The following is a 70665-nucleotide window of genomic DNA, read 5'->3' as shown; positions in this document are numbered from 1 at the left end:
TTCGAAGATCCCTTCAAGGAGCTAACTAGAGCCAAAAATCACAACATCTTCTTCCATTCTTTCTTCGAAAACCAAAACATCAAAGCAAAGGTGAGTTCATACCCCCTTGTTTTTCGGTTTTCATATGATTTTTGGGGGAGAATGCAAGTAAAATGCGTAGATCTATGTGTTATATGCATGTTTTGTGTGACTTCTAAGCTTAGTTGGTAAAAATGTGTTAGATCTTAGTAGATCTCGAAATTTCAAGTAATATTGAGCAAAGATCTATGAACTATGACATTATATACATCACATTATCAAGCTAAAAGTGATTACATGTTTAAGATACAAAAGATTTCAACAAGAACCTTGTTAAAGGTCAAAATTGTCAAGAAAACAAAAGATAAGGGTAAAAAGTGTCATTTAAGTTTTCATCAGGGCCAAACATGTCCTACATGTATATAAATGTATTTTTATGTTAAACATACTTTAAAAAGGGTAAAAAAATGAAATTTTAAGCTTAATGGGCCAACGTTTGGGCCTCAAGGTTTTTAGGGCCCAAATTGCGAAAAAAATGAAGTTTTGGGTTAGAAATGATATTTAGCCAAAGTTTGGATCATAAATGAAGATAAATCAAATTTAAGGGTAAAAATAACATTTATTTTCAAATTGGACCAAAAATATAAATTTTTCCAAAATTGGGCCGAAAGTGTAAATTTTTACAAACAAAGGGTTTAAAATGCACTTTTCTGCAAAACAGGGTTCTAAATGTGAAAATATAACTTTTTGGGTTGAAACCGTAAATTTTTAGACATTTGAGACAAGATTTCAAATTTTTATAAATTATGGACTAAAGTGTCAATTTTTACAAACTTTGGGCCTTAATTAAACATTGGAAGGTTATTGGCCAAAAATGTTGTTTTTACAAAAAAAGGATATTTTTATTAACATCAATCTAATAAACCTCGAGCTAAAACAAACAACGGAGTAAAACGAACGCACGAAACACGTCAATAACTATTTATTGGACCTAATATTCACGATCTTGGCCATTGGGCCCTAAGGGCCCAATTAAGTGAATATTGAGCCCAATGTTTTCCACGACATGTTTATTGGTCCTTACGACCCACTTACATGTTAATTTGGGCCTAATTTATGGGTTACATGTTTATTGGGCCTTTGTGGCCCGTTTTCATGCCTATTAGGCCTAAATTACCCTTTTATTATGCTATTGGACCTTTGTAGCCCATTTGCATGTTAATTGGGCTTGGAATGAAAATTCACATACCTTGTAGATCGTAAATATACCTCTACATAGTTTATAAACCTGTATACTTACCTTTGGAATGGAAAAATCTATAACCTGCGCGTAAAACATTAAACATGGAGAAAATCTTGTCAAACGGGAAAGGTTGAGAATCTAGTGAGACTTGTCGGTTGGCACCTCTGAGTGTATAATCGTATCCTGTATTTATAATCAGAGTTTCCTGGATGGAAAGCGGGAGTTTGTGTATAGATCTATACGGGATGACCCCCCACGCCTTAGCTGCTCGCTACAGCTAGACTAGGCCAGTCTAGGGCGACAACATCCTTAGCAAGACCGGTGTTTGGAGAAATGCCAAGACGGGCGATTTAGTCATTATCATGCATGGTTATAACGAATCATGTAGGGATTCAACACCACTTAAACACATAGAAGATTAATTCTTTAATTGTGTCAACGCGAAAACACATAATCAACGAGACAAGAACCTAGACAGTAAGACAGAAAATATCAGATTTTCGGGAAAAATATTCATATCATTTATCACTTATTCACGATACAATGAATTTAAACTACACTCATATATGTTATAACTATGAAATTCACACATGCAATCATACTTGATTTTCACATCATTTTCAGACAATTTACAGAAAATATTGGATTTTCTGGGTTTTTACGAAAGATATAAAGACTTTATTCAACCATACTTATGAACTCACCAACATTATATATGTTGACGTTTTCAAAATAACTTGTATTCTCAGGGACTCGTTAAGCAGAAGAATCAACAAGAAAATGGGATTTGTTTTGTGTACTGTTAAGTATCATACATTGAGTGTTTCGATCATGTAATTTAAAAGATTGTACTTGATGTAAACAATGGCAGTTGTATTATATTATGCATGGTAATGATGATGTTATGTTTCATGTATATTCATTGTGATGATTATTCAATTGTTTGTCACACGAGCCCCCATATGTTTCCGCCGTCTGGTTCGGGGGTGTGACACTATTTGAGTGAAGATTTGACTCAAACCCGATTTCATTATATGTTTTAACTTAATGGAATAAGTCCTTAATGGTTTAAGAAGGAACACTTAACCCTAATCGTCATTTCATGTGAAAAACCCTAATTGGGTTTTGGGTTTTTAGTAGGCCATTTATTAGACTAAGCTGATGTGGGCTTTTGTGGGCTAATTGGGAACATATTTATGGACTAAGGAAATCAATGGGCTTTAGGATAAGGCTCATTGGAAAAGCTTGGGCCCAATTTGGAAAATTGGGCCATAAGTAGGCTATAATTGGGCCTTGTGGATTATTAGCTATTGGGGCATCAAAATGCCAATTTTTTGGACTAGAATAATTGGTTCGGCCTTAAAGTAAGTCCATGTAGAGGTTTGGTCCCGATTTGGAAAATTGGGCCATATGTTGGGCTTTGGCCCATTACTTGTATATTGGGCCTTTGGAGTGTGAGTTGGACCTTGGGCTTGGAACCTAATTATTAATTGGGTATTGTTTGGCGTTGACAGTTTGGTAATCTATCATCCGACAACTAGAGTTTTATTCGCGGGACTTCAACAGTGCCAGGTGAGTCTTCTCACCATACAAATGGGTTTAAGGCACAAAGGCCGACCCATTCAGTTAGCTGTAGTGTTTATTGTAGATTCACTACTGATATGTCTGGTATGCATGTATATGTGGTATGCTAGTGATTATGTGGTATGCTATTGACTATGTGGTATGTGTTATGCTAACTGTCTTTGTGATACTTGCATGGAAGACCATAGGGGAGCCCATGACACCAGATGTAAGACCATGTAGAGAGCCCATGGCTTTCCTATTAAAGACTATGGGGGGAGCCCATGGCACTTGGATGTAAGACCATGTGGAGAGCCCATGGCTTTCCTATTGAAGACCATGAGGGAAGCCCATGATACATAGGTGTAAGACCATGGGGAAGCCCATGGCATCCTGGAGTAAGACCCTGGGGGAGCCCTTGGCATTCGTATATGTTTATATGCATGGTTATGTGATTGATATGGTTATATGATTGATATGGTTTATGAAGCTTTTATAGCTAATGTTATGTGGTAGAGATAGCTTTTATAGCTAATGATATGTGGTAGAGATAGCTTGTATAGCTAATGTGATACGTGTTATGTGGATTGTGTGTGGGATATGCTCTGGGAGACTCACTAAGCTTCGTGCTTACAATTTTGTTTATTGTTTCAGGTATCATTGGTTTGGATAGGAAAGGCTTGGATTGATCACAGTGCACACACCCATGTTTTCCGTGATTTTGGGATGAACTCTGATAAATGTTTTAATAACGATGTTTACTCCACACGAAGCATATCAAAAATTGATCCCAAGTCACTGCGGATCACTTTGCAGGCGAAAAACCCTAGGTCATAAACTCCAACCAATCCTTCGCACCCCAGCGAAGAAGATTCAACGCAAATTTCACCTTCTGGTCCTCAAGACACAAACAAATATAAAAGCATCTCTCCACTCCAGATATCCATCTCAAAGCGAAAATCGGGTCCCTGTCTCCTCTGAACTTCAGAGGTTTCGTATAACCAAATTTCCAGTATCGCATCACCCCACCAATCACTCATCTGAAATTGGCGTCTTCTTCGATTACCCATCTGAAACGATTGTCTTCTGCAATTTCCCTACAAGTACTCCGGTCATTGTCAAGGTTTCTCCAATACACGGATTACATTGGGAAAGAAACAGAGACAAAGCATATGTAGTTGGTGTTGCAGGGGTTGCCAGTGGGATGGAGGGGTAAAGGGAGAGACCATCAAAGATGAAGTTGTGATTTGAAAGAGAACCATACGTTGTGAATGTTGATGGAGTTAAGGGTCTTCTTGTTCCTATTATTTATTAACTTATTTATTTTGTAATTATAAGTAATTTCAAAAGAAATATACATTCATTGGCAATTGTGGACTACATCAATATATGTGGGTTTTTTAAAATGGCATGGAATTTTAGATCTTATTAAATGACTCAAAGTGACAATTAAATACCATAAATATAACATTAAAGCCTTAGAAAACCAAAAAGAAAAAATAATAACTTGAGTACCTATTAAACCAATTCCAAATACTTTGATGGATACGAGTGACATTAACCCATTTTATTACAAATTCATCATAACCTTAGTTTTTAATTTACAAATTATTCTTTCTACGAATGTTTAAAATTTAATCTAAATATTAAATTTTATTACAAATTCGTCCTAAATACTTGTATTGATAGCTTAGATACTGTTTGGTAGATGAATTGGGTGTAACAGAACTAGATTAAACCTGACTGAATAGACCCGGGCTGGACAAGACAAATAGTTTGTATAACGTTTGATAAGACTAGAACATAACACAACAAATTGTCTGAAACTGTTTGGTAACAATAGAGCCGAACATAATAAGATGTAAAATAACCATATTACCATTTTGCAAAAAATGTTAATAATAACTCTATTTGACACACATAACTTCAAAATTAACATTTTTATTAGACAAATTACTTAAAATTTTCATATTAACACAAGTTCTAAGAACAAATAATCAAAATTGCTTCAAAATAACAAAATTCTAAACCCAAATGATTTCCGAAATCCATAATTTTAAACAAAAAAATAACAATCTTCAATTATAGTCTTCGCAAAAAATGGTTTGGTAGCTGCCTCCAAACTATTTCACATTGGTAATAAATTCAGATTTTTTGTAAAATTTAAACAAACCCGCATGACTCATGAAGAACACAACTCTATGGTCTTCAACTCTCTATATCTACACAGAACTCTATGGTCTTCAACTCTCTATATCTACACAGAACTCTATGGTCTTCAACTCTCTATATCTACAAAGTTAAAACATATGAATTACAAAGCAACATATGCATGTTAAGTTGCTGGAGAAGTGCGTATGGCATCAAAACGAAATTAAAACATATAAATTAAGAAATTGTTCAACTAAGTGAAGAGATGCATATTTTGAAGTCTAATCTGGTGATGATGAGAATCAGACGACACTTATAAGAATTCAATGACTGGACAAGTCGTATGGCATCAAATCGAGGATGAAGAATCGATAATCAGTTTGTGTTTGCGACGGATTGAGATGATTATACGAATAAGATGATAATTATTTGAAGAATGTGATAATAGCATAAGAATGTAGATATCGAGAATTCTGGAGTCGCAAGCTGGAGACCGTTCCATATGGGATATTTTCGTCACATTAAGAAAAGAGATGAACGTGTTCTACCGAGTTCCACCTATTTGGGTGTGACTATTTTATTGAATAAATTGCCCCATTGGTGAATTTGAAAAAGAAATCCCTGGGACCGGATCCGGATCCGGCGAAACCCCAATCGAAACAATAAACCACACGTACAGATCATGGCCATTACTACTGAAAAAGCCTAATAAAAGAAAAAGGTTTCTGAGTCGAGACCTGGGGACTTGGAATAGGCCATGGCGGAGCACAACGAAGAGCCACATGTATTGCCGTCCAAGCGAAAACAAGCTGCCCAAGACGCAGATGCCGAGGCTACAAAGAAGCGCCAAGTAGAAAGTTGTACCGATGATGACGCTTCCGCTGTTGTCGAAGAGATAACTGTCAACCAACCAACGTCCCAGTGGGGGCGTTGAAATTGATCGGAAGGGGAAAGCGATAATGGAATATGACATAGGTAAAAAGATAGTGATTGTTAAGGTGGGTGAAGGGCTATTGGAAGCTGATATGGATGAGGGAATAGTGAAGATAGGGATTGGTAAAGGGAGTATGAAGTTCAATGTGGGTGAAGGAAAGCCGATTGAAGACAAGCTGACTGAAGGAGTCGAGTCGTTCTATGAGGAGTCTGACGAAGATGATGAATCTACTATTCGCTCCCACTATCCGCCCGTCAAATTTCAATGCTAAGCTGTAAGAAATATTATGCTGTCCAGTCTGTTGAACTATTTCTCACTCTGTTATGGAATTATGAAGATTCAAAAGAAAGCTTATGAGGTACTTAATCTATCTTCTTGTTTGTCAAGTAAGCTTCAATGTCTAGAAATTATCTCTAAGTTCAGATGACATTGAGAACTTGTTTAATTCGAAGATTGGTGTAGAAATCCATGTTTCTATCAGTAATCTAGCTTCATGAAATAATTCTTTGATTTATTGGAACTCGAATTTAAGCATTAAGTTAGTTCAGTGTTATGATTTGGATATTAGTTTGGTGATGCAAGTCCAAATTATAGTGTTGACATCTTTAACGAAGTTAAATTTGGATATGTAGAGTGTTAGTGGAGGTTTTGAATTCAAATTCAATAGCTCATCCTTGGACTAATTATATTTGGAAATTAATCATATTTAATTATACTTTGGAGTTAAGTTACTCTAAATTGCAAATCATTGATGGGTAGTGGTCATATCTAGGTTTTTTAAATTCTAACCTAAGAGGATGATGATGATCTTTAATAGATGGATCAGTGAGGTTAGTGATGTTAATTAGCTATTAAAAAGAACTGATGTTAATTAGGATGTAAATTTATGTTTGAAAAATGTTTTGAATGGTATTAATCTATCCTAAATCATGAAAGTTTATCCGTTGATGAAAATAAGTAATTTGGCAAAAAAACACAAAATAGGACCTTAATTACATTAAACCATATAAGAATTTTTAAGACATAGCAGAAGAACTTGTAAGACCTTGAAGAAAGGGCATACTGATATGTAAGGCCTTGCAGATCTGGTTGCAAGACCTTGCATACCAGACTTTGGAGATTTAGTTTAATAGGTTAACTTAAGTTTAGTTTAATTGTATTCAACTTACACCAAAATTTAGCACCTCCTGTTGTGTCAAATTGGAAGTGGGTATGATACCATTTAAAGCTCATCTTATTGCCATCACATACATAAATAGGATAAATAATACCGTATTATATAATAATATTTTATCAATAATGGTAATAACAATTATCTAACATCGTAGCTATCATTTTACTAGTGATAATGAGCTAAAATTTACTAGTAGTACTGATAGCTAAAAGAGGCAGACCAGTTGTTGACACATGAACATTAAGAATGAAAAAAATTTCAATTTATTAACAAACCACTTAAAATAATATTTAGAACATACAAAAAAAATACTAAATTTATTATTTATGCAACACCCGAAAATTGATACAAAGTATACCCGGGTTTTTATCTTTTTTGAATGGTCATATTAGATTTGGTGTACATTTATATATCCATTCAAAGTTTTATATCAAATTCAAATGGACCAATATAACAAAAGTATACAATTATCCTATTTGGGCGTCATGTTTGAGCTCTTGCAATTTTTTGAAACTATATACATGCACCTATAGACATAACCAAAGTTACACTTTGCAAGGGGCGTCTTTTGACGGTCTGCGACGTGGGCTGACCACACATCTCCCATGTCGTGGAGGGGCCAAATATTACATATGATTCAATCAATTGTCTAGTAATCTAGTAATCTAGTAATCCAGAGACAAAAACCTATGTTTTGTTTCAATTCCAAAAGTTCATTGCTAAAATTAAAAATTGCAAGAGCTCACATTATAAAATTTTGGCTTAAAATTAAATTTTGCATTTGGGCTAATAGTTGGCTAATGTAGATTTGCGGCAAACAAAAGCTCACGTTTTGTATCTATTCCAAAATTCCAAATTTGCAGCAACTACAAAGCTTAAATGATGTTTTTTGTTTCTTGGTTTTTTTTTATTCTATTGAACTCTGTCTCTTGTTTTTTATTGCACTCGCACTCTCATTTTGATTGTCAGCTATAATTAAACAAGTATTTCACTTTTCCTAATTTCGTAATTTGATGGCCTCTTGTTTTTATATTCTAATTGATGTCGCTGATTAACAAACATAACACATGTATTCCAAATAACTTAATTTATGACCTCACTTTAGTGCATTGTGAAATTTGATTTCTGTTTCGAGTGATTTGACTAATTTCCCTGATTACTAGTTTCCTTCTATTTTATGGAATTTACATAGTTTATTAGAAAAATGTTTATGACTTTTATATTGTTGTTAATGTTATATCATATATAATTTTCAGAAATTATGCATTATAAGCATCTATAGTGCAGTAAAAAACGTGTGTGTGTGTGTGTGTGTGAGAGAGAGAGAGAGAGAGAGAGTCTCAAAGTGGGGCTCTTAATAGGTTTATCTAAAAAAAACCCTCAAGTTACTTCTCATAATCAAAACATTGGAAATGATAGCTATTAAGAATGATATATTGTAGAGTATCGATTATAAAGAGTTGGTGACCAATTTTTCTTCAAAAAATATAAAGTCTTGCCATGCATGTAACTATGTAAGTTTATATATATATATATATATATATATATATATATATATATATATATATATATATTAGTTGTGAGACCTGTATATTATACGGGTTAATTAAAACAAAATGTTAAGTACGAACGATTAAATAGAAATTTTATTTGAATTTGAAATTGAAATAAATGAAAATTATGAGAAAAAAAACATGCAAAAAATAAATAAATTAAAATTATGTGTTTAGTGTGTACTAAACGGGTTAATTATAACAAAATGTTAAACATAAAGGTTTAAACTGTAAATTTATTTGAAATTTAAAATTTGAAATTAATAGTCATTATGGTAGGTTTAATTTATGGAAACTAAATTAATGATATATTGAAAATGAAAATTAAAGTAATGACAAGTGGAAAATAAATATATTTCAAATTATGACAAAATGACATGCGGCTAATTTTATGAGAAAATGACATGTGCTAAAGTCATTTTCATTTATTAGGGTAAGATATATATATATATATATATATATATATATATATATATATATATATATATATATATATATATATATATCATGCTTTTGTCTAAATTGTTTTAATAACATTTATCGACATATCATAGTATTAACGAGTTTTGCTTATATATAGAAAAAACAGTGGCGGAGTCAGGGTCATATATATATATATATATATATATATATATATATATATATATATATATATATATCATGCTTTTGTCTAAATTGTTTTAATAACATTTATCGACATATCATAGTATTAACGAGTTTTGCTTATATATAGAAAAAACAGTGGCGGAGCCAGGGTCAAAGAAAAGGGGTATCTCAAAAAAATTCGGATGGCCCATTTTTTTTTCCGAGGTACTTCGGTTACGGTTTTAAACCTAAACCTTAATTGAATCCTTAGATAACCTAAATTCATTTTATATAAACATGAAGTTCAAGTATCTTTTGATACTTGAATCGATGTGGGAATCAAAGTACATATCAAATGAAGCATGAAGATAACATGTTAATATAATAGATGAAATTGGCTAAATTTACTTGTGTTTGGCGATGTGGGATAAAATAGCTGGGAAAATAAAAATAAAAGGTAAACAAAGAACATGTAAGGAGGGAGATTTGATCCTTAGACCTCTACTTCAATATACTAGCGCCTTATCCAACAGACCACATGTTTGTTTCGGTTTGTAAGTGAAGGGAACATATATATACACTATTGAAAACGAAATTTTGCTAAAAAGAATTACACTACCGAAAAAAATTTGAGAGGTATCCCGGGCTACCCCGGGCTCTATATTAGATCCTCCCATGGAAAATTATATATTTAAAGGACCATTTTTATTTTTCGCACAAGACCTAAAAAATAATGGGACGCCCATGTACTTTGCCCCATGTTTGCTTTTTACCATTTAGGTTGTGGGGTGTACAAGCACCACACCACCACCGTGCACCACCCTTCTCTTTGACTTTGAAGGCGTAGTGTCATGCTCCATCAAGCTGTAACAAAAAAGAAACAAAGGTTCGGTTTGGGTTTGCTTGGGCATCGAGCCCCATTTTCGCCTAGTTACATCGGCTACCGAAAAAAAGAGAATATGTTAAATTTAGATCTTTTAAAAGCAAAGGCTACCTAGCTAGCGTCTTGACTCATAGAAACTTGTTTTAGTTATTTCGTTTTGTTGATTAATTTCCAAGTCTTGACTTGACAGCAATGAGATATAACGCCTGCAACTCCGGGCCAGGTAATTAATATATAATAAGTAATAATGAAACACCCATAAAATTCAAGCCAATTTAAAACATTTTAGAATATTTAAAACCATTAAGTTATTACAGTTTGCTTTCAAAACAGTTTAAACACCAGAGTATCCCCAAAATAAAATCATAAAAACCATGAAATATGAGGAGTTGTACGATCATGCCTTCGCCTCCCAGCAATCCACAGAAGTACCTGAAACAATAATCGATAAATGTAAGCTTGAAGGCTTAGTGAGTTACCTACCCCCAAAATACCAACATATACCATTCAACAAAATAATAACAAACAACATGTATAATGAGCCTTTAGCATGACTGGACCGCCTCCTCAGGGCCTACAGCCTATCTGGACCGCCCCCGAGCCTTTGGCATGACTGGACCGCCTCGCAGGGCCTACAACCTATCCAAACCGCTCACCGGGCCTTTGGCCTGACTGGACCGCCTCCTCAGGGCCTATAGCCTATCCGGACCGCCCCGGGTATGTTGGCCTACAGCACGAAGCAGGACCGCCTCAACCCAACCCCCAAACAAAACAATCATGTGCACATGGATAACATACAAACAATAGCATACTTATAACAGTCAAACCAATATAACAGATCACAAGCATAATAATGATCCTATAACTAGGACACTGACCTAATAGGTCACTAACATAGCATCCTAACTACAAGGATGTAAATCAGTAGGCACACCATATAATAATCTGAAAACAATCCATAAAGGGTCGGCCTTGGTGCCTTAGACCCTGTTGATATAGTGAGGATAACTCACCTGACACTGCTGAAGTCCCGCAGATAAAACTCCAGCTGCTGGTTGACAGCTTCCCGAACTGTCAACATCAAACAATACCCAATTAATAATTGGTTCCAAACCCAAGGTCCAACTCACACTTCAAAAGCCCAAAAGCCAAGTAATGGGCCAAAGCCTAACATATGGCCCAATTTTACAAATTGGGCCCAAACCTCTACATGGTCTTTTCTTAAGGCCCATCCAATTATTCTGGTCGAAACTCTTAGTATTCCTATGGCCCAATATCACATAATCATATAGGCCAAAACTATGGTCCATTTATGGCCCAATTTTCCAAATTGGGCCTAACCCCTCATATGGGCCTTAACCTAAAGCCCATCAACCTATTCTAGTCCATATGATCATTCTTGGATGGTCCATTAATAATCCAATTACCAAAGCCAAATAGAAAGGCCCAACACAAAGCCTGAGTGAAATTAGGGTTTCACATAAAGTGACAATTAAGGTTAAGTGTTTCTCACCTAACCCATTAAGGACTTAATCCATTAAGTCCCTTACTTTACTAAATAAGTCATATTGTGTGATTGGGCTTAATACATAATTCCATTCCAATGACCCAAATGTGGGTCCCGATAAGTCCAAGCCCATAATCCCAAAATTAGGGTTTTCACATGAAATGATGATTAGGGTTAAGTGTTTCTTACTTAATCCATTAAGTCCATTATTGCCTTAAGTTAGTTTGTCAATGATTATTACTTAATATTTCAAGTTTATTAAATAATTCCCGTGTGTATGCCTGATCAATTTCCACAAGTTAGGGTTTTATGCCCTTAGGGTTTTCCAACCCAATACTGGTTCATTAGCCCATTGGTTGGGCTTTTAGGTCACATTGGGCCTTATTGGCCCATTAGGGTTCCATTGGGCCCACTAGGGTTTATTTGGGCCCACTAGGGTTTCATTGGTCCCACATTATCCAAACATCCCCAAACGAGTTCCAAACGCAATTAAAGCACACCGCCACCCGACACGGCGGTCGGTGGTGGTTTAGACTTTTCTTTATTCCGATACGGTTACAATTTACAATAACTATGAAATCCTACTTCGTATAAAGAAGTTATGTTTTTTTTAAAGTTTCGCGATTAACTGACACGACTATGCATGTCATAAAAAACGAATTTTAGATAGGTTGCATATATGGAGTTTGTATAAATTATAAAAATCACCATTTTAAGAATTATATTTGAGTATTTTAAAATTTGACGTTATTAATGTTTTTTATAAAACCGGATTTTATTTTAAACCAATAATTTGTTACATCTTATGTCCACATTATAAATTTGGAAAACCAAACTTCAGGTGTTATTTTATTATGTGAAAAACTAATTTATCAACCACACATAATAATTGCATAAAATAAACAACACAAATATACATAGAAATAAATGTCCATAAACATAACCAACTAATGACATTTTTTTATGAGCCAGCACAAAAAATGTCAAGTACATTCCTAAAAGGAAATTTTAAGGGACCAAAAAATTTATTTTAATGTTGTTGTAGAAGCTCTTACTTGAAAAAACACCCCTTGATTGCAAAAGCTTAGAAAAACTTCTTTAAAGAAATATTTTAGCAATATGCAATACTTTTTAGAAAAGGCTGCATAAAAGGTTGCATTAGGTCCAACAGCTCCAAGGGAAGCTGTCAACAACAACACCTTTTGCAACAGATTATTGAAAAGGTTGTATTTGTCCATGCACACCTCAAAACCTCGAAAATTGTCTTCTTGTCTTCAAAAAAATGGCTTCAACTTCATTTTTTGTTATATTTTTGTACAAATAAATTATTTCTAACAATTAATCTATTATTTACAAAAATAAACCAAGAAAACTAACATATTTAAGTTATTACATACCATACGAATAAATAAATTATTACAACCATTTGTATAACAAAAACAACAAGCACAACAACACAACCAACACAATGGTCATTGGCTAGTTTATGCACATCGTACATATCAATATACACATTAGACATCCTTTGTTTTTCTAAGACAACTTTAAATGACAAAAGATGCATGGAAACTTTTGTCACATAAAATAACAATTATAAAGTTGTCATAGAAAATATGTATGAATTTGTTTTTAAATAAAATCAAGTTATCCATATTCTCCAAAAACTAAGATTTACAAAAATCAAAAAATCTAACAAAACTTGCAAGGTGGATTTGATACCAATTATTGGGTTTTTATTCAAAATTAGTTTCAAAAACATAAGATTTAGGCAACGAAAGACTTTAAAATTAGAATAAACATAAACCAAGTTTATACCGACCAAGGATCTTCTTGCAAAGTTTGGAAAGAAAACAAGCACCAAAGTGGAAGAAGTTTTTAACAAACTTTGTAGACTTTGAATCCTCAAGGGGAGGCTTGGAAGTTGATGGAGAATGTGGAACCTTTGAGACACTAACAAGTTGTCAACTTTATTTAAGATGCTAGTATTGTAAGAAAACTCTTAACTCTTAAGCTTGAAGTTTATAACCAAAGTACGAACTTCAAGAGAGTATAAAAACAAGTAATATCTTGAAGAGGATAAACAAAATGGAGAGAGTATGCATACTCTCTCCAACTCATGGTTTTGTGTCTAAAAGAAGAGCAATAATGAAAGTCTCATGAAGCTAGTATTTATAGCATGAAGAAAAAGTCCATAAGTCCTTAACCATTTAGCATTTTAGACAAACATTTCTCTCATACTTGTAAGACCAACCATGCTTTCATTTCTTTTTATTAAACAATGATGAAAGCCATGCTTTTATTTAAATAATCAAAAGACATGTCTTCTTTTTGTAATACTTTAATTCATACTTCTAAAGTATGTTCCCTAGATTAAAATAAACTACAAACCATAACCTTATTTCTTCTTCCTCAATTTCGAAATTAAGAAGTCAAAAGAGGATAAAAACTTTATATTTTATAAACCAAGTTTATAAAATATAAACTTTAACTTTTTGGTAAAAGACAAAAGAATTTATGTAGTCCCAAATATTATGTATGACTTATTAATTCATAACATATGAATTATGTAATGTTTCTTGCTAATGAAAATTATTATTTTCTAGAAATAAATAATTTCCAATCTAATTATAAGAGTTTATTGAATATTTATTAAAACCAATTTCTAATAAATAATCAATTGTATCATGTTGTTGTTAGTGTGACCCTTTAGTATCATATGTTAGTTATCAATATCACTTTAATATGATTCTTGAGCATACTAGATCTTTCACGGGATCCTAAGACTCCTTTAAGATCCGGGATCCTGGATAGGTTTAAGGATCCTTAAATATCTTTGAGATTTGAGATCCTGGATAGGATTGTGGATCTTGGCCCTAACAACATGATAACCTTTTAGTAGAGCATGACACTATTTTATCCATGTTTGTAAAACTTATCAATAAGACTCCCCACGATGATGTTGGTACCTCGAAGGGGGTGGAGGTACATTATTAATTATTTCACTCCCATAAAATATTTATTTAACTTTATGGTCCTTATGTTTTGGCATTGTTTTTAATTAATGTAACACCCTGTTCTGAAAGTATCCGTTTATGGATTTTAGAGGCCAAGGCTATGGGCGTTTCGGTCTTTTATGGGTTTTGAGTTTTATTCTGGAGGTTTTGGGTCGGGGTGTATCGCTGGAAGTGTAGGGCTTTTCGCCACCTTTTCGTGGATATAAAGTTCGTCGGAAACGGACTTGGAATGAAGGAATGGCACTTTGAAGTTATTGACGTTGTTGGCCCTTAATGGAAACAGATGACAAAGAAGGACCATGCATGCAAGGTGGTAAGCGCATGAGTATGCCCAACGTATAAAAGCAAATGGTCGTGGGTGCCTTAGGCGTACACCCAGAGTACGTCCAGAGTTCAGAAACCCTAAATTTTAGGGTATGCCACTATAAAAAGAATGATAAGCCTCAAGGGTCAGCCTCCATTTCACCCTTGGACAACCACCACGAAACCCTAATCCTCCCTTGAGTGTTCTTGAAGCTTTGGTGGCCATTAGTGAGCATTTTGGTGTTATAAAACCATTTTCAAGCAAGGAAGGAGCAAAGCAAGGTGGTAGATCAAAGGAGAAGTTGTAGATCGGGGACTTTTGCCTATTTCCATACTCTTTCAAGGTATAAAGTTCTGAGCTTGATGATTGTTCTCTTAGATCTCTTTTAGGAGGAGTTTATGGACTCTTTTAGTCTAAAGAATGGATCTTTATGATGAAATCTCATTTGTGAGCTTAGGGTTGCCACCCTCAGAGCTAAAAGGGTCCCATAAGCAGTAAAGTCTCTATCTTGAATGTCTTAATGGGTTGATGCATGAGATCTAGACCTCTTCATGGAATTAATGCATCATTTTTGGGAGTTTGGACTTGTTGGGCCAAGTTTAGTCACCAAGTCAGCGACTTTATGGATTAAGACTTGAATCTGTGTTAGTAGCTTCTGGAGTAGAGTATTAAGCACTTAATGGAAAAGTGACTTAACAGGGGGAGTACATTGAGCGTACATGTAGGTACTCCCAGCGTACACACCAATGGCTAGTACTCTTAGCGTATGTGAATGTATTCCCCGCGTAATCTGTCAGTTTGGGCCTTGTTCGAGTCCAATCAGCTTCTAGCCCATTTTTCTTCAACATTTCTTCAATTAAAGCCCAATTTGTCTTTCCATATCACTCAAAACTTCCGCAAACTCTTAAACATCGATCTTGCACACTCAAGAATTCTTTCGCGCCCTTTCAAATTTAAAGTTCAACACTTCTGCGCCTTCAAGCAATCGACAAGCCCACTCCATGAATCACCTCCATAGCCATCAAGCACGAAATCCCCATTTCCCTTCAAGTCCAAACGCCTTCCAAAAGATTCCGCACACTCCCGCTCCTCTAGTTTCCTTAAAATCTGCAATAATGCTCAAGAAACTAGAAACTACCTGAAATGGTCATAAAAATAACAAAAAGGAAAATATGCATGGAAATTAACTAAAATGCGAATGGAATGTCCTAAAAAAAACTATAAAAAGAAGTAAATAAAATGAAGTTATCAACGAATTTATCATGTTTTACTGGGAACAAATTCCGCAACATTTTTATTAAAAGAGGTACTCTAATTTTTATAAAGCATAAACAAAATCGGTCTTTTCTGGCCGTGAAAATGGGGATGTCACAGAAGAGTAGTGAGACTGCGGGGTAGCCGTAACATTTCGTTAGTAGCTAGTTAGAGGAGTGTGGGCGAGGGCCCGTATCTCCTAGTTAGTGAAGTGTGGGCGAGGCCCGTATCTCATAGTTAGCATGATGAAGATCGATAGAGAGGGTAGTTCGTTGAGTTTTAGGATGGAGTGGCGCCTGCATAGCCCAAGATAGGTGAGACCTGTGGGAGAGGCCACTCCGATATGTAGTTGGGTGAGACCCCTAGGTGAGGCCCGTATGATTGCAGCAACGCATGTGGGACCTGGTTGAGATCGTAGGGCCAAGTTAGAGCCTTAGAGGATCGAGGATCCCAGGACTTAGGGAACCGGAGTGGCAAGGTATATAGAGCAGTTTTAGCTAGCTGAAGTTTCTTCAGAGGTCGTTAGGAGCGACCGAGAGTTTGAGCTTGGGTTCAATAACCGGAGGGAATCCGGTATTTCGAATGGTGGACAGAAAGGTTTAGACGTGGGAGGTCCCTATTCTTTTGGAAAGAAGGCAAAAGGCAACATTGTGTGCGCGCAGAAGTGTCTATCATGATGGTTCCTATGTGCGAAGTAGCTTCGGGTTGTGGAAGTTTGAAGTTCGTCTTCTTCAGAATGGAAGACCGAGTTAGCTATCAGTATATTGGGAATGTTGTTTCATGCGTAGAATCATCAGTTGCGTTCCACATATCAGTTGATGGGGAGATGGGTGTTAGTAAGGAGAGACTTCGAGGACGAAGTCTAGTTTAAGTGGGGAGAGTTGTAACACCCTGTTCTGAAAGTATCCGTTTATGGATTTTAGAAGCCAACGCTAGTGGCATTTTGGTCTTTTATGGGTTTTCAGTTTTATTCGAGAGGTTTTGGGCCGGGGTGTATCGCTAGAAGCGTAGGGCTTCTCGCCACCTTTTTGTGGATCTAAAGTTCGTCGGAAACGGACTTGGAATGGAGTTATGGCACTTTGAAGTTATTAACGTTATTGGCCCTTAATGGAAATAGATGACAAAGAAGGACCATGCATGCAAGGTGGTAAGCGCACGAGTACGCCCAACATAAGGCTGGGTTACGCCCAACGTATAAAAGGAAATGGTCGCAGGTGCCTTATGCGTAAGCCCAACGTACAGGAGGTACGCCCAGTGTACGTCCAGAGTCCAGAAACCCTAAATTTTAGGGCATGCCACTATAAAAAGAATGATAAGCCTCAAGGTTCAGCCTCCATTTCACCCTTGGACAACCACCACGAAACCCTAATCCTCCCTTGAGTGTTCTTGAAGCTTTGGTGGCCATTAGTGAGCATTTTGGTGTTATAAAACCATTTTCCAAGCAAGGAAGGAGCAAAGCAAGGTGGTAGATCAAAGGAGAAGTTGTAGATCTGGGACTTTTGCCTCTTTCCAGACTCTTTCAAGGTATAAAGTTCTGAGCTTGATGATTGTTCTCTTAGATCTCTTTTAGGAGGAGTTTATGGAATCTTTTAGTCCAAAGAATGGACCTTTATGATGAAATCTCATTTGTGAGCTTAGGATTGCCACCCTCAGAACTAAAAGGGTACCATAAGTAGTAAAGTCTCCATCTTGAAAGTCTTAATGGGTTCATGCATGAGATCTAGCCCTCTTCATGGAAGTAATGCATCATTTTTGGGAGTTTGGACTTGTTGGGCCAAGTTTAGTCACCAAGTCAGCGACTTTATAGATTAAGACAGGGAGAAGGACTTGGATCTGTGTTAGTAGCTTATGGAGTAGAGTATTAAGCACTTAATGGAAAAGTGACTTAACAGGGGGAGTACATTGAGCGTACATGTAGGTATGCCCAACGTACACACCGATGGCTAGTACGCTTAGCGTATGGGAATGTACGCCCCGCATAATCTGTCAGTTTGGGCCTTGCATCTTTGGGCCTCGGTTTGGGCTATGTTTTGGATTCTTGGGCCCTAGTGGGCCATCAAAAGTTTGATAATACGGGCCAAGGAAATGTTTGGGCTTAGGGTAAGGCCCATTAGAAGGATTGGGCCCGATTTAGCAAATTAGGCCATTAGTGGGCTTGGGAAGCTTACCTAGTTTTGGGCCTTAGTATTGGACCTTAGTTATGGACCAAGTTGGCTTAGGTGTAGAATGGTCATTCTACCCTATGAAGGGTTATTGAATTGGACTAAGTGATATGTTGGTATTGATAGCTCGGGGAGTCGAGGGATCAGAAGTTCGGGGATCTGCCAGCTATCAGCGAGGGGTTATTTGCAGGATTCTACGGTCAGCTTTGCGAGGTGATTTTTCTCCGGTAGGAACGCGTCTAAGGCACCAATGTCGGCCCGTTTATGTATGTTAGTGAATACCGGATTTAGATCCGATGTCGGGCGAGGCCCGAGGAAGGTTTATATGTATGCTTCCGAGCTACGGTTCGATGTCGAGTGGTACCCGATGCAGTAGTGTATGTCTAGTTATACTTGTTGTCTTTGTGATACTTCTATATGCCTGGTAGGTGGGATGAGTGTGGACGGGGGCCCGTATCTCATCACTAGTTGAGTATGGACGGGGTTCCATATCTCATTAGTAGCAGAATAGGGGCGGGGCCCAAGACAGGCGGGGCCTTGAGGCTAGAATTTATCGTGTAGTGATTACGTTAGCATGTTTATTTGTTATTGTAGTATGTGTGTAGCGGACGGGGCCCGAAGACAAACGAGACCTGGTAGAAACAGATCTGTATACCGAGCGGGGCCTGATGCCGGGGGGGGGGGGGGGGGGCGATACAGTTTGCTAGGCCCAGTGTTTGCAGTATGTGATTATGTATGGTATGTGGTAGATTGGGGAACTCTTCGTGCTTACAGTTTTCAGTTTTGGTTTCAGGTACTTCTGGTTGCGTAAGGAGGAGCTCGGGATGACTGCATCGCACACACCAAGAAGCTTTAGCCTGGGAGGCTTATACTCTGATAAAAGAACATGTTTTGTGATGATACTCTGATTTGATATAACAACTCTTGTTTATGAACGATATGATCTATTATTATGGTTTTTATTAATTAATTAAAAAGAAATTTTCGGGACCGTGTTTCTAAGACGTTACAATTAAAAACTATGGAATCGTGCAGGCACTTATCATGCAAGATGTTGGTACCACAAAGTATAATGACATGTGGGAGCATGATTATGGGTCAGGTATAGCCGAACAACCATTGAATCACGACCTTGAGCATCCGTCTCCATGTATTCAATCGTCCAATGTAAAAGAGATTCCAATGGATGAATACAAAACTTCGGTGGCAACACCTCTTAGGTGTCCTATGTGCCAAAACATTATGTCCATATGGTATAAGTCCTTATGGATACAATTGAAGAGGAAAGGTGTTGCACGACAAAATCCATCACCGTTGGACAATCTTTTAGAGCCTACAGTACACAATCTATATAAAGAATATGAAGGTTAGTTGTTGTTTGTTCACCTTTTTTTATTGGTATTGCGAAAATTGAATTTTGGAAGCGTTTATATGCATATAGTCATGCAGACTGGTTGGAATGTGATGTAAGTTATATAATTATGTGCTCATTACGTACTATGTTTCTAATAACAACACTTACTTTAATGCATTTTTTTATTGTTGGCCCATAATGATGTGGATCTCATTGTTGATAAAGCGTAGAGCGGATGATGCTCGGTGGAATGTTGTGCCGACAATTTTCAACATTGATGTATTTGATTGGAGTGATATGGATGATGGATTTGTTTACCCAACTTGGACAGGCTTTGATACGGTATAATTGTAACACCCCGAGTTCAGAAGTGCAAGTTCAGGGTTCTTGGTGTAAATAAGGAAGATCGACTCGACGAGTCGATGGGTAGACTCGGCGAGTCGAGTCGCGGTTCTGGTCGTATGTTAAAGTGACCAACTCGGCGAGTCGGCGGCTGGACTCGGCGAGTTGGTGTTGGAATGAGAAAAACCCTAATCTTCAGGGTTGCCCCCAATTTAAAGGACTTTATGTCCTTCACCCATACCCCTAATCCCCTAGAGAGTTCCAGAAGCCCTAATATCCGAGAGTGTGAGCTTGGAGAAGTGTTTGGAGCTTTGAGGAGTGAACTTTGTGAAGAGGACTTGTAGATCAAGAGTCTAGCACCAAGGATTTCGTGTGAATCAAGAACCCACTCCAGTTTGGGCACGTTTTGGGAGGTAATAAGTTGTTATCTTAACCTTTTCTTCTAGAATCATTCATATGTGGAGGCTAGGGCTTTCCATGGTTAAGGAATTTTATTATGGAAGCTAGATCTGAAGCTGAAACTTCAGATCTGAATCTCTTTTGAGTCCTAAGCCCATAAATTTTCCAGTTCTTTCAAGGATGAGACTCTCCTAAGGTGTAAAGCTCCATTGGAAGCTTAGTTTGGTCATTGAGAGCCCCTAGAGCCTTGCATACACGTAAAGTTTGCAACTTTACGTGATAATCATGCCCTAGAAGCTTTGATCTACAATATAGAGTTGTTGCATGGCGTAGAAAGCCACGGTATGGATTAAGAACTGAAGCGACTCGGCGAGTCACATGGGTGGACTCGGCGAGTTGTATGAATATGTACATGGACTCGACGAGTTAGAAGAACAACTCGGCGAGTCTGTTGAAGATTGCCTTGGACTCGGCGAGTCTGGTCGAGAAGTCCTAACCTTTTTGGTTGAGCTGTGAATCGGTGAGTCGAGGGACGACTCGGTGAGCTGAGCAGGAAGGGACTCGGAGCTTGTTGGACTCGACGAGTCTTGGGGCGACTCGGCGAGTTGAGTCGTGGCATGAGAGTTTCTGAGCATAGGAACTCGACGAGTCAACGGGTTGACTCGGCGAGTAGGGTTAACCATGAAAGTTGACTTTGACTAAGGACTTTGACCTTGACCAAGGGTTGCCCAGTTGACTTCCAAGGGTATTTTGGTAATTATTGGTGTTAATTGGTTTTGGTTATTTGGTAATGATCAGTGGTGGAGTTCGTGCTTGTGACATCCCCATTTTCACAGCCAGAAAAGATCGATTTTGTTTATGCATTGTAAAAATCAGAGTACTTCTTTTCATAAAAATGTTGCGAAATTTGTTCCCAGAAAAACATGTTAAATACGTTATCAAAACATTTCCGAAGAAACGTATTTTATTCATTTTAAAACGTTTGGGATGTCATCGTCAATACAAAAACATAAGCATAAACAGAACTTACATTTATTTACACTAGTGATCTAGATCTCTTTAATCTCTCAGTGTAATGTGACTTCATAACAACACCTGTGATATAAATAAACTGAGTGAGTCAGGTTGGGAAACCTGGTGAGTACATAGGGTTTTCAACCCACAATAATATAATTATTATGTTCAATCATCAAAAAATTAACCCAATTACCTGTCCCCATTATCTTCTTATTCCTAAGTACCCTTCCTAAGGATTTATCCTAAGGGTCGTCTCCTATATCATATTTTACCTGTCATCTCCTTACATCGCATCTCCTTTTATGCTTGTTCCTAAGGACTTTCCCTAAGGATCATCGCCTACATCGCCTAGACAATATTGATTCAGGGATTACTCCCTCAATACGTGCCCACCAAGGGTTAGGGTATCATCGCATGAATACGTAGTTACAACATCGTCTGAACTCGTAATTCATAGTAAGGGGGTTAAAGTATCATCGCATGAATACGTAGTTATAACATTGCCTGAACTCGTAATTCATCACCTACAGGTTATGAGTCTGCTGGTGTTTCCATGGGGTTGTCTATAATAGTCCGTGGTCGCCATCTATACTATGGTAGATGACTACATCTCCAAATTGTCAGACAAGGTTGTAGTATCCTACATCACTGATTCATCATCACCCTTCTATCCTCACCTAATTATCATCGCCATCCTATCATCACCTATCTCTCATTATTTTATTTCATCACACACCAACTATTTCATCTACCCATGTTTTATCCCAACATATTTGTAGATTAAAATAAATATACATTTTAAATCATTTAAAACATGTATAAAATCATTCATCCATCATAGACAACAAGTATTCAGATAATATGCACACATAGCACGTAATTTATGTAAAATACTTCATATCTATGTGTAAGATGAAAGTAACTATGCACTCACCTGATTAGGTGGTGACTCGGCGTTTGGACAGCACTTCGTTACTCTAAACACACTTTTCCTTCGGCAAAACCTAGTATCATTTCCACTAGGGTTTAGTCTAATGCTTGACGAGACTAATTTAAGAGTCTAGCTATTATTACTATTATATAAGCGTTAAACAATACTTATATAACCCATAATAATAGCTCAAATACTCATTATAAGGTCCTAATAACAATACTATATTGAAACATAAGCTATACTAAAGATAGGATAGGTACAGCTCACTTACAGCGGGTTTTCTTGAAAACCAGGCTTTGCTGGAGCAGCGTTCTCGAGCCGAAAGGCTCTTTTCTCGGGACTCCGGGAGCCTCGGGGCTTCCTTCGGGTGCTAGGGGTTTAGCTAGACTTTAGGGGGCTTAAGGGGAGCTAGAGAGAGAGAGAGAGAGAGAGAGAGTTTAGAGAGAGAAAGTGGAAGAGGAAAGGTGTGAGAATGAATGGAACCCGGCACATCTATTTATAGTGTGAAATCCTGATGGAATCGTCGAGTAAGAGGACCTACTCGCCGAGTTGGGGCATGTGGTGGCCATCTGGTGGTGCCACATGTCCAATTCTGGTGGTGCCACGTCACCCCCTATCGCGTATCAGCCTTCAAACTTAGAAAAATCACAACTCTCGCATACGAGCTTCGTTTTTTACATTCTTTTTTTTCAACGCGTAGGTAAAATCAATATCTACAAATTTCATTTAGACTTTGTCGGCTAATTCTCGACCAATCTTAAATTTAACAGTAGGAGGCGTTTAGACTGTTAAATGACCGCGAAAAATTCGTAACTCCTTCATACGGACTCCGTTTTCGTCTATCTTTTTACTATTGAGTTCCTATTAATGAGATCTTCAACTCTCATTTAGGTCGCGTAAGCCAAAAACCGCTCAAACTAAAATTCGAGTTTCAGGCCGTGCACTGCTAAGCCGAATCTTAGAAAAATCATAACTTCCTCATATGAAGTCAGATTTAGGCGTTCTTTTTATGGATGTTCTCGGTTTAACGTATTATACAACTTGGTTTAGATCACTAAGGCTAAAAAGTCCTCTATCTTAAATTCACTATTTACGTCTCCCGGTGTCGTGCCAGTTTTGCCGTAAAACTTCGACGGGCCATAACTTCTTCGTTATAACTCGGATTTCGGCGTTCTTTATATGTACGGAAACCTTGTGACATATTATACAACTTGGTTAAGATTATTTATTCTAATTAATCTTTTGTCGAAAAGCCGTTTTCGACCCTTATTGCCTCTAAATTGACTAGCCCGGATCTGTGGGCGTTACAGTGCTGGTGGTCGGAGCAGCGTGGCCTTGTTTCTTCAAGTAGACAGTTGCAGGTGAGTTATCCTCATATCGGATGGGAATCCGGGTAGTTGTTTGTTATGTTATTGCTTGGCTATACATACATTCGGGTAGCTAGGATGATATATATTAGAGACCCGGTTAAGGTCGATATCCTGGTATATAGGATGATGCTATGCTAGTGACTGGTTAGGTCGGTATCTTGGTTAGGATGTTGCTATGTTATGTGATCTGCTAGATCGGTTGATTAGTTGTGAATTGCTATATGATTATATGTTTATGTGCACATGGTTGTTGGACTGGGCTTGGGTTGAGGCAGGTCCTGCTTCGTGCTGTAGGCTAACATACCCAGGGCGGACCGGTTAGACCGAAGGCCCGGCGAGCGGTCCGGATAGGCTGAAGGCCCCAAGAGGGCGGACCAGACGTGCCGAGGCTCGAATAGTGGACCAGACAGACTGAAGGCCCGGTGCGGGCGGACCAGTCACATTATAGACTTGATATGCATGGTTGTTCTGTTTATGTTATGATATAATATGTGTATGGTATTGTGGTTGGTATTTTGGGGGAACTCACTAAGCTTTCGGGCTTACAGTTTCAGTGTATTGTTTCAGGTACTTCAGGAGACTGTGGAAAGGCGAAGGCGTGACCGTATCGCTCCTCATCCTTATGTTATGATTTTTGGGACACTCTGATGGAAAATGATTTGAAAACATTTTGTAAACAATGCTATGTGTCTTTCAATTATGATTGAAAAAGTTTAAATTTGGTATGAATTTTAGGGATGTTACAATAATTGTGTTTCGATTACATTACCTAAGTAATCGTAAATTTTAATATAATGTTATTTAATGATTAATTATTCCTAACCTTTTATGTAGATTTACATCCCAATCAATATACCAATTGCTCACTGGTTTTTTGGTGCTTTGGATTTGAAGACATTCAAAATGACTATATACGATAATCACTAGAAGAGCGGCTACTTTTCAGAAGAAGATGAATGGTATATATGTATGAGAGCCCGCATCCACAGACTGTTAGTGAGTATCAACTATGGGGGTATCAAACCAACCGATGCAATCCCACTTGAGAGTTCCAACATGACTCTCGAAAATGCCCCAGACGTACCACAACAGATTGACAGTAGAAGGGATTGTGGAGTGTTTTTATATTGGTTTCTGGAGATTTTGATCGTCAGTAATCATATTTTATAGAGGGTAAAAGCGCTCCATAGACAATGTTATATTATTCCATACATGAATGCTTTATAGGCTGGTTACATAAAGAATTTCCCAAAATATCACTATTTCATTCACGTAAGAGCATATGGTATAGGCAACGAAAAATGCTATTATTGCTGATGTGACACCTCATAACCTATTCATAACAAGATGAACACCACCCCCCCCCCCCCCCCTCCCTTCTTGTTGTATCTAGTTATGTTGCTTCTTGTTGTGGTCATGACTAGATGAAACGTGATCTTCTATTGGCTGCACAAATTCTCTCTATCTCTCTTCTCTTTACAGGTGTTATAACACCATGAACACCACCCCCTCTTTTTATTGCTTCTTGTTATAACACCATTTCAAATTGTCCATACAATATAATTTTAAAGATACACAAAACAATGTACGAAATAGAATTCCCAAATATAATGGTCATTTTGTGGGCCGGGTACCCATTTGATTTGACCATTCCAAACTTGTATCTACAGTATCCTGACGCTCCTTCCCCTCCCTTTCATCGAAACCATCGTGTGTTGGTCGATACTCGAATACCAGTGATCGAAATTATTCCAAAGCTTCCGTCGTAAAGATGTCATGTTCTATGGGTTTTCACTCGCGATTGACATCCTCATCCAGGATTCCATCTTTCGAATTTGTATCTGGGTCAACCGCAGTTTCTCCACCTGCAGTGCGCTGCCCTGGTCGTCGTTCACACACCTCCAGCAGCCTTAAAGTCGGCATCAAAATCAAAACTTGTTCAAGAAGGATTGATTCTACGCGATGCTTTGCTGGTATATGTTTTATTCCACTTATCTATCGTTTTGATTCGTTTATCGATCGTAGTGAACGTTGACTGATAATTTCATTCTATCAACCATGACAACATTTTAACCAATATACGGAATACTTGCGTCTTCGTACCATCCACAATTTTCTTTTACAATTAGGGTTTCTTTTATATTTTCAGAAATTAACAAGAATCGCTTTGCTTGTTGATTCACACAATGAAGTTAATTATTAATGTAAATAGTTTTTAGGGTTTTGAATTCTTGGCCCATATTTTGTGTAACCTTTATTTATAGTAATTCTTCTATCAATGTGTTAATTATCTTGAATTCTAACATCTATGATGTTTAAACATATACACCTACCCTCAAGATGAGATACTAACGTAATAGTTGCAGGATAGATTAAGAAAGATTGATAAATGATTGTTATTGTTGTTACTTAAATGTGAATAATCACATTCAATAATCAGTTAATGACATGATCTTATTTCATTTGTCAAATGGCTTTGTTTGCTTTTGCAGCATTAAATCCAGAGTTAAAGACTACATTGGATAAAGTTGTTACATCACACAAGGTGATTCTTTTCATGAAAGGAACTAAGGACTTTCCACAATGTGGATTCTCAAACACAGTTGTTCAGATTTTGAGATCAGCCAATGTACCTTTTGAAACAATTAATATTCTGGACAATGAAATGTTACGTCAAGGGTTAAAGGAGTATTCTCAGTGGCCAACATTTCCACAACTCTACATTGATGGGGAGTTCTTTGGGGGTTGTGACATAACTGTTGGTAAGTTCATTCCCTCATGCTTTTAAATATACATACATATATATATATATATATATATATATATATATATATATATATATATATATATATATATATATAAAACTTTATATCCATCCATACATCATGATGCATTTTAATCAGTATCTCTTCAGTCTTCATGGATATAGTATGTGTAGTTAATAACTCTTCTTTTATTACAGAAGCATACAAGAGTGGAGAATTGCAGGAACTATTGGAGAAGGCGTCATTATCCTGATTCATATAAGTTTATTTCCTTCATAATTGTAGAAAAACATGTTATATTATTCCATACATGTAATCGACTTTTTGATTACTGAAAGGGAGGTTCTGTAAGTTGTATTTATGAAAGAATGTCTTCATGTGTGTTTCAGTGATGTATATGGAGAAAAAAAGATGCATACAGAAATCCAATTCATTCAGCCTTCAACATGCCTATTATTACTATCACCCTGTTTTTTTTCTTCCTCATAAAGTGTTGTCTTGATAAATAATGTATATGGACTCAATGAGAAATTTTCATTTTCCAAATTCTCTAGTAACAAAGAAACACTCATATGATTTATACTTGTCAAATAAACTAATAAAATTGAAACACCATTGCATATATTGCTTACCAGATTTCCTCATCAAGTTAATTAAGAATAAAGAAACAGTGCCATTTTTATCATCTTCTGTCAAAAAATTGCAAGAAGATGGAGAGCAAAGATTCAACCATTAATATAATCACCAATCCTGCTACAAGATTCCATAATCACATAAAGCTTTCACCATTGTTGATATGAATACATTATCAGCTTGACTAAGGTGTTGTTTGTTTTTTTAAAGCCAAAATGTTTGCAGTCTGCAGACCATATCTGCAAGCCTCTGCGGTAGAAGAGGCGGACCAAATGTCTACAGTCTGAGATAAAATGACTGTTTGTTTTTAACGTCTGCAACTGTTGAAATAAATTGATTTTTTAAACTTAATTTCATATCATAAACATTAAAAATGTAATTTCAGCAAAAAAAGAAAGAAAAAAAAACTACACGGTGACCCATGTTTTTTTTTTGTTTAGGTTAAAATGGGGTCCGAAGACATTTGAAGACAGTAGTCCATATCTACGCCAGAAAGACCTCGAGCAGACGTTTTTTGATCTACGCACTTCCAAAAAACAAACACTTTGCGATGACATATGTCTATGCGGCGTAGACAAGTGGTTGCGTAGATCTTCACAAAAAAAACAAACAGCCCCTAAATGTTTATGCAGTGTTTGGCATGTATAAATTAGCATAATGCAATGTTTGGTGAGGCCACTAAAGTAGCTTATAAACTAACTTTTTATAAAACTATTTGATATGGTTTATTTATAAGTTCATGGGGGCTTCTTCAAAAGTTTTTAAAATATGATGCTAATGCCATTTTATGTCATCTTACTTATCAACTAATTTTTACCAAACATTATTACTTTATCAGCTACCAACTAACTTTTTAGCTAGTCTGTCAAACACAACATTAATATAATTAGAACCACTCACTTATTCCATGTGTAATAAAACCAAACTCACTTTTTGATGTATGTGTGCATCACTCATTACAACATTTTCTTTAACCTTTTTCTACAAGTTCTAGGTAACAATTATGTAAGAACTTGTGTCGCTATTTCCCATCAAAGGGACACCTAACAACATAATATATTTCTAGTTTCAATATGCATTGTTATTAGCCATGTCATGTAACTTGGTATATGTTTGACTTATGGCCTTTGAGATTCCTAAAAAACCACACACACACTTAGGAATCAGCAAGCTCAATCAGTTGATCAACAACATGTGGATCTGCTAATGTGGTTGTATCACCAAGCTCATCCAGCTGTCTAGAAGCAATTTTCCTCAAAATTCTTCTCATAATTTTCCCACTTCTTGTTTTTGGAAGACCAGGTGCCCAATGGATCTTGTCAGGTGCTGCAAATGCTCCAATCTAATTGCAACAAAATACAAACTTAGACCAATTTTTTATACACCAATTAGAAGTTAGAAGCCTTTTTTATCTGTTTTTTAGTAAATAAAACTTACATGGGTTCGAACAGAAAGTACAAGGCTTTTTCTGAGATCTTCACTGTATGAGACACCCTCAACTGGAGTAACAAATGCGTATATACTCTGACCTTTCACCTATTTATATTAGGTATCACAGAATAGATAATCATTTCTTACATTTTTAACAATAATAATATCATATCACATGCAAATAAGAGAAGCTACATACCTCATGTTCAACACCAACTACAGCTGCTTCAGCACATTGAGGATGTGATACTAGTGCTGATTCAACTTCTGCTGTGCCAATTCGGTGTCCACTATTCATTTAGACAAATCGACTTACTTTTTTTTATATTTGAATATGAGTGTTCCTTTTTGACTTAATAAAGAAAGTCAGGAAATGAGGTTTTTCATATATTATTTATCCAGACTGTATTAATTCAGTTTAAATCAAAGTACCTGACATTAATTACATCATCAACTCTTCCAGTGAGCCAATGATATCCATCTTTGTCTCTGAAACAAAATTTAGTTTGAATGAAGCAAAATAGAATAATGTCAAATAACAGTCCACCAAATAATTATTAAGTATTATTATTACCTGCTGCAGCCATCACCACTAAAATAATAGCCAGGGAATGCACTGAAATAAGTTGTTTCATATCTTTCATGATCCCCATAAAGTGTCCTAAATGCCCCTGGCCATGACTTTTTAACACATAGATACCCACTGCATTCACCTTCAATCTCCTTCCCCTTTTCATCCACTATCACAGCCTGCATTTTTTTATTTTATTAAGCGTGATGATTTTAGAAGATTCAATGATTTGAAGGAAAACCATATGGATTTTGTTTTATAAATTATACAAAAAAAAAAAAAAAAGATACCTGAACCCCGAAAAATGGAAAAGTAGCAGAACCTGGTCTTTGAGGCCATGCACCGGGCAAGGGCGTAATCTGGAAAAAGAAAAAAATGATCAAATTCAATTACCAAATTATCATTAATGCAAATAAGTGTAAATAATACATACCATGAAACCTCCTGTTTCTGTTTGCCACCAAGTATCTGATATTGGACACCTTGAGTCTCCAACTACATTGAAAAACCACCTGCCATATCAACAAATACAAAAATCCATAAATAAAAATTTTCAATTAACCCCAAAAAAATAAAAACAATCAAAAATTAGTCCCAAAAACAACCTCCATGCACTTGGATTAATCGGCTCGCCTACACTTCCAAGAACTCGTAAAGACTTACGTGAATAACGAGTCACATGCTGCATTTTAATTTGAAACAACAAAAAATAATTATATCTTAATCCATATAAGCTAAATAACAATGTTTATGATGAGGTTTTATATAATAATAATAATAATAATAACAACTTGCCTCATCACCCTCACGCATTAAAGATCGCACCAGTGTAGGAGCAGTATAAAATATTGTCACCTTGTATTTGTCAACAATATCCCAACATCGCCCAAAATCTGGATAATTGGGAACCTGAAAACAGTCAAATACCATGTATTATATATGGAATCATAAAAAGTTATATCATAATAAAAAATAAAAAATAAAAAAAATGAAATTAGTTTACCCCTTCATAAAGCACAACTGTTGCTCCATTAAGCAGAGGTCCATAAGCAACATAGCTGTGTCCAGTAATCCAGCCACAGTCAGCTGTACACCTAGAATACAAATGTATTAATAAGTCAAAAAGATTCACTCACTCATATCATATATTCATATACAGCTTAGCTTATTGGATTAAGTCAAAAAGATTTACCAGTATACATCAGATGGCTTGTAGTCAAATGCATATTTGAATGTTGTTGCAGTGTAGATCATGTATCCTCCTGTAGTATGCACAACACCCTATCAAATGCACCAACATCATTTTTTTTAAATTAAAAAAAAAAAATCATCCACAGATTAAGAAAAGATCAAATCAATAGGAGGCAGGGGTATTATCGACCTTTGGCTTTCCTGTGCTTCCGCTGGTGTACAGAAGGAAGAGCGGATCCTCCGCATCAACCCACTCCACATCACATTTGGTAGAACATTCTGGAACAACATCCTGCAATATTTTTTTATAAATAATTAATTGATCCTGGAAATTGTATAATTAGAAAAAAAAAATCTAGTTTTTTTTTTTTTTTTCTACCTGCCACCAAGCATCTCTTTCCTTTTGCCATTTAGTAGCTTCCTTCTTCATGGCTGATTCATTTGCATATGTCAAACACAAATCTGTTTGTGATCAAGAAAAAGGTCATACTCATGTATATATAACTTAATAATCATATTTTTGTTTTTAACATAAAAATAAATAGCTCATACCAACAGAGACTCCATTTTGAGATGACTCTGAGAGTGCAGAATCAACAATATCTTTGAGATTGATGATTTTTTTCCCTCTTTTAATTGCATTACAAGTTATCACAATTTTCGGTTTGCAATCCATAACTCTTTGAACAAGAGAATCTGCAGAAAACCCAGCAAAAACAACCGAATGAACAGCACCAATTCGAGCACATGCGAGCATGGTGATTGGTAGTTCCATAAGCATAGGTAAATAAACAATTACAGAATCACCCTTTTTGACTCCATTGTCTTTCAAGTAATTAGCAAGCTGTCAAAATACAATCACAAACTACAAATTGAGATCGAATAGTAGTGTGTAATGCATGAATGTAAGAAAAGGAATGAATCGAATCACCTGACAAACTCTATCTAGCAACTGGTTGTAAGTCAAGGAATCATCAACACCAGGTTCGTTTCCTTCCCAGTGAATTGCAATTTTGTCACCGTTTCCAGATTCGATGTTTTTATCCAAGCAATTATAGCAGATATTGGTGATTCCACCCTTGAACCACTGAGATAGCAATAGGAAAACGAACTTGTTACGAATATGATGGAATTGGAATTGCAGAAGTAATGGAGATCTGATTACCTCTATGTCGATTTTCCCTTTTCTGATGTCGAGATTCTCAGAGTAAACCTGCTGATCCCATTTCTTCTTCCAGTGGAATTCGGAAGCTATGTCGGACCAAAAGCTAGCTGGGTCTTCGATTGATCTATTGTACATCTCCAGGTACTGAAACGGTATCAATGAACATCAATCGTGAGATTTTTTTTTATTAACGATGAAATGAGGGGAATTACCTTATCGAAAGATGAAACGTGGGCCTTTTGGGAGAAATCATGACTGGGTAAGATAAGATCATCATCGGAGGCAAGATGCTCGCCGAGGATTACAGCTTTCAGTTTCGATAACCGGGAGGAAAGAGAGGGTAGATGACGGAGGTGAAGGGCTGTGGTAAGATTGTTCGCCAAGTCCGGCAGCCGTGATCGGAAGGGATTACCGGAGTTCACTCTTGCTCTTATTGTTTTGAACGATGAAGAAACAAATACGTTGGAATTGGTTCTATCCACAAATGGTCGATCGCCTCGATGAAGAACTTGGGTGAACTGGCAGTAGCTCCTCCTGTCAAGGATATCGCCATTAATGCAATCGTAATTGAAACATGCATTAACAGCCATCTATCTCCTTTCCTTTCTCCCTCCCTCCCTTCTCTCTCTTAGAAATTCTAAAACCTGTAATTGAATATGGGAGCTAACTGAAACAATGAACATTGTTTTTCTCCTACCATAAATACGAAACCCAAGAAATCTAACCTTGGTCTCCTGTTATTTTTGTCTTTTCCTGTGTGCTATCTTGATTCATCGTACGTTTATGTTATTTTATTAAACTTACTGTAAAAAAAGAAGTAAAATTGAAGATGAAGAGTCTTTACTTTACCAGGTATATATAAAAGAAAGGGTTCTTTTTGCATGGGATTGGACCCCCATCGATTCTTGCAAACAACACGTCTATGGATTCGGCATTTGTTTTGTCTATGCAAAATCCCCCACTTTTCACAGTCGAATGAACAAAACATCAGTACGTTCCAAAGATACAAATCGAGAAGATCATCAATACTATGAATTGAACGTGTGGATGTCATCTTTACATAATGACCATCATCTTTAATTATGGCAATATTCATCTTCAAACCCTCAACTATACAAAAGAAGTTAGGCAAAATGCAAAATGTTATGTTTGCCATAAAAAAGAATCTTATTTAAACATGAAACACGTATCTTAGAGTGGGTTTGGTTATTGAAAATATTTTATTTTTTTCAAGAAAATTTTAATAACACATTTGATTGATTTAGTTTTTTAAAGATTTTCCAAAAAATGAAATCTTATGTTTTGCAAATTGTATGTAAATTAGAAAAAATATTTTTTACTTTTTTATAAAGTTTTCTAATTTTCTTAAATAAAAAATGAAAACTCAATTTGTTTTAACTAATCGTGTCTTCTAAAATTTTCAACGAAAACTAAAAATGAAATTCAATTCTATTTTCTAAAAATATTTTCTAGAAAAATAAAAATAGTTTTCCACAATGGTATTAACTTTTGGTATACTAAAGACTCGTAAAAACATTATGTAATACATAGTACCACATCATCAAGGAAGAGTTTACACTATGAGAAGATGGTTCTTTTACCCACCTAAAATTTTAAAATATATAACAAAGTATGTATGAAAATATTAGACTGGTTTTTGAAGAAAAAAGAAGACAAAAGCGTTAGAAGATGTTGTGGTGGTAACGAAAGTAACGTGCAGGCTAATAACGCATAAAAACGGGGAGGTGGGACGGTGTTTGCCCCGTTATAACATGCAATAACGCCTTCTTGGGCGTTGCCCACACCCAACACTCTTAAGGCTTATTGTAAAAAATATGAAAGACCTACTTATAGTATTTGACAAAAAAAAGCATCATAACCTACTTTATCGTGTTGGAAAAAAAATATAAACTATAAACAATAGCAGATCTATCATATTTGGTGGCATGAAAGAGTCTCACATCGACTTCAAGATTAAAATGGCAAGTGATTTTCCATTATAAGTAGATTATTCATCTTTCACATTTCTACACCATAAAGCTTGTTGATACCTAGTTCAGACCGGCTTTACTTCAAGTTAAAGTTGGTTTTAGTTAAAAAAAAAATTAAGGAACGACCGCTTTGGGCTCGATCCCTCACCATCAGCTTTTATACAAATTGAAGCGGTTATTTTTCTTTTGAACCCGATTTTCTCTTGAACATAATATAATTAAGTGCCCCACAAAACCAAATGAACCCAACGTTTGACATCCCTCTTTAGTTTGTTTAACCCTCTTACAAATTTCACAGAGTTTTGGTTTAGAATGAGTAATATGAGAAATATTCATTTATATTTTAAAACACAAAAAAATTAATTAGAGGGATGACCTAACCTATGATATCGTCTAGAGTAAGACACAAAATAGACATGAATGAACAAATTAACCTTACATGTGTTACACTACAAGAATAAACATTTAAAAGGACGAAACGTATAGGAACGACAAAATTCGTCCCTATAGATGATCTATAGCGACGACATGTTGTCTTTGTATGGTTCACAAATAATGTTTGACTTTTTAAGCTATAACAACGACACATCACCTCTATAGGTAAGGCAGAAATGAAACATATTTGGCGCATTTTCGAAAAACTTATAAAGACGACATATTATCCGATAAATAAACAAAATTAAATACATAAATATTCTTTAGTTTATTTAATTGGAAAATAGGGAGTGATGTTTTGTTTGAGGATATAGGGGGCGACAAGTTGTCCCCCATAGGTATTAGAAGCTCTTTTCCCCTTTGTTCCGTTCTTCTCTCTCACTTTCTCTGAAGGGTGATTCATTTCTCCCCGGCACCACATCGACGACCAGGTAACCACCTCCCCTCTTCTTCTTGTTCTTCTTCTTCTACTACTTCTACATCTAAACCACTACCACTACCATCACTCTCACTTCCACACTTGTCTCCCCCCTTCACCGCCCTCAAACTTTCCTCAAATCACATCTACATCTCTTCCAAACCAGGGCTTCTGATTCCAATTGGTTCCTTCTGCATTTTTATTATTTGCTTTCATGGCTTCTCGTGGCCGGAAAATGCGATCGCAACTTCGCTTCACCTTACCCTCTCTTTCAATTTCAGGTGTGTTCGTGTTTTTTTCTTGCCAGCTACCTCAGAGAAAGAACAACTTCACTGACGATCCCTACTCCCTTTCTTTCAGCGACCTCTGGTTCGGTCTACTGCTTCCGGCGGTCGTTCCACTGAGATTGCAACTTCTCTCCAACAACTCTCATCGTCTTCAACAAGTATGTCTCCTAATTTTATAATGTATATTTGTTTGATTTCTTCATGTTTTTGTTGTTGGTTTGATCATTCAAGTGTTTTTATCACTGGAATTACTCATATAGTGATTAACTTTGACAATAGTTATGGAGTTCATGAAGTAATAACTTATAAGCCTTGCAATGGTATTTTGGATACATCAGTGTGCTATCTTAGTTTGTTTGAGTTCACATATCTATCGTATAAGTTTATATTGAAAATGTGGCTAAGAAAATGTTAATGTAATTGAAATTGGTAGATATTAGAAGAAATTTTGGAATATAAACTTATACACTACTGAAAAAAGTGCATATCTATGCTTGATAGGTTTGACATGGTTGTTGACATTGAATGATTCTCTTTCAAATAGATAAGTACTAGTCTTTCTGTTATCTGTTTATCAGCTTGAATACTCCTTTTTCTTACGATTCTCCTGAAACTGCTATAAATTAGGGTTATTATCAAACCATTAAAATTCTGTTTTTTAGTGTGACACCTTTCAGATAAGAAAAACACCCAACTCTTCACCTCCTTCTCAAGCAATGGAGTTCTTGGAAGCAAAGGAGATCCAAGTCGGAATTGTTGTTGCCATTGTTGTTGTTGTTGCAACTGTAGCCTACTTTTATACCTCAAAGAAAAGCAAAGGTTTTTATTTCTATTTCATACAATCGAACTAGTGTAGCTATTATTTTCCAATTCTTAGTTTCCCATGGTTCCCATCTAAATAAGAAACTATTGTGTTGTCAGTATGGAACATAGACCCTGAAAATTATAAGGAATTCAAGCTTGTGGTGGACCGCACATAAGTTGCAGGTATATTTATTTAATTGGCTTTGTTTTTTCTTCACTCAATCCATCCTTTACTCGCTCATAAATACCATATGTTATCTTTAAGTGGTGGGTGTGTTAGGTTCTATTTACTACAATTATTTACCTTGTTTTATACTCTAGGGGTAAAGATAGTCAAGGGGAAGAGGTTATCAAACCATACACCCCAACCACCCTGGACACCGATGTGGGATATTTTGAGTTAGTTATTAAGGTACACATCAATATTCAAATTTGTTGCACTTTATGATCTGTTAATGCTTAATCTTGTTGTATAAATGGTTGTGATTGTGATATGTGTAGATGTATCACTAGGTCGGATGTCCCACTACTTTAGAGAGTTTCGTGAAGGTGACTATATGGCTACAAGGGAACCCAAGGTAGATAACCTCCAATAATTATAACTTCTTTTTCTAGAATGTGTGCAATTGTTAGAAAGAGTGAATTTTTATTCATACTTCCATCTATAATTTCTGTAAATTCCATTCCAGGGGCATTTCAAGTATCAACCTGGTCAGGTGAGAGCTTTTGGAATGTTTGATGAGGGCTCTGGAATCACTCCAATGTTTAAGGTGTTTATTTTTTAATGTCTAAGGTCTTTGCATTTCTTTATAATATCATAATTTACGTTTTTGAGATTTTTTTTTCTTTTTCAACGTAGGTTGCTAAAGCTATACTAGAAACCCAAAGGACAACACCCAGGTGCATCTCATATATGCTAATGTCACATATGATTTAATCCTTCTTAAGGTGAGTAATTATAGCAAAGCGTCCAAGAGTTGTCCATATTAATTATAAACATGAAGATGAGCTAGTCATGGCTTACGTAAATTGTCTTTATAGTTGCATCTATCAAAGCTACATGTTGTCTTTATAGATGAACCTATAGAGACGACATGTCGTCTCTATAACTTTATCTATGGAGACCAACAACTTATAGCGACGAAACAGAATATGACGACATGTTTTCTCTAGAGGCTACCTATTGCAACGATATTTTTAGCAACAACAAAAAAGATCTATTGCGATGAGCTAGCCTATGGTGACGAAAGCTATAGGGACAACATGTCGTCCCCGACACCTATAAGGACGACTTTTGAACCTATTGAGACGACATTTGTCGTCCCTATAGGTCCCGTTTTTGTAGTTTTACTATATCCATGATCAAGTTAGTATAATACACATGCATCAACCCAAAAATTTGAAATTGAATGGTTTTTAATTCAAAATTTTTGAAACTAAATCATACAAATTGAATCTAAAGGGTTTTCAATCCTAAAAAACTGAAACTAAATAACAAAAATCGTAACTGGACAGTTTTTTAACAAAAAAAAAACAAATTTTACATTTTGATATCGAGATATATCTGTAATACCTCATTTTTCACCTTTCAACAGGATTCAATATAAACCGTCATTATAAAATTCAAAGTAGAAATATACCACTTTTTTAGCCCAAGTAATCGCCATAAACATATAGGAACCTCGATGTGATTTCCATAGAGATATAGAATGGTTAAATCCTAATTCGTATAAATAAATTATGTCTTTTCAAAGTTTCGCGATTAAACCGACATAGATCGGCGTATCGTAAAAAATGAATTTTAAATAAATTGTTTATTAGCCTGAGCATTATAAAATATAGTCGTAGTAGTCATAAAACCGAGAGTATACATATAGAAAACGTCCAAATCTGACTTCATATGAGGAAGTTATGATTTTTCGAAGTTTTAGTGCAGCAGCGCGAGCATAGAAATTGAAATTCAAATCGGTTGATTGTTAGCCGAAATAATATAAACAAGAGTTAAAGATTTAGTAAATAGGAGCTTGTCGATATAAAGACGGTCGGGAATGGATTTCGTATGAAAAAGACATGAATTTTAAATGAAGATTAGCAGTCTAAACCTTCTAAAATAAAAAATAAAAAATAATGTGATAATTAGCCGACGAAGTCTAAAAAATAGTTGTAGATCTCTTTGATAGCTACGCATGAATATTAAGAATGTAAAAAACGGAGTTCATATAAAGAATATGCGAATTTTTGAAGTTTTCGACCGGCGCCTCGCACGCTTCTAGAATCAGCCACGCTGCACTAGCTGAAATGAAAGGGAACCCGTGTCGCAAGGAGGGAGGACGGCAAATCCAGGGCACGACGCATGCCTGGTATGTGTGCAACGTGCCTCCTAAAACTTCAACTATAAATACCCCCTTAAGACCCGATTCACCCTCACACCATTTTCTAATTTCTCTCTCAACTCCTAAGATCGGTTTTTGAGGTCTTCGTACGAGATTTCAAGAATATTTTTGTTAGCAACACTCTGGGTATCTAGGCTTGGCTAACAGAAGTGCTCGGTATCGAATTTCTACCAACAGAAATTCTGGTTTTTGCTGGAACTCTCTATAAGTTAAGTTATGCTTACTAAGTTTTTAAGTGTAACTTATATTTATAGTCATAGTCATTATTATGAACCTATAAATAAGATTTATCAGTAATTATAGTTATAATATTGACTGATCTACTTACAGAAGAGGTGCATATAATGGGTTGACTTGGTTGTTGGATTTCAAAAAAGCTATATGCCAAAATAATCTTGTCTCCCAACTGTCCTGCTTGGCCGATCCTTATTTGATAGAACTCTCAGTATTCATTGAGATTAGTGAAAGATCTATCCGTTCATTACCAGATTTCCATAGGGACTAATAAGTATAATATTATAAGCTAATACTCGTTAGGCGCATTTTCCGCCAGGGGATCGCTCAGAAAGTTGTTAATCTTTTGAGATATTGTTCACATGAGTTATCTCACTATTAGACCTGGCAATGGAGTGGGTTTGGAGCGAATCGGTCTTGATCCAAACCTTTTTAACAAATTTCAAAATCCGATCCAAACCCGCTCCGTAACCCACATGTTTTTAAATAATCAGACCCATACCCTTATCCACCGAATCAACGAATATCCAAACCCGCCCCATAACCCAAATGTTTTAAATAATCAAACACATTTTAATTAATTCCTAAAATAAGATTTCTTAAATAAAAAAATGTATACTATATCTTAATACTTAAACTAACGTTTTTTAAAATAAAAAAGTTGATTTAGAAAAGGACATTACTGTTGGAATAGTGTCTAAGGCTGCAACTATATTAGGCAAGTATTTGACTCGGTTGTGCATGGTCCTTTTGGGTTGCCTTCACCATAGCAACTTGATAGGATGATTTATTAAGAGAGAATAAATATTATTAATATATTATGAGAATAATATAAATAATAATAATATTGTTATTTGATTAATATAAGTCATAAATTAATTAGAATTAATTTGGTGACTTAAAGAGATTAATTAAATAAGAGGGTATAAACTGTCAATTGTTTGATAGTTAAACTTTAGACTGTAAATCCATATTGGATAGGGGTTGAACGAATTTTAGAAGCTAAGGATAGCTTAAAATCGTCCAAGGCTATCTAAGGAATGGATTTGGATTGCTTTAAGAGAAGATTATCCAACTAGGGTTTAAGCTGTAACCCTTAAGGAGTCTACAAGTATAAATAGACCCTATGGCAAAGGGAAATCGGCACTTGATCAAAAGTAGAGAATCCCTGGCCTAATTCCCTCCCCTCTCCTCTCTCTTAAATCATCCTCTTTGCTATTTGGTGTTTGTAAACCATTAGAGGAGTGACAATTGTGACTCTAGAGCTCCAAGACAACAAGATCAAACAAGAGATTCAAAGGTATGATTCTAGATCTGATTTAGTATTGTTCTGATTCCTAATTAGTCATTAGAAGTCTTGGATTCAAAGCATGTTTAATTAGAAAGCCTAGATCCGAGCATTAGGGTTTTGCATGCGCACATAGGAAAGTTCTTATGGCTAAAACCCATCAATTACATGCTCGAGGAATTTCATCGGAATTAAAAATCACTATTGCAAGAACTTTGAATTGATTTATAACTGCCGGTTGTAGTGATAGCGAATAACAATTGCCAACTTTTTCATGTTAAAAAATGATTTATTAAATTAGAAATAGATATCACGATTTCTTGATGAATATAAATTGAATGTCATTATGATTTTTGATAGAAGTCTATAAGTTTAGAAACCAACTTATCGATTGCTATGTAAAAGCGTTTTTTTCTTTGGCCTTTGGCCTTTGGACTTTTTATTGGAATTAAAATTAAACGTTAAGAAGTCTAAAATATAAATGTATAATTCTAAAATTTATATGGGGCGAGTTATAAATGGAGCGGATCGGTGATGATCCATACCCGACCCATTTAATAAAAGGGTTAGCGGGTATGGATCGTTAACGGGTAAACAAATCAAAAACTACGCTTCAAACCCATATAATTCTTACGGGTTTGGATCGGATCAGGGTCAAAACCCGCTCCATTGCCAGGTCTACTCATTATACTATTGTTGTTACGGCGGGTTCCAGTTGCATGTTTAGCTCTTCATTTGGAGATCCTATCTAATAAGCATAAGAGAATCCGCTCTGCACAAAAAAAGCAGATGCTAGGTTAGAAAGCTATATCAAGGGTTGGCTCGTGGTATTGCTCTCCGGTGCCCAACTTAGATTATGGATATGAGAATTGCTATGATATTGTAGCTGATGTGTTATTGCTCTTGTTTTTCATACTTAGTTAGCATGCTTCTGAGAGATTTTATAGGCCTTTTTTGGTTATGCGAGTTCATGGTTTGGTTACAACTCCTCATATTTCATGATTTTATGATTTGATTATGGGATACTCTGACATTATAATATTTTGAAAACAAGTTTTGTAATAATCATTGGTTTTGAAATGTTTTAAAAAGTTTAAATTTTACATGATTTTTATGGATGTTACAGAATTCCTCATCGCTAATCTTTATCATTCTCCCTAGACATGCCTTTTTCTATTTGAGCAAATGTCTATAGATCAAGAACCGATGACATAATAACAAAAACTTCCAAAACCCTTAGAGAACCTACTGCTAAATCAAAGGTTTGGCATATATTTGAACGTGTTCATCGTGTGTATGCTTTGAATCAATTTTTGAACTAAAAGGCTTGAACTTATGAAATCGAGTTTTGAACAAATTTTTGTTCGTCAAGGCTCTATGGAAGGAGGTGAAATCTGGAGTTGAGGTACAAAGCAAAATCGAAGGTCCAAGAACACGTAGATCCAAAATCGGAGGTCCAAAAAAGGGATTTTCAGAAGAAATCAAGAAAATTGTTTGCATATGTGTTCTTGTGGGTTACAAATACATGTGTTCTTGTATATGAGAGAGAGAGAGACCTATCATTTTTTAATTGTTTAAATAAATAAATGAGTATTAGATTTAAAATGTGAAAGAAAAATAAAAAATATACCCCACGGATATTACAGTTTACTGATAGATTCAATTTATAATGAAATCATACATAATTATAAAGCTAGCATTTTTTCTTGAATCTCATGCATTTGAAACCCCCATTCTTTTTTCCTTTCACCACATTCATTTGAAATTCCCATGACTTTTCAATTTCTTTATAATAATAATTATAATTTGGTAATTAGGTTAAATAAATATCAAATCTAAAGGGTAATCATATATAAACTAAATTTCAATATTAAAATAATATCTTTAATTCTTCTTATAAAATTATGTTTTTTAACTTTTAACATATCATACTTAATTTATTAGTTTTAATATATTGTTGGATGCAAACCATTATCATTTTAAAGGTATAATTTTTGAACAATTTGTATAAAATACCTAAATTATTAATTAAAATATAACATTATAGGCTCAACTTAAATATAAATTTTATTTAATTAAACAACCCAAAGATTATTTTATAAATAGTTAAAAGTGATAAATTGTAGTGTCTTTCCAATAATGATTGTAAGTTGGTTAATAAGGTTAAATAAATATCAAACCTAAAGTGTAATCATAAATAGACTAAATTTCAATTTTAAAATAATATATTTACTTCTATTTATAAAGTTATTTCTTTAAATTTTAACATATTATACTTAATTAATTAGATTTAAAATGTTGTTGCATATAAACCATTATCAGTTTAAAGCTACAACTTTTGAACAGTTTAGACAAAATACTTAAATTGTTAATTTAAATATAACATTACAGTGTCAACTTAAATATAAATTTCAGTTCCACTAAAAAAACCAAATAATATTTTGTAAATAGTTAAAAGTGATAAATTATAGTGATAAATGCAAAAACCAAATTGTAATATCAGTTTAACTAAAATATTTCCTAAATATATTTATATAATCGTTAAAAAATTTCAAATAAGTAGCTTAAAATAACTTATAATAACAATATTTAAAAATAACTTTATATAAATGATTATATTGTTACCTTTAAAATCAAAAAATAATGTTTGATGTTTTAAATAATTATAATGATAGAAATTAAAACATTAAGCAAATAAATTTTAAAAAATTAATTAAAAATAACAACTACAAATAATATTAAACCATATATAATATTTAATTTTATTGATGTGTAATTCGCGAGTAGAAGTCATTCAAACGATTGAGATTATGACGTTATAATAGATGTATGTATTATCATATAATTCAAAATAATCAATATATTATATCAAATTTATATACGAATTATTATATCAAATTTAACAACAACGTTAGTGTTATATTTTAATATATATATATATATATATATATATATATATATATATATATATATATATTTGTAAAGACTTCAACTATATAAGTCTTTCTGCACATTACAATGTCAACTCAAATATAAATTTCAGTTCCATTTAAAAAAAAAAAACTAACGAATATTTTGTAAAAAGTTAAAAGCGATAAATTGTAATGATAAAAGCAAAAACTAAATTGTAATCTCAATTTAACTAAAATATTTCTTAAATATATTTATATAATCGTTAAAAGTTTCCAAATAAGTAGCTTAAAATAACTTACAATAACAATAGTTAAAAGCAACTCTATATAAATGATTATATTGTTAGCTTTAAAATAAAAAACAATGTTTGATGTTTTAAATAATTATAATGATAGAAATTAAAACATTAAGCAAATAAAATTTAAAAAATTAATGAATAATAAAAACAACTATAAATAACATCAAATCATATATTATATTTAATTTTATTCATGTGTAACCACTGGTAGAAGTCATTCAAACGATTGAGATTATAAAGTTATAATAAATGTATACATTATCATATGATTCAAAATAATCAATATATTATATCAATTTAGTATATACAAATTAATTATTATATCAACTTTAACAACAACGTTATTGTTATATTTAAAAAATCATATATTTGTAAAGACTTATTTATGTGCAACGCGCGGACATTCGTCTAGTTAGTTTAAAAGGACCACAAAACCAAAAAATCAAGATTTAAACAAAACCTCATAAAAAATATATTGGAACAAGACCATTTTTACAGTTATATCTTTATTAATTATACGATTTACGTTTCAGAACAAGAAATATAAAACCGAGGGTATTATTGTCGCAATAAAAGTTTATCTAAAAGTAATCATTTTTTCTAACATAAATTAAAATTAGATGATTAAAATGATATAAAAATAATGATTTTTTTTAAATGTTATGTAGCACTATAAATTATAACAATGGATTTTACGCCTTTCGCTTTACTCGTAAAAGTAGCATCCAAAAATTGCAGATAGGGGATTATCCCAATCCCAGATTCCGATTTAGGTTTAAAGTTGGTGAGGAAGAAGAATCGGAGTAACCATGGGAGCCAATAGCGATCCCAACCAAGATGGATCAGACGAGCAACAGAGACGTTCTGAGATCTACACCTATGAGGCGCCATGGCATATCTACGCGATGAACTGGAGCGTTCGCCGTGACAAGAAGTATCGTCTTGCCATCGCTAGCCTTCTTGAACAGTATCCGAATCGTGTTGAAATTGTCCAACTCGATGATTCCAACGGCGAGATTCGATCCGACCCAACGCTCTCATTCGAACACCCATACCCGCCTACCAAGGTCATCTTCATCCCTGACAAGGAGTGCCAGAAGCCTGACCTCCTCGCCACTTCCAGCGATTTCCTCCGCATTTGGCGAATCTCCGAAGACGACGATGGCGGCGAAGACGACAACACTCACAACGGCACTGGCAACTCTCGTCGGGTGGAGATGAAGAGTCTGCTCAACAACAATCGCAACAGCGAATTCTGTGGTCCGGTGACGTCCTTTGATTGGAACGAGGCGGAGCCCAAGCGAATAGGAACATCCAGTATCGATACTACCTGTACGATTTGGGATATTGAGAGGGAGACCGTCGACACGCAGCTCATCGCTCACGATAAGGAGGTTTACGACATCGCGTGGGGCGGCGTTGGCGTTTTTGCATCCGTCTCCGCCGATGGTTCCGTGCGAGTTTTCGATCTCCGAGATAAGGAGCATTCTACGATCATATATGAGAGCTCCGAGCCTGACACACCGCTTGTACGTCTCGGCTGGAACAAGCAGGACCCTAGGTACATGGCCACCATTATAATGGACAGCGCCAAGGTGGTTGTTCTCGACATTCGTTTTCCAACACTTCCGGTGGTGGAACTGCAAAGGCACCAGGCCAGCGTCAACGCCATTGCCTGGGCCCCACACAGCTCCTGCCATATCTGTACCGCCGGTGATGATTCTCAGGCTCTCATCTGGGATCTCTCTTCCATGGGTCAGCCTGTTGAAGGTGGATTGGATCCCATTTTGGCTTACACTGCTGGTGCTGAAATAGAACAGTTGCAGTGGTCATCTTCTCAACCTGATTGGGTTGCCATTGCTTTTGCATCCAAGCTTCAGATTCTGAGGGTATGATTGTGTATCAACAGTTTGGTGTTATTGTAGCTTCGTGTTGTTTGGTTCTAATGATTTTTAGATTGACTACTTCTCTATATAGCTTTCCTTTTGGGAATATATTGACAGTGCTTTTCTCCTATTTTTCCCAATGAACTGTTGTTCGTTTTCTAATCTGCTTAGTATTTGCTGTTCTAGTCCAGATTTTCTCATACCAACAACATAAAAAGCAAACAACCATCTTAATGAGATTATTGATCAATGTTATTTAGTTACAAACGGACGACAAAAACAGATATATCAAAGCTATATAGGGTTTTATATAACAAATGCATTACAATTCTTACAATAATTCGACATTTGTTTATTGGTGTATATATATGTGGGGTATTATGCTATTACATTCAGATAAAAAAATAAAAGTAAATTTAAACAAATGTTGAGAGTCTCCTGTCCTGGATGCTATGAGTTGTGTTCTTAAAACAGCCAGTGCTTCTTCCTTGGCTTATGCTGCACCACAGCTTCTGCAAAATGAGAAACCATAATTAGTTATAGCATTGTACTTTGTAATTTTTGGATTCTTCCCAAATTATAAAAGCAAAGAGAATGGACCTCGAATTTCATAGAGTGAGTTGTAGTGGACTTCAGACCAAAAGCTTAGCCACAGTTCTGTTTATATAAAAAGAAAAAAAATCAAACAAATTTTAAAGAAAATAAAAAGTTGATGTGTGATGAATGATGATGAATATAATACCTCGCTGAGGCGTCTGTTGCTGTGGAGTAATTTCTATAAAACAGGTGTCTCTGAATGAAGTCAAAAGGCATATCTTTGCAGCAAACTACATGTACACAGAAAATCATCAGTAAATCTAATAAATAATCTGAACATATAGTAATATATATATATATATATATATATATATATATATATATGGTAGAGAGTAGAGACCCTGTCAGCAGCTGCTTGTAGAGTAACGTGATCCCCCCATTCACCTGTTCTGTAAGTGCCATGAATAATTGAATATGATGATTTAGTTACAAAAACATATTGCTATAAAAGGATCATATCATTGCAATATAAAACATGCATGCATAAGAGAAGTGAAGTGACGACCGCGTATGAGGTATCCTACTTGGATATTTTTTTGCAATATTTCTTGTATTTCATCGGAACATAGCCTTCATATAGAGCACGACACTCCTTCAGCTGTCACAACATCACATCATTAACAGAAATCAGAAAACTCATTTTAAGTGACAATTGATCCAGAAGAACTAACCTGCTTCACAACCTCCTTTCGGACATGTTTGTGATACTCAGGTGACCTGTAAAGCTGGTCTGAAACTGCACGGAACTGAAATACATGGAAAAACAAATTAAATATAAATAATCAAGGATAACAATATACTAATATATTAAACAAATAATAATAATAAGACACACACCCACCTGGCAATTTCCGTCACCAGAGACCCTAACTTCATATAAACCATAAACGTGTAACCTGAACAAAGATAAACACAGATGATCCAAATGGAAAATTATAAAGGAATGAAATAAGCAATGTATTGATATACAATGTATAGTTTAACTCATACATTATTTAATAATAACTAATACGGTACATTTTTTATTTACAAAATTAAAAAAAAATAAATAAATAAACATAATAAAAGCTCGATGAAACCTAAATAAGATATTATATACACACAATGAAAATCAACAAAAGGGTAGGAAGCACATACTACCTAGGTGAGATGTTCAAAATATCCTATATTCCTATGTCATCTAGGTGTGAAGCTCAAAATCTTTACACCTGTTTTGGTTATTTTTTCCTAAGAGCTTCTCTTCTACTTCCTCTCAACACCTGGTGAATCTTTAAAAGAAATGAAAAAAACGCCATTGATGGCTATGCATCCCTATCCAGTATCCACACCCAGCAGTAATAGAAGTAAAATATAATTTCTCATATTATTTATAATAAACATTGATGATTAATTTACAAAAATAAATGCATACCTCTGACTCAATCGTTGATGATCCAAACTGGCATCACTTATATTAGGAATGAAGGAATTAATCCTTGGGATGTGCTGAAATTTTCAAGGAAAATAAAATTATATAAGAAGCAGTGTTCAAAACTTCAAATAAACGACTTGGTCAATCGGAAGCTTTGACCTCTGAATCATCAATTCATCATACCCGAACTGGTTCCAGGTTGGTAAGGCGGCGACCAACTGAACCATCTAATTTAGCATACTCTTCAGACAATACAACAGCGATCATCCCATCATCATCAACATCAACATCCTGCTGACTGCTTAATGAAGTTGAGCTAGAACATTCACCGACACTTGGAGCCTGAATATGATCTGATGATGAATGCCCTTCAAAGGGAGGGGTTCCGTTTCTCATCATCCACAACGATCACGGAGTTGAGATTCTGTATGTCAACTGCAAAACCCCAAGTCCTGCAACCAAAAATAGCTTTCAGACATCATTCAAAACATTAAACATTTTGAATAAATTGATCATCTCCCCCAAATAACATCCCAAGTCAAAATCACAACCAAGAAGGGATGTCAATAAAGCTCGTCTGGTTATATTGAGTTGAATTTCAAATAAAATGGAAACCCCACAAGATGCCATACCACTCCGTTCAGATCCAAGATAAGAGACGTAATAATTACGGAAAGATAGAGACAGCGAAGGTATAAAAAATTAGGGCATCACATTTGCCTATAAGAATTTGTTTCAAATAAAAGTCAAATTCGTTCTCGGATCATATTGTATAGAAATGATTAATTGAAAAAAGTAACGCGTAATCCATTGAGAAACATAATAATCGACATAAGAGCTACGCTGCGATTATTAAGCTTACCTTCCGGCGAATAATGTGGGGAAAGAAGAAAGAGGGGAGAAATGATTAATCTTTAACCAAAAGGAGGGAGAACTAAAATCAGATAAGCTGTCGTTCAACCGGTAATTGACTTTCAGGATTTGTAGGTGGGTGGTGGCAAGGAGCAACTGCAAAACTGCAATGGAGATTGAAAGGGGCCGAAGAGAAGAAGAAGTAGATAATGTTGATTGGGCCCCCTCTAAATCCAATGGGCTAGACTTCCATTGATTTGATGTTTTATAATTGAAACTTTCTAATTAGTTTTTTTTTTTATTTTTTTTTTTATTTTTTACTGGTTAAAGACTCACGGTTTATAAGATACACATAACATAATGAAAGTTTATTAATAAAAAAAATTAAAATTAAAAATTCAATACTAAACTATATTTAAAATGATTATCTATATAAGATGATATTTAACTTTAATAAATGAGACTTAAAAAAAAAAATAGCACAACTTACTACACAAGTTTATTAAAAAAAATAATAATATGAAGGTCTAAACATTTAGAAGTTTGAATTTATAGGAAGAATGAGAAAGACAAAACTGCAAATTTAGTCCCTGTGGTATTCAAAAAACTTTGGATGGGGTCCAAAAACTTTTTCACTTGCATGGAAGGTCTAAAATCAAAACATTTCCTTGATTTTGGTCCAAAAAATCTTGAAAAGACGATTATGCCCTTTTCATTCTCTTTTTGTATTTTTTTTATATTTTCTTTAATAATTTATTAATCAAAAATTTAAAATGAAAGAATTGGGCCCACCCCCACCCCTAATGATACTCTCTCTCTCTCTCTCTCTCTCTCTCTCTCTCTCTCTCTCGATCTTTTATAAATGGATGAATGAAAGGGTTGTTGATCTCTAAAGATAATCAATATTTTGAATAAACTCCTCGATTTAAGCATATATTGAAGAGGTGTAAAGTTAGGTCTTCGATTTTAACAGAGGGAGAAAGTGTTCGTCTTCACCAAAAGGATCTCCAGATCCTCAGTCGAAACCTGATGCCGCTGCCGTTCTTGTTTTTGTTTATGCTTCAAGTTGACGATAAAGGTTTTCGTTCAAGATCTGGATTAGGAATCAATCACTGGAAACACTAGCAATCAACCACCGCAGCCATTCCGACGAACGCTAGGTTTCAAACGATGATGTCGTCGGATCTATCTCTAACCCTAATCAAAATCCGTCTCCACAACCGAGATTTGAAGGCGAAATGAGATCTAAACGCCAAATATCGATTTCTAGAGTGTATGTGGCTGTTCATGTTTGAAGGCAAAAATTGATTTCTTTCCCCTGAATTCTGGCATTTATGTATTAGCTATGAGATGAACCTAAGATCTTCATCTTCATATTTCCCCTGATTTCTTCATCTTCATCTAGTTCCCAAATATTCATCTTGTTCAACCTTGTCTGTATGTGTATGAATAAGGAAGATAGAGAAAAAGAAAAGAGGGAGAAAGTGAGAGAGTGTATGAATCTGGTTCAAACATTCATCGGATGGTAGTGGTGATATTCCATTCTTCTGAAAATCAAAATGATGAAGATGGGTTTTGTGGGGAGAGAGAGGGGGGGATGGGGTGAGGTGGGGGATAATTTTTCTCTTTTTTCTTTATTTTTTAATTAGAATAGTATTAGAATAATTATCAAAAATACAAAAAAGAAAATAAAAGGGCATAATCGTCTTTTCAAATTTTTTTGGACCAAAATCACGGAAATGTTTTGATTTTGGACCTTCCATGCAAGTGGAAAAGTTTTTGGACCCCATCCAAAGTTTTTTGAATGCCACAGGGACTAATTTTGCAGTTTTGTCAATGAGAAAACTATTAAAAATTTAAAATGTTTAAATGTTTATTTCTCTTTAAAATTTAAACAAACAATTTAAATAAATAAACAAAAAAAATTGGTTCTAATTAAGGAATTTTGAAATTAAAAAAAAAATTGCAATAATGAAATTGATATACATTTATTATCATATTTATTACAATTATTACATTTAAATAATGTATAATTTAATAAAATAAAATAAAAACCCCATAAAATAACATGTAAAAAAAATTAATTTTATAGTCACAAAATTACATGTGGCAAAATAAATGAGAATGTGACATGTGGTAAAATATATTTTTTTATTTATTAGAGTAGATTTGAGATTATTTACATTCTCATAATATATGTCAGTAAAATAAAATTTATAAATTTTAGATATAATAATAAAATAAGTATTCTAAATAGTTTGATTAAAATCCATATAATGATAACTTAACTCGTTTAGGGATGTCAAAAAGTCCCGTGGGACCCCGATCCCGTGGGGGCCCCGTCCCGTATGGGGGCATTTGTTGAAAAAAATCAGGGACGGGGGCGGGGGCGGGGGCAAGGTTAACCCCCGTTTTGGTTTCGGGGGCGGGGGCGGGGGTTGGTAGTCCCGTCCCGAAACCCCCGTGGGGGCCCCGTTAATAAATTATATAAATTGACATATATTAATTATATAAATATAATAAACAATAAAATGATTTTTACATACAAAAATTCTACAAAAAAACATGTTTTTAGTTGTTTGTAACATGTGAAGTTATGTTATAAATATCTATTTGTTACCCAAAAAATAGTTTCTTTTAGCCCAAACAAAAAATTCTTTTAGCCCAAATAAGATAGCTCAAAATTAATCGGGGGCGGGGGCGGGGGTCAGAAGGGGAATTCGGGGGCGGGGGCGGGGGAACAAGAAAAATTTGGGGGCTGGGGCGGGGGATGCAATCCCCGTCCCGTTTGCCCCCGTTGACATCCCTAAACTCGTTGGATTTTGTATATATTAGAAAATCTCAAATAACTTAGTTAAAAATTTAAATTTCAAATTTATAACATATCTTGATTTATTTTAATTTAAAAAACTAAATTAATAGAGAAAAATATATGAGACTGTCACGTGTCAACATTAGAATAAATAAATACTCTTATAAAATGACAGTTATTTTTATTTATTAGATAGTATAGATTTTCAATCAAAATTTGTAACTTTTTTAATTAATTTAAGTGTGTTATTTTTGAAGGGAAAATAGGTTACTGAAAACCTTATTTGGGAAAGCAAAAAGAAAGAGAAAGCAAGCAATACTATTATGAATCTGTATAATATGAATAATATAAAGGTTTAATGATATATCGATTTTATAAAATGTTTAACATTGAATATTTTGTTAAATCTTGATTTTTATTATTCAAATATGCAAAGGTTGCTCGCCTTTTACTATTTGGCTCACATGATTAGGATAAACATGCTACATTCATGACCGAGTTCAAGAGATTTACATGTTTTGTTGGTTATCATCGAACTTAACAACTCAATACTATATCTCAATTGGAGCAACAAAATATCATGTGGGACCTAAACAGACACCTGACTTGCCCTAATTTCTAGGATCGAGCATCCATTAGGTTAGATGTAAGTCAATAAGGTGTTTTAGGTTGTGTTTGTTTTTTGTCCGCAGATCTTTATGTCCTCTTCTGTCTGTGTGGCGCAGACCACGCGCATGCATTAGCCTTCACAAACCGTTTATTTTTTTGAAAACTGCAGACCTAAAAATATTTGCGTGCCCTCTTCTTGGCACAGATGTGGACCAAAGTCTTCAGACCTCTTCTAGCCTAAAAAAACACATATACTTTATTTTTATTTTTTTATTTTTTGTTCTTTTGAATTTATATTTATTCCAACTTTATTAGTGATAAACAATTTGAAAAAAAAATTACAATACTTAATAAAAAAAGTTCGACGACACAAATATGATATTTTTAACAAATTTATATTCTTATATTTTTTGTACCAAATTTTATAAAACATTATTTAATAAAGCATCGTCAATTTCTTAGAAAAAATATTAATGACACGTTTTTAATTGATTTAATTGAATAAATTGAAGTTTATTTCCATTCATTTATACATCAAATTCTTTGATTCCTAATTACAATGTTTAGGTATAACTTTACGACCAAAATTGTTGGTTTTTTTCAAATATATACGTTAATTCGTACCATTTTTATTTTCATTTTTTATACAATAATATTAAAAGTTGATTTAGATTTGTTAATTATTTATAACAAAGTCATAAATATATTAAAAAATCATTTTGTAGTTTAAAAAATCAGTTTATTTAGATTTTAGTTTATTTTAGTAACCTGCAGATGTTAAAAAAACAAACAGTTTTCTTTTTTCAGACTGCAGACGTTTGGTCCACCTCTTCTGCTACAGAGGTCTACAGATATGGTCCGTAGACTCCAAACATTTTGTCTTAGAAAAACAAACAGCACCTTAAAACATACTATTAAACGTCTTTTCATACTCCATTAATAGAAATATTTAAACTATGTAATGTATATTTCTTACTTGTAATAGCAACGTGCTTATAATGTGTATTGATCTACATATATTACCCATCGATAAGGAAAAGCAAATTATGTTATTTCCGACAATTTATCATTGAAACATTACTACAGAAATGGTCAATTGAAAAAATTAAGATTTACAGAAACGTTCCCTATACGAAATACTTATAGAAATAGTCCTTATGAGATTTACAAAGCTACAAAAATAGTCTCAATGAGATTTACAAAGCTGCAAAAACAGTCCCTAGAAGAAATTAAGAATTACAGAAATGGTCCTTATTAGAATTAGTTACATAAATGATCGTTGTAAGAAATAATTACAAAATACTTCATATGTAATAACGATATTACAACAAGGAGGCATCTATTTTTCAAAAAGAAATTACAAAAATGTATCTACTTGATCACAAACTTATAGAAATAGTCCATAGAAAAAACTAAGACTCAGAAAAGTGGTCCCTATATAAAATAGTTACAAATATGGTCCATGTAAGATTTACAAAGTTACAAAAAACGGTCTACAGGATAAATTAAGAATTACATAAATGGTCCCTGCAAGAATTACTTACAGAAATGGTCACAAAAATAATTACAGAGATAGTCTCTATAATATCAATATTGTAAAAATTGTCGTATAAATAGCAAAAAAAATAGATTCCGTATAATATCAAAATCAAAGAAATGATCTATGTATAATATCATATGGAAAAAGTAAAAAATAAAAAAGAAGCCATTGATATTGTAGAAATGGTCCCCACATAAAAGTGATATTACGGAAATAGTCCTTGTAAAATATCAAAAGTATAGAAATTGTTCTTATGTAATACTAGTAAAATTACAAAACAGTCTATATTTAAGATAAAATTACACTCATTAACCCTAAGTAATAGCAAAATTATAGAGATTATCCATACATGACATAACATTACAAAAATTAAGTCGAAGACATAAGAGTTAATAGATCCGCCATGCAATCCCCAATGGTTGTCTTTTAAATTTAGAAGACGTGAAATGAAGTCTTTAACACATCACATGTACCCTTAAATAAGAGGTGAGGGAACCCATACGTATACACTTTAAGGAACAAACAAAAGAATTTTAAGAATCAAAGAAGATATACATCCAATCCAATCAAATCCAATTCAATCAAATCAAACAGCTATACAACACGTGGCTGTGTCGCCATCCTTTTTCCCCAATAACACTACTACAAGTACAAAGTACAAACGCTAGTTACTAGTTACTAGTTAGTCCTCCTCACTTGAAGTAGTATCCAGCATATTTACAGTTTCGTCCTCCACCGGAATCCTCCCCCACCCCGACGGACTTCTCAACGACAACTTTGACCGGTGTTCACCTCCGACACCTCTAAAGCCTGTGATTTTTGAGGAAACCATGGGCATCGCAAGAACCGATGAAGCATGCATGGTATCATCCCCCATACCAATCAACAGTGTGCATGTACTCTGTACCCAAACCAAAAATTGGAAATTTTTAAGACGAAAATAATAATTTGGATTCCATCTTTTTGTATCGATGAGGATGATGCCCATCTGTATCTGGAAAGAAAAGTCGGACAAAAACCTTTGCTTTCACCATGGCTGCTGTGGCTTTTGTTGCCATTACTCTTGCCAGCGACTTCATGTCCTTGATTTGCAGTTGCGACTCTTCACATGGCTTCGACAACCTTTCATTTTCAATACATACAAGACTTTCTGTTATTTCCCCTTTTTGTTTTTTTTTTCTTTATATATATAAAAAAAAAACTACATATGTTTGGGAAATAACTCTAGCTTCTTGATGTTTGTTTGATTTGATTGTGTTGTGCGTTTATCAAACTAATGTCATGTACCTTTCTATTTCAGGGTTGACATGTGATGAAGCCACGGATGATAAGGGACTTTCCTTCACTTCTGTAAAAAAGAAAAGAAAATGAATTTCCGATTTTGACCTTGCGATTGTAGAGGAAATGGATTAGGTTATTATTTTATTACCTTTTGAGTCGTCGGGTGCCAGCAACGAAATTCCTATGAATACTGAAATCATTCCCAGAATAAACATCGCCGTCCTCAACGCGTCAAGTACCTGATCACATACAAACAAACAAGTAATGTTAATTGTTAGGGACATAACATAAGCCGTTTTTTTTCTTAATAATGGACTTAATGAGTATACAATTCAATCTAATATATATATATATATATATATATACATATATATATATATATATATATATATATATATATATATATATATATATATATATATTCAAATTGTTATAGTGGTACTTCTTTTCATTATGACTCAAAATGAATAGACAGATGAGCTAAATTGGTTAAGTGGGAGAACGGTGTCTTTAATCCACTAAGACCTTCTATTTTTAACAAATATATTATCTATCTTATTAAAATTTTAGTTGATATTAAACAAGTTGCAAGGATTTAAAATTATTCTTCACGACATTTATGTAGTATTCAATAAAGATGAAAAATGAAAACAAAAAAATAGATACCCATCTACCTATCTTCACCAATGGACATATTCAAATTGTAAAAATAATATTCTGTGATTATAAAGAAAAAAAAAATCCAGCTAGTCGTTTGATGGTCTTCAAAATATCATGTAACACGTGTAGACTTTTATTATTAATTGTGGTTGTAAGCTTTTTAGACAAAAAAAAAAAAAACTAATCTTTTTAGTTTGAGCATATTATATTGTGGATGATTTTGGTTTTATCATTAGCTGAAAATTATTAATGAGAAAGTAAATGTTATCCTAAACATATACTTTTTAAAAAAAAAATTATCCTAGTCATTTACAATTTTAATTTATAACTGTTCTCAACGACAATTTTTTTTTATATCCATCTTCTACTGCACTTTGCCCATACAACACAAAATGTGGATGAAAAAGAAACAGCCTCTAAAACTTTCCCCATTAAGTCTTATGAGAGAGAGAAACAACCTGATATTCCTGGAAATACACAAATCCAGTACAAATTGAGAAGAATGTCCAAGCTATCTGAAACATGGGGACTATAAGTATGGCATCGAACTGTGATAATCCTTCGTTCAACCTTGCCATCTGTAGATATATGGTATACATAAAAACAAGTCAATACATATCATCCAAATTTTTTACTACTACTACTAATAATAATGTTAATACTATTATTAATCATTACCCAAAATCCAGCTGTACATAGAAATAATAAAAGAATCGAATACGTGAACCAGCTATCCAATCGATATGAACTTGACATGGACAGTCTTAAAAGATTTGAGCTGAAAAAATAACACAAATATTCCCTTCATAAATACCAAGTTTACCAAATTAAAGTCAGCAAATCACATCATCATAGCAATGTAGCATTAAGAAAAAACTCACAGAGACTTTGCAAAGAGAACTGAACATGATCCTATGGCTCCTGAAACTACAGCAAATGAAAAAGGAAGCAGTAACTTCCAGTATCTCATAAGATCTTTCCCTGGAATAGCAAGCAACAATTCTCCTCTCCTGTTTAATGTTAATCCATCCCAATATATCAAATTAATTAAATGAAATGATTTTTTAGGGAAATATCTTTCGATTTGAAGGGCTTACCTGTATACGTAGTGATGCATGAGAACCACCACCACCAAAAGCAGACAGTAAAAAAGGAATGTAATGTTGCTGTACTTTTCTGCCAACTGCTCCTGTGTGTAAACTGTAGAATTCACAATTTCACATACATAATATTAATAATCACCATAAGAATTTCAATTTCCCTAAACTTTGAATGAGAATTTGAAAAAAAGAAAATGTGAAAAACCAATGTGGTATACCATACCAGGTGATTGGTGATTGCCAAAAGCAACAAGGAAGATGTTTCCAAGAACAATAAAAGTTGTGGCAACTAATACTCTGCATAAAAAAAGCTACAAATGTTAGTAAAAGTTACTTTCAGATCATATAACAAAAAAAAAAGATGCAGATTCAAAAAAGCATACTTTACAGTGACTGTTTTCTGTAAGACGAAATAGGCAAACGCGATATTTGACACAAATTGTATGGATCCCAATGCTGCAAGAAGTGACTGAAAACACAAGACAATAGAATACCTAAATTACAAATTTTGGATTTAAAATGTTACTTTAAAATGATTTTGAAGCTGCAAAATTCACATACCTGAGCAGCATATCCGAAGGAAATAAAGTTAAGGGCATTTCCAAACGCGAAAAATAGAATACCTGTGAGCAGATCGATGTATACTTAGAAAAAAAAAAAAAAAAAACTTAATGTAGTTGACAGAATAGACACAAAAGCAGAAAAATTAAAGTTTACCTATTCTCCAAGATTGGAAGCTTATGATAGGCCTCAGTAGTGTCTTTCCATTAATCCCTTCAACTAGCAGAGCATGTCTTTCTCTCTACAATGTTTTAGTTACAATTCAGAATAAGAAACAAGGACGATTGCATTTACTATTTTGACCAATTTTGTGAATATGTATTATATACAAGCATTAAGTACCTCGTCATGGCCCAATTTAAGAAGATTAGTTCCGAAGTTAATTGCAATGCTTCCAAAAAGGTTAATAAAAGCTCCAACCACCCACTCGCCCATAGATTAAAAAGGTCTATGTGACAGAGGTGATTGTTTTTAATAAATGCAATGAAAGTGGCGTCTAGAGATCTTCAATAATCAGGAGGTAGTAGTCAGATGAAGGAACTGAACAACAAGAACACTTTCTCTAGCATCCATCGGTGAGTCCACTTTGTGTTAATTGGATGAGAAATGAATCGCCTGCAAGATGAACATGTTAGTTCAGAACCAATTAGAGCATATTAGGTTTGCAACATGGTGGAAACTAATATCGCGATTCGTGTTAACATTGACGAAAAACAGTATGAACGTATGATAGCTGTGACACTAGTAGTCTTGATGAAAACCAAAGCCAAAACCCTTGATGGGGTCAACTAAACAACTAATAATCAAGTAACAACGCGTTTACCTCCAAAGGAACAAAAAAGCGGATTTAGGGAAAGCAAAAGAAAATTAGTTGATCGATTGAAAGAGAATAGAAAAGAAACAAATATGATCGCATTCGTATCAGATCCCATGTTAAAATACAACAATCTAACAGCTTTAGGGATGATATTATTTGTCTAGAAAATGACTATCGATTTAGGAAATTGAAGGGTAGGTAACTGTATCGGCTTGAAATCGAAGAAAATTACAGATCCCAGGTCAAATCCAAGAAAATGCGTCGGGTAATTGTAAGAAACAAAGAGAAGTCAAAATGAGAGTTGGCTGCAGGGAAGATTACGTTACCTCAGGTGTGAGAAAACAAGAAGACAGCTTGCTGGAAACCAATCTGCTAACGTCGAACACGATCTTCCGGGATCAAGGATAAACCAAATCTGGGAATTTGTTTACAGGTAGTATTTTCAATTTTAGCACGAATATATGATCAATTATACACCTCCAAGATTTGAATATGAAGGACGACCCAACAAAATTAATATTTTCGGGGAAACAAGGATGCAAATCAAACAAGAATTTGAATTGAAATTGAAATTGAAATTGAAAGAGAGAGGAGGTGTTTTAGACCAGGGGTAAGGCTGGTCTTTGTGTCGAATGTCGATGGGTAAACGATGTCTTTGGTCGCATTGGGTGGCTTTTGCCTTTTGCAAGGCGCACGTGGTTTCCCAACGCAGCCGTCGGCGACCTCAACAACAACAATTCGTCCCCTTTAGGGCTAAAATTACTAAATTAGCCCCACATTGTCAAACTCGATTGACAACTCTTCCTATTTTCTTAATTGACTTTCTTCATTACCTAGGGGCTATAAATTAAACTGTTTCAATTTGAAACGAAATTTTTAATTGCTATTTTTAGAGTTATAACTATCTTACTTATACGGGCTAGGGGTGAACAAAAACCACACCGCAATTAAAATTAACCGTAAAAACCGCATTAACCGCAACTGATTAACCGAAACCGCAATAAAAACCGATGGTAAGGTTTTTTGTTTTTCAAAAACCGTAAATTTGCGATGCGGTGCGGTTATTAGTTTTCAAAAACCGCAAAAAAGCCGCACCGCACCGCATATATTATATATAATTTATTATTATTAATTATTAATATATTAAATACTAAAAATAAGACAAGTTTTATGGATGAAAAAAGGATAAAATTTCAAAATACAAAAATGTTTGTTTTTTCTTATGTTCAACTTTGGAAAATGGTGAAATTTGACAATTTTAATATATTTATTGTTAATTACTAGTGATTTAACGTTTTTAAGATATTAGTTGTTTGTAATTTAAGCTAATTGTCTTATACCTTACGGTTTTGATTATTACAGGTTATATTTTTAAACTCTTAAAACTGTTTGAACTCCAAAGTACGGTTAAAAACCACACAAAATAACCACATCAAATCCATGCGGTTAATAACTGAAACACAAAAAAACAAAACCGTACCGAAAAAATAACCGCCTAACCGCACCGCAAAAATAACCGCACCAAACGGTTTTGAAAATGGATTAACCGCATTTGCGGTTTGTGGTGAGGTTTTTGCTAATAACCACACCGAACCGCACCGTGCTCACAATTACAGGCAATGGTATCTTTGATGTTGACACGGTGTTCTTCAATTCAAGTTTTTTTTTTTTTTTTTTTTTGAACCCGCAAAGATATAATAAAATAAAAAAACCCAACCCCGCAGGATGATAGGCAAGGAAAACAGATACTTCAATTCAACTAATTCAAACCTATTTAGTGAATGGTATATTTTAAGAATAGATTAGATAGTGTGTTGTTGATAATAAAATGATATGCCAATTAAACGTCACAATAGATTGTTTAACCTATTCAAATAAAGGTGATACTAACGTATACGCATTGACAAAAAAAATTCTAGAAAATATGGCATCAAAACTTTTGTTTACTTTATATCCATCCATCGTATGAAAAATTCGTCTTAACTGAATACACATTATGCTAACGACCAAAGCATCTTATTGCAATGAGATAGGAGATGTAGATGTCCATGGTTATATGGTTATGAAGGTCTCCCTCCATAAGGGGAGGTAAATTTGACTTTTATGCATAAACTAAACATTCCTTAGATTTTTGCAAAACCACCATTTTGTAATTCTCCAACGAAATATAAGATAGAATATGCTTTTTTGGTAGTCGATGATACCCTAATCATACCCTAATCAAATTAACAACTTGGAGTTGGATTATACCCTAATCAAACAACATTTTGCATATTACTTCACATAAATAATAAGGCTCCTAAAATCCCATAAATAATAAAATCTATGATGATAATTACAATAAGCCAACAGTTGAGCTAATTAGTTACAAAACATATTCCATATATTCACGTAACCATGACCCCATGACCCGACCCCCATATGTGGCCTGTCCTGTGTGCATACACCCTATCACTAGCATGCATCAGCATGAGCATGCATTGTTAATGTTTGGGTTCAGGTTTCATCTACACAACAGAAACGGTCAGGTTGGGTTCGTTTAGGTTAGTTTATGCCCGATTCGATTCGGTTCGGTTCAGTTCCTTATAGACCATCTTGATTACACTCCGTGAACATGAAGCGTCCATTTAGTATCTTATAAGGGCTGGTAACGCAGAATGAAGTTCGGCTAACAACTGGAATATCCAAGTAAGAAGCTGGTCCTTTGGTAGATCAATAAGTAATTCCGCCTATAAAACAACACAACACATCACAACCACCTTATACTGCGTTTGACATGCATTGGACTCTGACTTTATGATATGACCATGACTATATGTGACTGTGACTGAGACAGTCCAACCCAAAAAGTGGAAGTGGAACAGAGACATGCACGCTCTGGATCTTTTTGTTTGTGCAAAAGACATAAATGCCCTCCTTGAATCTAACAAATATAGTGGAGCGAAAGGAAATGAGTGTTTTGTTTTTGTACCTTAATTTGGCCTGCTTGAAAAGCAAGCATGTTGCGGTGAGTGTCTGAAAACATGGCATCTGTGATCATCTTGAATACTTGTTGGTTCATGTTTGTCATCATTACCACGGTTTTTCCATTAACATAGATTCTAGTGATTCCTATATCTGCTGCCATTCTTTTCACATAAAGTTTTTTTAGTAAAGATTCCATGGCGTAAGGCTCTTTTCCATATTGCCTCCTGAGATCCACTGTAAACTGTACCAAACTCCACGTGTCCTTTTCTGCAGCCTTTTCTGCATCCTTCACTACTTCTATAGGATTGTCCAGATAATTTATATACTCCGATGACAGACGAGGGTTTATGTCCAATTCAAGCTGACATAATAAAAACAACATACAACAGATAATTAGACTGCTTTTACCCTGAAAATTATAAATTCCCATTCAGATATGCCTAAATGGTTTTTTTCTAACCAGGACACCCAAGTGAAAATTGCTTTATGTTTGTGTTTGGATCACATTCTTATAGTTAGGTAGATTTTCAAATTACAATGTTGTAACAGTAAGACATGGTCCACTTGAATAAACAAATAAATAAAAGTACGTTGCAATTTCGTTTTTTGGGGGAAAAAATACCTTGACGGATTTGAAAGAAACCGGATGAGTTCGATGCACATCAACCTGGTTTTGGACAAGAGAAAGACTCTGAAATTAAGTCAACAGGGACAAAACGGTAAAATGCACAAAGACAGGAGTGAAGGAAGAAACACAATACCATGGATAAGCTCTCAAAAAGCATTTCAAAGAAGAGATCAATGCCTACATTGCCAATATCTCCTGTTTGTTGCACACCAAAAATATTACCAAATCCCCTAATAGTCATGTCTCTTTCTGCAAGTTGCAACCCTTGACCAAGGTCACCACATTCTTCAAGAGCTTCAAGCCTTTTCTGAAGTGTTGTAAAAGATTGTATTTAGTTAGTAATATTTACCATTTAGAGATCATAAAATGCAGAATTAACAACTTTGTATACAGAATTATTAGTTATGTTGACCAAGGAAGAGAAGACCATGTACCTTTGCTGCTGGAGTAAGCAACAACTTGTTGGGGTAGAATAGATGAGCATGAGCCTCCTTATTTGACCTTCCTACCCTTCCACGTAACTATACCAACAAAGTTATCAAATAAGAAAAATATTAAACAGATATATTCTGTCACATACATAATGACTAGAAACAGTCAACTATATGTCTATATCAACCAGTAATGACAAAATACTCTAGTGTCCTATTAACTCATGTATGGATAGAGAGGTTGCACAAATTAAACAAACAAAAACATAAATGATCAAACAAACTAATCAAATGCACAATTTACAAATTTGCCCTCATCATTTATCCAGACAACAATTAATAGGAATAAAAGGAAACACATAGTGATGGTGAGGAATGAACCTGATAGAGCTGTGCAAGCCCAAATTGCTGAAAGTCTTGGATTATGATGGTGTTAGCATTTTGAATGTCAAGGCCACTTTCTACAATATTTGTGGAAACTAGAATCCTGATTTCTCCTTCCACAAATCTTGTCATGGTTTTCTCCAATCGTTTCGAATATAGCTGTATATAAATTTAAATGGTTATATTATTTGATTTGTTTTGCAATTGGTGTACTACAAAGCATAACAGCAAAATGTTTACCTGTCCATGAGCAAGGGCAACTTCAACATCTGGAAATGACTTCTCAAGAAATGCCAGAACCTCTTCGAGACCTGTGGATGATAATCAATGAGCTGAAGTGAAGTAATTGCTTTGTCTTGAAATAGTAAAAAAAAAAAAAAAGGTCAAACCATTTGTTACCTTGAATACGTGGTAAAACATAGAAAACCTGGCCTCCACGATCGAGTTCAAACTGGATTGCTGATATAACTTTTGCCTCACTATACTCTGAAAGATGGGTTTTTATAGGAACTCTTTGAGGAGGTGCTGTTGAGATCAAACTGAGGGAAAAGAAAGGGTTACAGAAAAGTTTGATCTTTATTGATTTCAGAAATATGCTGACTAAGATTAATTTTCTATGATGTTACCTGCAATCACGAAATCCAGTTAATGCTAAATATAGGGTTCTTGGTATAGGAGTTGCAGAAAGAGTAAGAACATCAACTGAAGTTTTCATTGAAGCAATCATCTCCTTCTGTTTGACACCAAACCTCTGTATACCACAAAATCAGGCATCCCTTCATATCAAAAAATCAAAGGGTAAGGATGATTATCAAAGATTGGTAAATGGAAAAGGAGGCAAACCTGTTCTTCATCAACTATAAGAAGACCTAATCTATCATATGAGACACGGCTTCCAAGAAGCGAGTGGGTTCCAATAATAATATCCAGTTCCCCATTTCTGATCATGTGAAAATACTCCTCTCTTTCTGATGCAGTCTGCATGCTGTAAAAGGTTAGGTTCATTGCAATGTCGGTATCTTATACAGAGAATACCATGAAGCTGTTTCCACCATATTAAACCACAAATAAAAGAGAAAAGAAGAACGATTATTTTCACCTGAAATCTGCTCATGAGCCCAACCCTGATGTTGGGGTAATTGGAAAATCTCTCTGATATAACACTAAAATGCTGTTTAGCCAAAACAATGGTTGGTGCTAATACCATTGCCTGCTTTCCTGATGAAACCACATAAAAGAGGGCACGTTGAGCAACTTCAGTCTTGCCAAACCCAACATCTCCACAGATCAATCGATCCATTGGAGTTTCTCTCTCTGTCAAATCCTTCTCAACATCAATGAAGGCCTGTAACTGATCAGGAGTGGGGTTATGGGGAAATTGAGAAGCAAATTCGGCCATGGCAGGGTTCTTGGGGTATGGGGGTCTCCTCAGTCTTAGCCTGTTTAAATACACCTCCATCAAATCAACAACCATTTTCTGAATTGCAACCTTCCCTTTGATCTTCCTCTTTTCCCAAATACTTGTGTCCTTCAATCTGCCCAGACCTCGAGGTGCTGAGCTTTCATTTGGACTGCAAAAAAGCATCCCACGCCATATTATTTAGGACTTAGTTCCAGTGCCATAAGGAAAACAAAGTTTGGAAATAGATGACAACGTATGTAAATTTGAGTTAATAATCAAGTTGAAGAAGTATATACATACAGATTATAGCGATAGAGGAATCTAGAGGCTTGCTTAACAGGAAGTTTAGCCACTCCATCAGCATACTGAATGTAAACGTAGTCAATTGGGGTAGTTTCGCCATCCGGGATGCTTGGTCTGATCGATATAAAACGACCTATGCCAACTTTCTTATGCACAACATAATCACCTTCTTCAAGAGTAAACGGATCAACTTTGTAACTGAAATTAGCGTCACCGTTATTGGAACCGCCTTTTCTAAGCATATGACCCTTTTTCAACTCCAGCAACCCCCTTTGCTGCTGCTGTTTCACCATTTGGATGTACTTATCAACCTCTTCATTCGATACATCGGAACTGGAACCGGAATCCGACTCAGTGTTGGGCCTCCCGGAAGCTCGTCTAGAATATTGTTCCTTGAGAATCCTGTCGTTGAATATGGAAATGGGGTCCGTGTCAGATTCCTGGCTGTCAAAACGAGCAATACGATCAGGACCAGTAGCGATGGCACTGAGAGCAGTGAGGGATGGAAACTGAGAGGAGGAAGAACTGTGGCGGCGAAGGAAGTCATGGTTATTAAATGGAGAAGAGAGAATTCTACTTCCTCCTCTGAAAAATGGCGTCCATAATCTGAAAGAAGAAGCATAATGAAGGAGCGGCGGAGGTGGATGAGGAGGAGGAGGAGAGGAAAAGCAAGCTAAAGGTCTGATGATAAGAGTGGCCGCCATGACCAGACAACAGGTACTTAACGAACAAGGGGCTCCGAAAGCCGATAAGCCGAGAAGACAGGAGAGGCGTTAATAAGCAAATAGATTAACAGAAATATAAATTTATGAGCAACACTTTTAGTCCTTTAAGATATTCTATTTGTAAATTTGGTCCCTGATTTAATATTTTATAACAATCAAGTATCTATCATTAACAGCTTCCGTTAATTGAAGAGCAACATAGCTAAATTATCATCTTGTTTTATATCAATCAAGTATCTATCATTAACAGCTTCCGTTAATTGAAGAGTAACATAGCTAAATTATCATCTTGTTTGATAAATATGATTCGTATTCTTCAGTCAATAAAGGCTATCAATAGTGGTTTTATGAACAAAGCTGATTGGTAATCTGAAAACATACCTTCAAATTAATTGAGTTTTTAATTCAAAAAACGGTTAAATTTTACAGAAAATTATAACGATAAAAACCAAACAAAGGGTTTAGCCAGCTCACCATCATGGGTCATTTCCTCTAATCAAACACGGTTTTTTTATGCAAGATTAGTATACCACCAATCTTGAATCAAAGTTACCGGTTTAAAAGCAAGTTTGACACTCAACATCTAAAAGTGACAAAGTGGTTTAAGACTCGTTTTCTTTTGTTGTCTAAATAAGTTATATTTAAAATATACTAATATATGAGAAAATGATTCCATGTTTTGGAAAATGAAAGGAAAAAAAATAAGCGAGAGCAAATTTGAAAAAGAATCAAAGGCTTTATTTTGTTTGTTAAGTCGTTCAATATGCATTAAGTAAAAAATAACACTCATATATACTTTACTGGTTTAAGTCATGTTTTTATTAAGTCCATTAAGTAAAAGTAAAAAATAAACAGCATCTTGCAGTCAAAGATATACCAATGAAGAAGGAGCTCATATTGCTCATTTAACACACACATGCTACAATGTATCATTACCCAAATTCTACAACTTTGGTTAAAGTTTAAAACACAGACAGGTTTCTGCCTTACACTACTGACACACAATTAACATGATATTGATCGATCATCTTGCAGTCTCTAAGGGGCTATACATACATCTGCATCTCTAAAAGTATGTGCAAGAAAAATAATACAAGATACAATTGCTTATTATTCCTACTCATTCACAAACCCACTGCTACGCTTCATCAGCAGCTAGCGAGGTAGAGAACAAGACATGCAAGCATTTTGTCAAACACTTGGTGTGCAAGTGCAGATTGCAATGCATGGAGGGAGTAACTAGAGGAAAATACCAGCAGGAAGCATGATGCCATATGAATTAGCGATAGCCATAGTCATAATAGGTCCATTGACATGGCAATTTGTTGACATTAGTTGACAATCTTCATCTTCTTGTTTAATTGTCTTGTCTTCTTTCATTTCTACCAGCTTGTTATTATTTCCCTTTTCCACCACTCTTTGAAATTCTCTCAATGCACTCTGCATCCACTCATAGCGACATAATACAAATGCTTCTTCAATCACCACCTGTGTAGTGTAAATGTACAACGCTTTAATAATTAATACAAAGAAATGAATCCAAAGTCGGTTGCTATTCCTTGATGCTTACCCATTTTCTGCTGCGATTACTCTGTTCAGGCCATGTTTGAAGCTCCTCTGTTACCTCTAATGCAAACATGTATCCTTTGCATCCCCCTTCCTCACTACAAGCTTCCTGTTTGCTCTTGCTTCTAAACTCCCACACTCCAAGTGCCTTTCCCTACATGTCAAAATTACACAATTGTCCCTGTTTCTTTATTTTTTCTCAACAAGTGTATTAAATATTTGAGACGTTTGTTTGGCCTTACTTTAAGAACTCCTCTTACTCCAGCTTCCTCTAAGGCTTCGCGACACGCAGCTTCTTCAACTGTCTCATCGCTCTCCCATCCACCCTGTAAATATATCAATACAATCAAAATTCAAAGAATCTACTTTATATATGCATACTACCATTTACAAAATCACTTTATATCAAAATCTGAACAAGAAGAACTGAAGAAGAGATTGAGTACCTTTGGGAATACCATGTCATTACGATTTGGTGAAGATACCATCAATACTTCTATTCTCTTCTCTTTATCAACGTGTTGATCTTTAGTCTTCACCAGTCTGTATGGAATACATCTGTTGTATAGATGTTTATAGTAAGCACACAGTAGAAAGAACATGGTCTGTTATAGAGATTGATTATAAAAAACCACTTATTTTTACTTTTACATGTTTGACTAATTTGTAACAGGGTAGCAAAAAGAAGAATATGTGATAGAATATGCCGGATTCATTGTAATTCAAATTATACTCCCACCATCAATGATATAATCCACCGCTTTTAATTTTGTAAATTCAACATTAACTCTTGAATAGAATAAAGCAAACCGCAGAAGCATATCCACATCGTGCTTTGGTTGCAAGAATTTAAAAAACCAAGGTTATAACAACTCAATTTTCCATGTTATTCATGCCGATAATATAAAATTGTTATATTTCTATAAGCTTTTTGTTTTCTTGTGAGGTTCACAGTGACTGAATTAAAAACTTTGGGCATGTTTTGTCCTATTCACGAGCAAAATCTTTTGCTGTAGTTATCCAATATGGGCAAAGAATCTTTTTTATTGTTAATTCTTCTTGCCACAATTATCGATGTAGGCCCCTGCCCTTGTAGGGGAGGATAAGGAAACGAGTCGGTGATGACTCATTTGTATGGTGTGACAAATCAAACAGTAACTTTATATCTTCCTAAGTTTACGTCTAAAAATCTTGTTAATGGAAACTTGCTAAAAATTATTAATAATCACTCGTTTTTTACCAAGTAGTCTATGACTACGAGAACATGATTGATTGATTGCGGGAGATGGAATGGAATTGCAATGATTTCTATCTTGAATCTCCCATTTTAAGCAAATTTTGAATCCAAGTCAACAATATTTTTCTGGATTTCTAAATCAATGGATTAAGCATGAGGTATTCTAATTGGGACAAAATGTGGAAGAGGTGATAATGCCCAAAACAGAAGGAATTTAAATATCATAAACGAATAGTAGAGATACCCGGAAACAAGGCGAAGATTGTTGTCGTAACGCTGAAGATGGCGACCCGTTCTTGCTACAATTGATGACATGATTGATAACCGAAGAATCCTTTCAAAAGTAAAAGTAAAATGGATCATTCATTCATTGTAATTTGTAATTTGCAAGTAACAAAACCATACAATACAACAGGAAGATACCGTATTCTAGCGTGAGGAAGCAAAATCAAAATGGGAAATCCATGGCGATTAGGTGAGCATCAAGAACTGAAATCAAGCTCGTGGATCAATCAATGGAGGGCGTGTGCAAATCAGATCGAAAGAAACGAAACGATATAATAAATATGAGAAAAGGATGTAGGGAAGAAGATATGGAGAGGGATTCCCGGGGGACCGTTAAATAGTTGTAGTAAATTGTGCATCACAATTCATATATAAATTTGATTTTTGTGAACTCCCTCCATGGATACATGAATGTTGATGTTGATGGTTTGCAGGCGTAACTACAAACTACAGACCCAAGGCGTTTACTTGGGTCAAACCCTCTTGGAAGGATGCGATGAGATGGGCAACTCTCAAAAATTAATGATTAATCATTCAATACTATTCTAATTATTATTAACGTATTTCAAACACGTCAATAACCAAATTATTGAATTTCATAAAAGATTCTAAATAATGCATCTCTAAATTATATGCAAAGGTGATGATACACAAATCTTTAAGGTCGGATTTGGTTTATGGATTTTATAGAATTCTAAAGGAATTTAAATTAAAACGTCATCAAAATCGTATTTAGTTGAAAAATCATTAGAACTTTTCTTTATGAACTCTATTGAATTCCATGATCAAGTGATTTTATTACAAGTTTTTAACAGCAAAATTATATATACAAAAAAAACTAGTTGTGTGTAACCTCTGTCACTTGAGGTAATAATCATTTAATATCTTTTTAATTAGTTATTGGGCTAAGAATTTATTTGATGGACTATTGAGTGGACCATTAGTAAGTGGGCCGTGTAGTTGGGTTGCCCAGAAGACGTACATTGGGCGTAAGCTTGGCGTACGCGGGATGTAGAGGAGCTCTAGATTCGGGGGGCGCATGCACGTACGCACAACGTACGTGAGCAGACTCCAAACCTTAATTTTTAGGGTTTAAGTCATATAAATACAACGTTATGACTCAAACCCTAGCCTCCTTACCAGCCATCTCGATTCAAAAACCCTAGAAACCCTTTCATACTTCATCCCTGTGTGTTTTTGGCCTTGTGAAGCTTACTTTGGTGATTTGGAGCTTGGAAGAAGAAAAGAGAAGTTGGAGAAGAAGAAGTTGAGTATCTAGAGCTCAAGGATCCGAGATTTCACCACCATTTGGCACTCATTGGAGGTATAAAGCTTCCATCTTGCCTCGTGAATGTTTAGATCTTTGTTTATGGAGTTTTGGACCTCTTTAGGTCCCAAGAATGGATTTTTATGGATCAACCTCGTATCTAGGCTTAGGGTTGCCACCCTTAGTGCTAAAAATGTCCCAATTGTTGGATTAGTGTCTAAGCCCGTAACTATATTTGGTAAGTACTTTACCCGATTGTGCATGGTCCTTTTGGGTTGTCTTCACCATAACAACTTGACAGGGTAATTTATGGAGAGGGAGAGAGAGAGAGAGAGAGAGAGAGAGAGAATATATTATGGTTTATCACTATATTATAAGAATAATATATTAAAAGGATAATATTGTTTGATTAATATTAGTCATAGATTAATTCGGAATTAATTTGGTGACTAAAAGAGATTAATTGAATAAAGGGACTTAAACTGTCAATTGTTTGATAGTTGTATTTTGGGCTGGGAAACCTAATGGACTAAGGGGTGAACAAAATTATGATGGGAGTCCATCATATTTTCGTCCATGGCCTTATTCCAGAAGGTTCCATGGGCTGTTTAATGTTTAAGCTATCCATTAGGATTTTTGACTGAAACCCTAGCTGCTCACAGTATAAATAGATTCCTTATGTTACAGAAATCGGCCACTGCTTCTCCTAGAACCCTAGAGCCGATTTCAAGTGCCTCCATTCTCTCTCAAATACTACCCTCTTGCTAGTTGATGTTTGTAAGCCATTAGAGGAGTTACACTTGTGACTCTAAGCTCAAGGAAGAAGAAGATTCAAGCAAGTAACAAGAGGTAATCTTCTAGATCTGGTTTGGTCATTATAATTTCGAATTGTTATCACTAGATCTAGGATTAGAAAGTCTTGGATGAATGCATGTACAATTAGAGAAACCTAGATCCAAACATTAGGGTTTGCATTAGCACATAGGATTTTCTTGTGGCTCAAACCCATCACCAATATCAGTAAAGTTTCGATCTTTGAAGTCCTTTTGTGACCATGCATGAGATTTAGCCATTTTCATGGAAGTCAGTTACTATATTCCAAGTTTGGGTCCATTTGGTGGGTTGCAAGCCACCAAGTAATAGACTTTATGAGTTAAGACATGCTAAGGGACTCAGATCTGTAATATGGGTTTAAGGTCTTAATGAAATAAGCATTTTTGAAGTTTATGGCTTAAGAGGGTAGTACGCTAGGCGTACAAGCCAATACGCACAGCGTACAAGCCATGCAGCAGTACGCTTAACGTATAGCGGAGTACGCCCAGCGCACTCTCAGGTTTTGGGCTTCACAACGTTTGGGCCTTAGTTTGGCCCAATCTTTGGACTTAGCAGTTATTTAGCCTTAATGGGCCATTAGAAGTCAGATAATGGACCATGGACATGTTGGGCTTAAGGGAAGGCCCATTTGAGGAGTTAGGCCCAATTTAGAAAATTGGGCCATTAGGGGGCCTTTAGTGGGCCATCAGTAGGCTTGGAAAGATTATATGGAATTGGGCCTAGGTTATGGTCCAAATTAGATCAGGGGGTAAAATGGTCATTTTACCCTAAGAAGGATTATTAGATTTTGACTAAATGTTATTGTGATAATGATAGTCGGGGAGTCGCGGGAGCAGCCGATAGAGATTTCTTACCGAGAGATTTAGCAGCCAGTTTTGTGAGGTGAGTTTTCCTCCAGTAGAAACGGGTCGAAGGCACCAATGTCGGCCCATTTATGTATGTTAGTATATGTCGAACTAAGGTCCGATGTCGGGTTGTGCCAGATGTAGGTTTATATGTTTCCGGACTTCGATCCGATGTTAGGGCAAACCCGAGGAATGTTTGTATGCTTGATGTCTTCGTGATTATTGCATGTGTCTGTTACAATGTTTCTGGACTTCGGTCCGATGTCGGGCAAGCCCGAGGAATGTTTATATGTATGCTACATGTTTATGTTTATATGTATTTATTTATATGATTATGTATGTCGAGCTTCGCTGTAACATCCTGGATTTGCAGGTATTAATATTATTTATTTTATTGATTAATGGGTTGTTGTTGGTTTGGGCCAGGATTGTTAGGCCTTAAGTTTTGGGCCAAGAAAGGCAGTACGCAGGGCATACCATGCCTGGTACGTGCAGCATACTCAAGAGGTTAGGGCAGGGAGGCCATGCACGTATGCCCAGCGTACCAAAGGGTACGTGCAGCGTACGCGCGCAGGTTCTAAAACCCTAACTTTTAGGGTTTGATCCCTATATAAAGGATCTTATGTCTTTGGTCCAGGCTCCCTCTCGTCTCTATAAAGCCACCACGAAAACCCTAACCCCTATTTGTGTGTCTTTGTAATTTGGAAGCCATTTGAGAGTACCTTGGTGTAGTTTTGGTGCTTTGGAAAAGAAAGGAGCTTGAAGAAGGAGCAAAGATCCACCAAGAGCTTGTAGATCCAGGAGATTGGCATCATTTCTGACTCTTTTGAGGTATCAAGTTCCAAACTTGGCCATTGTATGCTTAGATTTGTTTATGGGGGTGTTTAAGTTCACTTTTGGACTCCATTGTTGCGGCTTCTTGCATCTTAATGATTTCAGACCATAATAGCTATCCTTTTGGGCTCTTAGAGGCACTAAGAGTCATAAAAATCGGATCTTGATGGTTAAGCAACAACCATGCAAGTGTTAGTTGGTCTTAAAGCTTGTTAAAAAGACCAAAATCATGTTTTGACCCAAATCATGCATG

At 35.1% G+C, this 70665-nt stretch overlaps 7 protein-coding genes and 1 long non-coding RNA gene across 11 annotated transcripts; 3 read left to right on the top strand and 5 right to left on the bottom strand.

Annotated features, from left to right (window-relative positions):
* Positions 1–25407: 25407 nt before the first annotated feature.
* Positions 25408–26973, top strand: CXIP1 (CAX interacting protein 1). The gene is made up of 3 exons (XM_079025944.1): positions 25408–25734; positions 26254–26523; positions 26724–26973. Exons 1-3 carry the CDS (start codon positions 25533–25535, stop codon positions 26777–26779), a joined length of 528 nt encoding a protein of 175 aa, XP_078882070.1. The 5' UTR covers positions 25408–25532; the 3' UTR covers positions 26780–26973.
* A 1069-nt stretch (positions 26974–28042) lies between these two features.
* Positions 28043–32541, bottom strand: LOC145087852 (acetyl-coenzyme A synthetase, chloroplastic/glyoxysomal-like). Of its 2 annotated transcripts, XM_079025943.1 has the most exons (18): positions 32367–32541; positions 31730–32051; positions 31518–31661; positions 31284–31439; positions 30905–31196; positions 30732–30814; positions 30543–30644; positions 30354–30442; positions 30165–30255; positions 29957–30070; positions 29767–29843; positions 29595–29673; positions 29452–29520; positions 29165–29340; positions 29023–29079; positions 28790–28880; positions 28597–28695; positions 28043–28501 (listed from the first exon to the last, which is right to left on the bottom strand). In XM_079025943.1, the coding sequence occupies exons 1-18, from the start codon at positions 32414–32416 to the stop codon at positions 28316–28318; spliced, it is 2277 nt and encodes a 758-aa protein (XP_078882069.1). In that variant the 5' UTR covers positions 32417–32541; the 3' UTR covers positions 28043–28315. The 2 variants fall into 2 exon arrangements, with proteins under 2 accessions (XP_078882069.1, XP_078882068.1); XM_079025942.1 differs by lacking the exon at positions 32367–32541 and having other exon boundaries at positions 31730–32201.
* Positions 32542–34261: 1720 nt separating this feature from the next.
* On the top strand, positions 34262–41336 carry LOC145087851 (uncharacterized). Of its 3 annotated transcripts, none has more exons than XR_013700891.1 (9): positions 34262–34374; positions 34643–34806; positions 35311–35467; positions 35570–35635; positions 35774–35864; positions 35954–36030; positions 36142–36222; positions 36312–40629; positions 40740–41336. It is a non-coding gene; the product is annotated as an uncharacterized LOC145087851 (long non-coding RNA). The 3 variants fall into 3 exon arrangements; XR_013700892.1 differs by having other exon boundaries at positions 36312–36400; positions 40494–41159; XR_013700893.1 differs by having other exon boundaries at positions 36312–36400; positions 40740–41156.
* Positions 41337–43271: 1935 nt separating this feature from the next.
* Positions 43272–44604, top strand: ATAN11 (Transducin/WD40 repeat-like superfamily protein). Its single transcript, XM_079025939.1, has one exon. The coding sequence runs from the start codon at positions 43388–43390 to the stop codon at positions 44471–44473; it is 1086 nt and encodes a 361-aa protein (XP_078882065.1). The 5' UTR covers positions 43272–43387; the 3' UTR covers positions 44474–44604.
* Positions 44605–44750: 146 nt separating this feature from the next.
* On the bottom strand, positions 44751–47495 carry LOC145087850 (Cysteine proteinases superfamily protein). Its single transcript, XM_079025941.1, has 10 exons — positions 47335–47495; positions 46656–46924; positions 46473–46546; positions 45903–45957; positions 45733–45807; positions 45586–45659; positions 45402–45450; positions 45207–45291; positions 45065–45121; positions 44751–44976 (listed from the first exon to the last, which is right to left on the bottom strand). Exons 2-10 carry the CDS (start codon positions 46869–46871, stop codon positions 44930–44932), a joined length of 732 nt encoding a protein of 243 aa, XP_078882067.1. The 5' UTR covers positions 46872–46924; positions 47335–47495; the 3' UTR covers positions 44751–44929.
* Positions 47496–52795: 5300 nt separating this feature from the next.
* LOC145087848 (magnesium transporter, putative (DUF803)) lies at positions 52796–57380 on the bottom strand. The gene is made up of 14 exons (XM_079025938.1): positions 57031–57380; positions 56230–56502; positions 56044–56128; positions 55888–55949; positions 55710–55795; positions 55550–55623; positions 55324–55426; positions 55108–55236; positions 54905–55004; positions 54685–54804; positions 53715–53805; positions 53573–53633; positions 53305–53407; positions 52796–53186 (listed from the first exon to the last, which is right to left on the bottom strand). Exons 2-14 carry the CDS (start codon positions 56320–56322, stop codon positions 52968–52970), a joined length of 1326 nt encoding a protein of 441 aa, XP_078882064.1. The 5' UTR covers positions 56323–56502; positions 57031–57380; the 3' UTR covers positions 52796–52967.
* A 1608-nt stretch (positions 57381–58988) lies between these two features.
* LOC145087847 (DEAD/DEAH box helicase) lies at positions 58989–63588 on the bottom strand. Its single transcript, XM_079025937.1, has 12 exons — positions 62817–63588; positions 62214–62685; positions 61958–62092; positions 61741–61865; positions 61514–61653; positions 61355–61425; positions 61112–61273; positions 60734–60820; positions 60433–60606; positions 60294–60338; positions 59676–60032; positions 58989–59433 (listed from the first exon to the last, which is right to left on the bottom strand). Exons 1-12 carry the CDS (start codon positions 63521–63523, stop codon positions 59332–59334), a joined length of 2577 nt encoding a protein of 858 aa, XP_078882063.1. The 5' UTR covers positions 63524–63588; the 3' UTR covers positions 58989–59331.
* Positions 63589–64418: 830 nt separating this feature from the next.
* Positions 64419–67078, bottom strand: LOC145087846 (nudix hydrolase 13, mitochondrial-like). Its single transcript, XM_079025936.1, has 6 exons — positions 66771–67078; positions 66592–66681; positions 65557–65668; positions 65353–65436; positions 65115–65264; positions 64419–65032 (listed from the first exon to the last, which is right to left on the bottom strand). Exons 2-6 carry the CDS (start codon positions 66660–66662, stop codon positions 64784–64786), a joined length of 666 nt encoding a protein of 221 aa, XP_078882062.1. The 5' UTR covers positions 66663–66681; positions 66771–67078; the 3' UTR covers positions 64419–64783.
* Between the last annotated feature and the right edge of the window lie 3587 nt (positions 67079–70665).

Source organism: Lactuca serriola, chromosome 2 (genome assembly GCF_051521515.1).
Source record: "Lactuca serriola cultivar US96UC23 chromosome 2, Lser_US96UC23_V15, whole genome shotgun sequence".
NCBI classification, from domain to species: domain Eukaryota; kingdom Viridiplantae; phylum Streptophyta; class Magnoliopsida; order Asterales; family Asteraceae; genus Lactuca; species Lactuca serriola.
This window is presented reverse-complemented; position numbering and strand designations above follow the sequence as displayed.

Excerpts from the sequence above, each read along its gene's own strand:
- CXIP1 (XM_079025944.1), top strand. The coding sequence starts at position 25,533 with ATGTCATGTTCTATGGGTTTTCACTCGCGATTGACATCCTCATCCAGG. Across the intron at positions 25,735-26,253 it reads TTCTACGCGATGCTTTGCTG|CATTAAATCCAGAGTTAAAG; the intron begins GTATATGTTTTA and ends TTGCTTTTGCAG. Across the intron at positions 26,524-26,723 it reads GGGTTGTGACATAACTGTTG|AAGCATACAAGAGTGGAGAA; the intron begins GTAAGTTCATTC and ends CTTTTATTACAG.
- LOC145087852 (XM_079025942.1), bottom strand. The coding sequence starts at position 32,107 with ATGGCTGTTAATGCATGTTTCAATTACGATTGCATTAATGGCGATATC. Across the intron at positions 30,815-30,904 it reads TCAAAATGGAGTCTCTGTTG|ATTTGTGTTTGACATATGCA; the intron begins GTATGAGCTATT and ends GATCACAAACAG. Across the intron at positions 29,674-29,766 it reads ATTAATCCAAGTGCATGGAG|GTGGTTTTTCAATGTAGTTG; the intron begins GTTGTTTTTGGG and ends TTGATATGGCAG.
- ATAN11 (XM_079025939.1), top strand. The coding sequence starts at position 43,388 with ATGGGAGCCAATAGCGATCCCAACCAAGATGGATCAGACGAGCAACAG.
- LOC145087850 (XM_079025941.1), bottom strand. The coding sequence starts at position 46,871 with ATGATGAGAAACGGAACCCCTCCCTTTGAAGGGCATTCATCATCAGAT. Across the intron at positions 45,808-45,902 it reads CTGGTGACGGAAATTGCCAG|TTCCGTGCAGTTTCAGACCA; the intron begins GTGGGTGTGTGT and ends CATGTATTTCAG. Across the intron at positions 44,977-45,064 it reads CTCACTCTATGAAATTCGAG|AAGCTGTGGTGCAGCATAAG; the intron begins GTCCATTCTCTT and ends CTCATTTTGCAG.
- LOC145087848 (XM_079025938.1), bottom strand. The coding sequence starts at position 56,322 with ATGGGCGAGTGGGTGGTTGGAGCTTTTATTAACCTTTTTGGAAGCATT. Across the intron at positions 54,805-54,904 it reads TATGTACAGCTGGATTTTGG|ATGGCAAGGTTGAACGAAGG; the intron begins GTAATGATTAAT and ends ATATATCTACAG. Across the intron at positions 53,634-53,714 it reads GGCACCCGACGACTCAAAAG|AAGTGAAGGAAAGTCCCTTA; the intron begins GTAATAAAATAA and ends TCTTTTTTACAG.
- LOC145087847 (XM_079025937.1), bottom strand. The coding sequence starts at position 63,523 with ATGGCGGCCACTCTTATCATCAGACCTTTAGCTTGCTTTTCCTCTCCT. Across the intron at positions 62,686-62,816 it reads TTCCTCTATCGCTATAATCT|TCCAAATGAAAGCTCAGCAC; the intron begins GTATGTATATAC and ends GCTTTTTTGCAG. Across the intron at positions 61,274-61,354 it reads TTGCCCTTGCTCATGGACAG|CTATATTCGAAACGATTGGA; the intron begins GTAAACATTTTG and ends ATTTATATACAG.
- LOC145087846 (XM_079025936.1), bottom strand. The coding sequence starts at position 66,662 with ATGTCATCAATTGTAGCAAGAACGGGTCGCCATCTTCAGCGTTACGAC. Across the intron at positions 65,437-65,556 it reads ATGACATGGTATTCCCAAAG|GGTGGATGGGAGAGCGATGA; the intron begins GTACTCAATCTC and ends ATATATTTACAG. Across the intron at positions 65,265-65,352 it reads GAGTAAGAGGAGTTCTTAAA|GGAAAGGCACTTGGAGTGTG; the intron begins GTAAGGCCAAAC and ends TTTGACATGTAG.